General features: G+C 38.2%; 1 protein-coding gene and 1 pseudogene across 2 annotated transcripts; both read left to right on the top strand.

Moving 5' to 3' along the window:
* Positions 1-11,200: 11,200 nt before the first annotated feature.
* Positions 11,201-24,810, top strand: LOC308624306 (annotated as a pseudogene). Its single transcript has 6 exons — positions 11,201-11,293; positions 13,973-14,108; positions 17,305-17,438; positions 21,252-21,343; positions 23,469-23,557; positions 24,685-24,810. The product of its transcript is annotated as an uncharacterized misc_RNA (transcript).
* A 10,281-nt stretch (positions 24,811-35,091) lies between these two features.
* On the top strand, positions 35,092-57,327 carry RHAG (Rh associated glycoprotein; the record flags this gene model as incomplete). Its single annotated transcript, XM_081246928.1, has 10 exons — positions 35,092-35,269; positions 45,434-45,617; positions 46,159-46,309; positions 48,700-48,847; positions 49,037-49,203; positions 51,302-51,439; positions 51,985-52,106; positions 56,173-56,246; positions 56,457-56,530; positions 57,247-57,327. The coding sequence occupies exons 1-10, from the start codon at positions 35,107-35,109 to the stop codon at positions 57,325-57,327; spliced, it is 1,302 nt and encodes a 433-aa protein (XP_081103054.1). The 5' UTR covers positions 35,092-35,106.
* Between the last annotated feature and the right edge of the window lie 14,762 nt (positions 57,328-72,089).

Genomic DNA, 72,089 nt, shown 5'->3' with positions numbered 1-72,089 from the left:
CATGTTCCTCATAGTACTGTTTAGGTGTGTGATTTTTTTTAAAAAAACACAAAAAACAAAAAACTGTGCTACAATAGGTACTAACTTTTTCTACACTTTCTACCTCCTCTGAAGATCTGAACAAGCACTTAAGACCTCAGTACATCTAAACCCAAATAAACAAAACAAATGTTTCTATTTTTCAGCTTGCCTGTTAGGTCCCACACACTAAATTTGCGTATGAAGGGCAATTATCGCTTTAAATTTAATTAAAATGTCCCTGACTAATGACGTATGCAAGCCGCTAAAATAATTTCACCATTTACAATTGCAAAGGTTACCCAGAAAATGTTGTTGTATTGTGGTTAATTTGTGTAGTGATGCAAAGGTGATAAATTATTAACTCCCCAAAGAGGCAGTATGGAAATTCTTCAAAAGATGAACTTTGTGACACAATTTAAAACATCAAAATGACAAAAAATAAAGGGAAAAGAAAGAAAGAGAGGTGGGGGGAGAAAGAAAGAAAGAGAAAGAAAGGGAAAGAATGAAAGATAGGAAGGAAGGAAAAGAAAAAAGAAAGGTAAAAGAAAAAAAAGTTAAATTCCCCCAAATTTCCAAATCATCTCTTTTAACAAAAAAAAGTGAATAACAAAAATGTGTTTATACTATTATTATTGTAATTCAATATAATGTACTTAACTTTAAAAAATAAAGTAGAAATCTTCTTTCATTTTTAGATTTTTCTTTTTACTAATCATAAACAACAAATTCATGACAAGATAAAGGCAACTGCTTGCTTCATTCCATGACTACCACTCCTAGAATGAATTACATGTTGTGATATACTCTACCTCCAGAACACAGTAAGTTTTCAATACATCATTATTAATATATGATTAGGGCTTCCCTGATGGCGCAGTGGTTGAGAGTCCGCTTGCCGATGCAGGGGACCTGGGTTCGTGCCCAGGTCCGGGAAGATCCCACATGCCGCGGAGCGGCTGGGCCCGTGAGCCATGGCCGCTGAGTCTGCGCGTCTGGAGCCTGTGCTCCGTCCGCAACGGGAGAGGCCACAACAGCGAGAGGCCCGTGTACAGCAAAAAAAAAAAAAAAAAAAAAAAAAAAAAAAAATATATATATATATATATATGATTAAACTCGTTAGAGTGGCAGAGGGTTAAAAATAATTCCATCCAGAAAATCTTTCATTTTTAATTCAACAGTTTTAATAGTCCTTAAAATTAAAAAAGGAAAACAGGGCTTCCCTGGTGGCGCAGTGGTTGAGAGTCCACCTGCCGATGCAGGGGACACGGGTTCGTGCCCCGGTCCGGGAAGATCCCACACGCTGCGGAGCGGCTGGGCCCGTGAGCCATGGCCGCTGAGCCTGCGCGTCCGGAGCCTGCGCTCTGCAACGGGAGAGGCCACAATGGTGAGAGGCCCGCGTATCGCAAAAAAAAAAAAAAAAAAAAAAAGGAAAACAAACTACTGTGGGCATGCCATATTGCCAGTTATTCCTCTCAGTATGCCACATACTCCCCTTAGTAATCCAAAATTTGTACTTTCACAGAAGGTAGAGCTGCTATTATATATGTATATATGTATATATATATATATATATATATATATATATATACACACACACACATATACATATATATTTTATATATCATTATATATTATTTAAATCTTCCTGGGACATATTAAGAGGTCACACAGTAATTGCAAAAGCATAGAAATTGTTTTGATGTTAAAAATAAAATTTCAGAACCTTATTAATATCATGATTGGTGTTCCCTGTAATAGATTTTGTTGTTATCACGCAGGTGAAAAACTACTCTCTGATTTACAATCTTAAAAAAGGAAGACAGGTAGCAAAATATATCCTCATAATGCTATACAAGCTGTATCATATTAAAATTAAGAATATCAATTGCATTCAGTAATACATTTTGTAATTGATTGATTACTGAAAAATTATTTATAACTTTCTTGTTGCTGAATGCTTGCCTTGACAGGATATTGTCAATTCTCATATAACAGATTGGGTCAGATTTGACTGTTGCCTTAATTATTCTTTACTTCTGTGTTGGAATTTTTTTTCGTTCATTGGCTATAAACACTAAATTCGTGTGTAAATTCTGGTTATCTGACCTTATATCTGCTGTGGAAATAACTTAGTGGTAGAATTGGAATTATAATTTTGGGGATTAGGTAGAAGAGTGAATCTCTTCTCAAATTCTCATTAATCTTATTTGCTATTAGAAAGAAATATACCTAGAGAAGATAGAGCATTGTGTCTGCAGTGCTTAGCTGTAGGCTTCAGCCTGCCTCTGATCCCCTAACAATGCTTTGTATTTGGTTCCTAGAAGATACTGACAGACTGTTTCAACTAAACGTACTTGTGATTTCTTGCTCTGACAAGGACCAGAACAACAGCAGGGGTGTCCTTATCATCATCAGTATCACTGTCAGGGAAAGAAGAGTGCCAGCACTGAGCAGTCTGCTCAGGCCTCTCTTGGCACCAGCAATCGTGGTGGTGACAGCTTCTTGGCTCTATGAATGTTGCTAACATACCACACAATCTAGACCCCGAGGGCCTCAATGGGCTGCACCTATGTTTTTCTTCTTATTTAGTATTAAGTAGAGTCATGTATGCATAAAACGATTTAACAAATGTTCTGTAACCATTTAAACTATTGCAATAAATACATTTTTTATTGTAAAAATAGTACTTCAATAGCCATCTGACAGATGATGTTTTTCTCCCTAGAAATATTGTCTAAATGGAATAGTAGTGGCCCAGTGAGCATGGAGGACCCTGGAAGTAATAAATGATGATCAGAGCTCTGTAGAAGGCTAAGATTTGTGGCTATTTCAACTAGATGACTGTAAGATCTTAGGTGTTAGGGAATTTGAGTACATGACCAGTTTACTTACTTTAAATAAGTTAAGTTTATGCTGCTCTTTTTCCCTCCTAGCTCTGATTTTCACAAGGCAACTCATAAAAATGTAGGTTCTTCAAGGCATTGTTAGGTTAACGGCTGTTAATGTGGTTTAGGGGGAAGATACCTCATTGACTCAGGAAACCTTGACATTAAATCTTAAGGCTTTATTTTTTTCTACCAGGCAGAGTCAAAGCTTTATTGAGGGTGATCCATCTGGGGGTTGTTTAGTGGATAATAACCCTGTGAAATCCCAGATTCTTTCATGACAAAATCACTTCCATCCATTCAATCTTGAAGGAGCAAAAGACTTCTTCTGCAAGCGAGGGTTAATACATTTGAATGTTCTTGTTTCTGAGATTACAAATGCATTCTTTTTCCATATCCAACAGTTCTTGATCCATATCCAACTGTTTTTGTTTCATAGCCTTCTGTTTATTTTTAGAATGCTAGTCATATTTTTTGAGACGCTTATTCAGTTTATGGTAATTCCTTTTTTTAGATTACTCTTTTATTTATGTTAGTTCAGGAGTGATCTCTCATTGGGATCGTTCCATTAAATTAATTTTTCTCATGGCAGCCATATCGTGGCTGGTTGGATAGTTTCTGTCCATGCTTACTCCTCCGTGTTTGATTTCTCTGCACTGACTTTTCCAGGACCCCAGGGTTCTCAGATGAGAATCAACTCTTATATTTCTGATTCTATATTATTGTCTTAAGGAAATATAACCAATCCGTTTTGAGAATCAGGGTGTCACTTGGCCCAGCTCTTCGTCGGAGGATTGTCACTGACCTTTGACATTCCGGTGATATTGCTCATTATGTATGCTATATTGCTCAGATCCTAACCAGAGTCCAAGCTATTTCCAGCCTCCATTTGCAGACCCAGTGGTCTGTTTCCTCACAGATGGTAGAGCATTGTTAGAGCTAGATCGCATGGGAGTTGAACACAAAGATGCCACGAGTCATTTCCAGTAGTGGAGCCTGTGGGTTTGCCTCTTCGAGGTCTCATTTTCTGTGTTTTCATTCCATTCTGCTCCCCAGATAAAGTTAATCCACTTTTGACCATGAATATGTCTTTTGAAATATGTACTAATAATGTTTCAACTGTCATGTTGTGTTTTTGTGTATGAGGATTCAGTGCATACTGTCTCTAACGTATTTGCCAGAAGACCTCCCAAAAACATATTTTAAAATATATGTTTTATATTGTCCAAACTAACCTTGGACAGTTTCATAATAGGTTATGTTTTTTACAGAATCCAGAGATCAGAAGGAATACAGAACATGTCAGTTCTCAAATACAAGCAGGATATTTATCTGAGCGTGAAGCATCTAAATACAAGAATGGAGAAACCTGGAATATAAATTTTAAGACTGGTATACAGGATATTTTACAGTTTTAATATATTTAACCTATGGATACAAAATTTAAAGGTGTCAAAACATACCTATCGGGATCTATCAATCAACTAATCAATTAATCAATAGATAGATATAATAAGCATAGTTTAGAGATTCTGAGACCTGAATATGTGATTGTTGGGTATATAACTCTCCAACAAAAGACATGTTCAGAATGCTATCAAGAATGTGCAACTGGGGCTTCCCTGGTGGCGCAGTGGTTGAGAGTCCACCTGCCGATGCAGGGGACACAGATTCGTGCCCTGGGCTGGGAAGATCCCACATGCCGCGGAGCGGCTGGGCCCGTGAGTCATGGCGGCTGAGCCTGCGCGTCCGGAGCCTGTGCTCTGCAACGGGAGAGGCCACAACAGTGAGAGGCCCGCGTACCGCAGGAAAAAAAAAAAAAAAGAATGTGCAATTGACTTTATCTTGTAAAATATCTTACTCTATAAAAATATTTTAAAGTGTCATCAATTCATATTTGACACAAAATGTTGAAGTTTTAAAAATCTAATATCACATTAAATCACTTTATTGATTCAGTACAAAAAAAACTTAAATTGGCAATAGGAATATTTAAAATAAGTAGCATGAATCAACTTTCTTGCTAGGTTATTAAACTTAAAATTGCAGGAACCAAAAGAGGAAATATACATGCTATTCAGAAATAGGTGGGATAATTTTTTCCTCCATTGGAAAAAATCCATTTATTTCAGGTGTTTACATATTGATCTTATCAGTGCTAATAATACTAATACAATTCAAACTTTCAATTGTGCCAAACTTTCAAATTTTTTCCATGCTAGTTTTCCAATGAGAATGTGGCAAAATGTATAAAAGTATATATGAACCATTCATTTTTTTAGCCAACAAGTATTTAGGGACATCTACTCTGTATAGAGCATAACTAAGTTTTAAGTAGAACTCAAATAAGTCACACATTTTGCTATGGTAACCATCTCTTATTTTTGTCTACACAGCATCGTTTTCTTTGGGGAATTTTCTATCCCACAGAGCACCTGAACATGGTATATCAACTTTCAATATGTAGGGGCTCTATCAATATTTATTAAATAATTAAGATGCTTTCTTATAATATGATTCAAATGCAATAACAAATGAAAAGAACAAAGAATTTAAGAATGTAAGAAAAAGAATACAACTTTAAGCAAATGAGAGCCATGAAAATGACTACATTGTATCTAATATTTTTAAAAAATAATTTTCTTATTCATAGAGAACACAAGAAACAAATTGTTTCTGTATATATAAGCCCATGGTAAGAATTTTTCCAGCATTCAATGAATACTTCTTGGATTTTAAGAGACTATCATTCTGAGATATTCCATTCTGGGGGACTCTCCAGAGTTACATTTTATTACTCTCAGCCACCAGGTCCTCAGTTCTCGCTTCTTCTGTCTCCTTAAATTTCTATGTTCTACCCTTAATGACACCTTTGGAATATGTAGATAAAGATATGCACTTTTTTTTGTTTGTTTCCATCAGATAGCATTGCCAACCCTCCACACGTGTAAAGCATGATTGAATCTGACAGAAAATGTCACAGAGATTTTATGTGTCAATATTTCTCCTAGTTGCTCCCAATTTTATCCTTTCCATTGCCTGTTTATTTTAAAATGAAACACATTTTTACAAAGGGCATTTGTATTGAAATTTCCAACCATGATCTTTCTTAGAGGACTGTTCTTTTCTTTAAAATACCAGGATTTGCATATCCAAAGTCAGTTTAACTTCCTTGCTTTCATTATCCCAAACTTTCACATATCAGGAAGCTGGTTCCCATTCTAAGTTGAAGGGGAAAGTTGGGATGGTAAGAAGTAAAAGAGACCATTGAGTTGACAATAGCTTTCTGTTGGCTACTGAAGGCTACACTACTTTTTTTTTTTTTTTTTGCGGTACGCGGGCCTCTCACTGTTGTGGCCTCTCCAGTTGCGGAGCACAGGCTCCGGACGCGCAGGCTCAGCGGTCATGGCTCACGGGCCCAGCCGCTCCGCGGCATGTGGGATCTTCCCGGACCGGGGCATGAACCCGTGTCCCCTGCATCGGCAGGCGGACTCTCAACCACTGCGCCACCAGGGAAGCCCAAGGCTACACTACTTTGAGGAGATGTTTCAAAGGAGAAAAAGGAGCACTTGAAAGTCATATTGAATTTATTTTCAATACATTACAAGATTACAACTTTTTATAATTATTCACCTTTTTAAAACAGCACTTGCAATAAATACTTTGTATTTCTAAAGTCTTACTCTTTCGTTATCTTGCCATCCTTTTAGTTGCCATCCTGAAGGAAGAGTTAAAATTGCATGCAGATGTGTCACTTGTAATAACCAAATTTCAAACATTCTACTGGGAAATAATGTTACTTGAGAAATACACTGATAGCAAAACTCTCAAACCAAAGAATAACAAGAGCTCTCTGTAAAATTAGATTCACCAAATGGTGTGAAACTTTGATGCTCACATAGTCAACCCAGGCACTATTTTTTTTTTTTCTTTTTTTTCTTTTTGTGGTACGCGGGCCCCTCACCACTGCGGCCTCTCCTGCTGAGGAGCACAGGCTCCGGACGCGCAGGCTCAGCGGCCATGGCTCACAGGCCCAGCCACTCCACGGCATGTGGGATTCTCCCGGACCGGGGCACGAACCCGTGTCCCCCGCATCGGCAGGCGGACTCTCAACCACTGCACCACCAGGGAAGCCCTCCATCTTACCCTCTATTATAGGTTCAGACATGGTAAACATATTTTTTGAGTTACCTATAATAAAGAGTAAAAAGCATGCTAGAAAGTTGGTAGCTAAGGAAATCCTTCAGAACAGATTTAAGCTTGGTTGATTATAACAAGACCAATAGTCAAGTAATTTTTTTCTTATAGCTTTCTTTTTTTTTTTTTGCGTTACGCGGGCCTCTCACTGCTGTGGCCTCTCCCCTTGCGGAGCGCAGGCTCCGGACGCACAGGCTCAGCGGCCATGGCTCACGGGCCTAGCCGCTCCGCGGCATGTGGGATCCTCCCGGACCGGGGCACGAACCCGTGTCCCCTGCATCTGCAGGCGGACTCTCAACGACTGCGCCACCAGGGAAGCCCCTATAGCTTTCTTAAGAATAAATCAACATTGTCAGTTTAGAACTGTCTACTCATCAAATATGAGCTTTTTAGTTTCAATCCTTTTACTTTATTAAAAAGAAAATATCTATAGAGTAAAGAGCAAATTAATGAATGTTTATAAATGATGAGTTGAATTCATTTTGCATACATAGAAAAATATCATATTTTAGGAAGATTATTTTGGAATTATTTCCCCTAAAATGAGTGAGCTTCTTATAACCATGCCAGTATGTCTATAAACAGAAAAATAAGTAGAAACAAGTTCTAGGTTAACTGGTCATGATAATAGAACAAATCCTTTAAGTATAAAGGGACTAGATAAAATTACAAGTTTCATATTTTTCTGTCTAGAATAAACTTCTCTTCGTCAAGTCAGCTGGCTCCTCTTCGTCTATAAATCCTCTGAAGAGGCAGTTTACACATAACACAGGTGTTAAATATAATCTACCCCTTTGGTTATTTACCTTTAAGATTCGATATATTCATTGGTTTAAGAGGAGAACAGAAGCCTTGACTGCTTATGTGTTAGGGAGGAAAAGCAATTTTAGGGACATATTCTAGCCTAAGTCAAAGTTAACACGTCTTGGCTTTCATTACTCAAAGGAATGCCAAGTCTAGTTGGGAATAGGACCTGCCACTGTGTCATCACCTCACAACTGTTAGATGCTGACAATAACCCATTTTGGAGGTAATATCCTGACAAACACCACTCTCCCATGATTTAGTTTTGGCATATTTGCAAGTATTCATGAACACTGCCAGAAAAATAAGTTATTCCTATGGGAATTCTTGGAATAAATTAAAAAATAATCATTTCCTTAGTTATGATTTTTATGTACTGATAAAAAGTAGTGAAGCAGGAAAATTTGTGGGCAAAATGAGCTCTTAATCATATTGATTACATATTTGTAAAACATTAAACATGATTTCATGATGTGCTCTTGAAATCATAAGAAAAGAGAAGCTCAGAATTACAACCTAAGAGGCAAGGGAAAAAATTCTCATGAATGACTATGTGTTATGTAAAATGTTCATAATTAAAATAAAAAGTGACTGCTTTGCTATTCTTCACTCAGACCCTGTATTTTTAAAAATGGGATTCCAGTGGCATTTTGCTAATTATGAGTAACGATACACCTAAAACCTAGTTCTTAAAGAGAAAAGGAGGCAGAAATTTCCAGTCTCTAATTTAGCCAGCTCAACTGTTCAGATTTTAAAACCGGTAATATAAAATCTCACTATATTGTGTGAAGAGCCAAGTAATATATAGATAGCTATAAAAATAAGAACACATAAATATCAGACTTACTTCTTTAAAAAAAACTGTGATTTGAGGACGATTTAGAAAGTAAGAATTCTTATAAAAACTAAGATATTGTAAAGAATGGAATTATACAACTTAAAGTATCTGGATATTAGCTTGAACTTTCCCCCTCAACTTAAATACCCCTATAATTGCATTTATATTTGAGGTAAATTTTAGATTTATATCATAACAATCCTTTCTTGAAATCAAAACATGATTCATTGACTGTCTTTGAGTGACAGTGGTGCTCACCAAATAGGCCCGCTGCTTCCCTATACTTCTTCCTCACCCCCAGGAAGTTAGTGGGACCACATTAATATCTCCAGCCATTAAACTTTGAGCAAACGTGGTATGAGTTCCTTCTTGGCCTATACAAGTATATGCATGGCTGAGTCGCTTTGCTGTGCACATGAAACTAACACAACATTGTTAATCAGCTATACTCCAATATAAAATAAAAAGTTAAAAGTAAAAAAAAAAAACAAACTAGTAAACAATACTGTTTCTTCCAAAGCCACAGTGATTCAAGAGTTTACATGTTGCAGAGCCTAAATTATTGCCTTGTCACTTTATGTGTGTGTGTTTCATTTAGTACTCTCAGTTGTCCTATGGAGTAGTGTTATATCTATTTGATAAATTAGGAAACTAAGAATAAAATTGGTCATCACTGACATGATGGACATAGTAAAAATATATGTGTTGAGATCAGACAGAAAAGCGTTCAAGTCCTATCTTTGCCACTTGCTTCTTATGTGATCTTGGTCAGGTTATATTTTAAAGCCTCATATCCCTCACCTGAAAAATGGGAATTATTGCAGTTCCTCTTTGTGGGATTATAGTGAGAATTTAGTGACATATGTTAAGCTCTTAACATGTTGTAGAAACTCAATAATGGAGACCTGTTTTTCTTATATTGTCACAAACCCACAGGCTGTTTGACGTCTTTTAATCTTTGACTTTTTTCTAACGGTTAGGATAGGACATAGGGAAAAATCAGCTTTAAGATGGGGCATTTTCATATTACAGAGAATCAGGTACAATCAAGGGTGCCACCATGGCACAAAGATATATATTCCTTACATGGAAAAGATTCTTTCTTTGGTTCTTCTTCTTCTTTTTTTTTTTAATGTGGGCAATATACTTTACTACACTTGTCCAAAAATTAAATATTGCAGAATTATAAATTCTGGGTTCCATAGTAAATTCTTTAGAAAACGGTTTTTTTTTTAACCTTTTGTCAATTTTAGGAGGAACACATTGTGAGGTAGGAAGATGGAATTGTAAGAGGAGATCCATTGTTAAGAGTTCTCTGTTAAGATTCCAGGGAATCTTTGAAGAATATTTGTACCTAAGAACACAAGGATGATAAAGGTGATCTTTCTAAATGATTATCTAAAGCTGTATATTGCCTGATTAAATCTTTCCATTTTTTCCCCTCAAGAATGAGGTTTAAATTTTGTAGCACTTGTGTAGACTGATCTGCTTTCTGTTGATTTTTCAGACTCACCACCATCATTTTCTTGTAAGCATTAAATCAAGCTATAGTCAATTTCTCAAGTGATCCATATTCATTTATCCCCCCAGTCATTATATATGCAAACCTATGATAACATTTCCATTGCAGACCTGGGGCTTATTGTTCTCTAGGGTGAGAATATAAACCAGTTAAGAACAGAGTCATTTTTAGGGATGAGTAAAGAAGTTGTTTGGAAGATAAACCTTCCCGAAGAGACAAGCAGACCTGAGAAATGGAGAAATATCAGGAGAAAGAGCATTTGAGCATCTGGATCTAGCCATACATAAAGTCAAAACTATACCATCTGACTTCCCATGTACAGACAACAAACATAATTTCTTTCATTTGCAATTATACTTATTCACAGATTTTCATTTTTATAATTTTCCCCCAAATTTCCTTAAGGTGTGGACGCTAAATTTAGCGTGCATAGGTATCTCTGGAGAAGCTTGTTAGTGACAGATTTATGGCTTCACTTTTAGAATTTCTGATTTAACCATTTGGAGAAAGAACCCAGGAATTTGTATTTTTAAGCCAATATCTCATGTGTTTCTTATATATCTGAGCTTTTCATACTTTAAGAAAAATTGGCTTTAAGGATTAAGAAATTACATGTTTTGACAGTACTTGAAAAACATAGCAACATACATCGGCAACTTTGCCTGGTACAAATATTGGGTGTTCTTCTTATCCCTGCAAATATACATACAATGAATAATATTTGTTTTACTCAATCAGATAACTGAAAATATGAAATCAATGACTGCATTTTTATAGAGTCATCCCTTTGATCAATAACCATTGGCTGTCTTTACCTAACCCTCAACACCAGACACTAACAGATAATCACTGAATTTAATGACTTCATATTGCCCTAGGTTCAGGACAGCTGTTCCAGAACCTTCTGATGTGAACTGATACTTCTCACTGCTGATGGCGACCGTGGCCCATGCCATCGCGCCATCTGCTCAGCTGTCACTCACAGCAGCTGCTGCTCTTGCTTTGGCAGCCTCGGCCTGGCTATCTGTGCCGCGCACCTGCACTACTCTGCGCTGCTAAAATCACAATACGTTTCACCCTCCACTCCTAAACAGAGGAATTCCTTAGTCATTTCTCCTTTTAGATTCAGAGAAGCCCTTTGTGAAACATCTACAGGGCTCACTTTAAAAATCCCTTTCTTCTCAAACTTAGCAATTTCATACTATTAATGATTTCTTAAATTGGAGGCGGCGGCGGGGCGGGGGGTGGGTGGGGCGGGCTTAGTCTTGTTTGCCACAGCAGAAATACAGAGCCTCACAAATGCAATTGTAATGATACTTGTTCAGATGATGCTTGCTCTTAAAAAATAGTAATAATAATAACATAATTTTTAAGAACTCAAAAATTTTACTAAATACAGAAGAGAATAAGCCCTTAGAGATTTTTGCAATTTATTCATATATATTTATATATATAAATATATATATAAACAAATGTGATGACTATAAGCTTACCATATATTTGATTAACAAACAGAGAGAAAAGTAGTATGCTACTCTCAGTGAGAAATATAAAATTTTAGAAACATGAATTTATAAGCCAGTTTGGGAGATATAAATACATAGAAATGATTGAAATATAAGATATAGAATGATCGATTAAAGTTTCTTTAGAAGAGCTCATCTCCCCAACACTTCTTCAGTGCCCTCCTTTATCTCTAAACGCAGATGACTCCTCCCCTTCAGAAAATGGAAGGTTTATAAATTAGGGAAATTAAACAAGAAGAGCTTTGGATTCAGGTATGCAAAATGAAGCACAAGGCAAGGATGCAATAGAAGGAAAAATTAAGGGAGAGGCTAGTACATGATAATCTCTATATGCTGCGTCAGAATTCTAAGTTCTAATCTTCCTCCCTGCTCCTAGAATAGGAGTCAATTCTATAACAGTCAATTCTATAGCAGTCAATTCTATAACTATCCATACTCTTTAAATTAGGAGATTATATTTTCCCTTTGGTGTGTGTGTGGGGGGCCCTCCACATTTTTGTATTTGAGGTGTTTAAAGAATTTTTTTAAGAGAGAAAATCATGGTTCTTGTACAAGTATAACATAATCGTGTCAAACAAAAAACAAATCCGAATTAGTAAAGACAGACCTTGTTTAGGATTATTGCGAGGGAGGGAAAGAGGCTCTTGCCTGGAAGAGAGACCAGAACTAGGTATGAACTTTATTATGCTGAAGCAGAGGGCAGTCGGATTTCTAAGGGCTGGGTGAGCTAGAAGAAAAGTACTGGAGAAGGTTGGGAGGAGGTCAAATGCCATCTGTGCTTGTGAATTGGTTTTATCCAAAGGAAAAATAAACTTCTCCTATCTTTAGGACAGGAGGTAGTTTCATAGCTCAGAATAAGGCACCCCACTACAATCAGGGTCCCATCTCCCACAGAAACAGAGAGAGAGTAGTGCTATCTCTTTTGAAATAATTAAAAATAATTCTGATAAGACTAGGGGTCTTTGTCTAGGCACATTATGAAGGTAAATAATAATCTTTCCTATTGTAGAGGAAGACATGTATCAACAAAACAAAGAAGCAAGACCATGGGAACTCAGTAAACTTTGAAAAACATTATATATATATATATATATATATATATATATATATATATATGTCATGGCTTCTTTCCAGACGCAGCTATGATAGAAAAGTTTTGCCTTTCTCTGTGTGTTAATTGCTACTTATGCTTTCATATTCTAGAATAAACTGACACTTGAAGATAAAATTATACTATTTCACCTTGGGAAAAAAATAATATACACACATGTATTTCTCTGTCACTGTTGCTCCTCGTATAGACTTCACTAGCAATAGCAATTGTAACTCTTAATCCAAACAACCTAATTTCCTTGTACAGAGAAAAACATGGAAGGTAGAAAAGTAAGAATTGACTGTCATACACAAACATTTTAAGAAATTAACTGAATACATGTAACTGGCAATGTTGAATTGTATCTGAGTTCTATGTTCCTGGAAAGTAGTAACAAATCCAGAAATCCCCAAGCCTTGTGTGTTCCAAGAAAAGGCTAGCCATAAAGGACCTTCCAACTCTCACATATTTAGAAATAAGACACTTCTCCCTCCTTCCTCATGACTCTCATATACTTGTGTATGATTCTTTTGTTTAGTTGCCTCTATAAAACCCCAGACTCCTCCTTTTCTTTGAGATGTTCTTCATCTCTTTTTCCCTATCACAGTAGGTGAACACAGTTACCTCCTTAATTGTCCTGTGCGTTTGTCTTTCACATAGCACAACTTTCTACAGCCATGTACACCCCTTTTATAATAATTTACTAATAATTTCTGGAGGTAGGAAAACATTTCATACACAATGAAGGTCAAGGCTTTTCTTAATTATAGACACCAACTCCCAGACGTAAGACAAACACATGAGAGCTTATAGTTTCAGCTCTACAATCTCAGCCACAGGTCACAAGTAAAAATACACAAAAACTCGCACATTCCTTCCCAGCAGGCACGAATTTATTTATTTATTTGAGGTGGCAAACAGACAAATCAATGAAAATAACAAACTGGATTCTCCACCATATCTTACCTAGTAGAGAACAGGTTAATACCACTGATCAACCAAGAACACCAAACAGTCAGACGATAAAACCAAATTATCAATTATTGCTGCCACCCACCAATGCAGAATCGTTTAGTGGTTGTATAGGAACCAGAGACAAAAAGGAAAACACAGAATCAGAAGAGAGGAGGAAAAAAAATCAAGAGTAAAAGAGAGTCACAAGCTTTAAAATTTCATTATCATTTGGAATTCACTTTGGGAGCAAAGAAAAGCCATGCCTGGGGTTAAGCATCCCAATAAGCACTCTTCTCCATCAGTACAGTTTACTAAACTCTGGCAGGTAAGTCCACGAGTATCTTGGAATGATACTCTAAAATGAAAGCCACATTGTTGTTTGAGTCCTCTATGGTCAAGTTTACCAGTTGCTAATTCTGCCCTCACAGATTGAGCTTCCCTGTCAGCGTCTGTAGTGTTTCATTCTCAAATATAAGCTGACAGCCATAGATCAGCAAATATTTTGAGCATAAGAATAAAAGATATCAAAGCCAACAAACAAGGAAAGTCATTATAAAGTAAAAAGAGCCCATTCAGTTTACAGGTTTTTAAAATGGGAGAAAAAATGATTTTGCATATTATACAAATATGCTCACTGTGTTATCTTATTCACCCCTACCAGAAGCAGCTATCAAATGATTTACTCAACAAACAAAAACACAGAGATTTCCAAATGAAGTTTAAGTGGTTAAGAAGGCAAAGGAGAGCAAAGAGGTAGGCAGGATCACTTTTTGAGGGAAGTGATTTGTTAATTAATACTATGACATATATCATAAAAGCTATAAAGAGGGCTTCCCTGGTGGCGCAGTGGTTGAGAGTCCGCCTGCAGGGGACATGGGTTTGAGCCCTGGCCCGGGAAGATCCCACATGCCATGGAGCAACTAAGCCTGTGCGCCACAACTACCGAGTCTGTGCGCCACAACTACTGAAGCCCGCGTGCCTAGAGCCTGTGCTCTGCAACAAGAGAAGCCATTGCCATGAGAAGCCCGCGCACCGCAATGAAGAGTAGCCCCGGCTCGCAGTAACTAGAGAAAGCATGTGCGCAGCAACAAAGACCCAATGCAGCCAAAAATTAACTAATTTGAAAAAGGAGACAGAGGATTTTAAATGCTGGAGTGAGCTACTGGAAAATTACTAGAGGGCATTAAGGGGTAGTTTGGTCCATTTGATTAGGCCTCTGTGTTTACCAATTGTTGTTTATTGAAATTAGGCTCCTAGCCTCCCACAGACACTGGGAGCAGTGGCTCTGCTTTTCTTGATGGTTACATTTGAAAGGATGGTTGCAAGGTCCTTGAGAAAGACATTCCTGGGTTGTAGAAGTTTCACATTTCAAAGAAGAGAAGATTTTACAATTGCAAGTTTTCTAAAGTAAATGCTCTAATAAAAGGGAGTTCAAGGGCCCATAGTCAGGAAGAGGGCTAACATTTTGCCAAGCTGTTAAGGCTGTCTTGGTCAGTAGCATAGAGGGTATTCTAGGAAATACATGTATTTAAATTTAATTTATCAAAAATCTGGAATATGTATGTGTAACATAATCAAATTAAATTAAAATCCTGTGCCTACTTGTTTTATAATAGTGAAAGAAGTGATATCAATTTTTCCTACTTTTCATTTTGTTGTTCCTTTCTTTAACAAATAATTACTGAACAAGTCTTCTTTGTTTGAGAAACACAAAGCACACACACATAAGAGAGAGGCAGACTTTTCAACAGCAGTGGGAATTAAGTCATTGAAATTAAGGCTTTTACTCAGAATCATCAAATTCCAGGAGAAGTTGTTACTAACAATGTTTAGTCGAAAAATTGAGCCAGGATGATGGATCCATGGGCTGGAATTCAGGTAGGATAGAAACTAGAAATGGAATAATTGCTCCTACAGCATTGTATTCCTTTCACCAAAAAATCATAGGGAAGTTAAAGAAGATGGGTCAGGTGCTAATTCTTATGCACAGGAGCTTCTTTCCAGGCTGACAGAGTCATTACCTGCCCCCCCGCAACCCCGCCCCATTAATACTCATTTCTTACACTGATTCTAGAAGCTCTACTACATTTTAACAGGGAGTCCTTACATCATGACTTCATCACTAGAAGAACCAAAAAAAGAAAAAAAAAGAAAAAGAAAAAATCCAAGCTCTAGCAGCTATTAGTTTTGCCTTTTTAAAAATTTAGTTATTGAAAATTAACGAATCAGCCTATTAAATATTCTTAAATATTTGGTCAGGAACAGTAGAGTCTTCTCAGATGATCAATATTTTATTTAATAAAAACATATCAAACACATATGATTATTTGGGTTTTTTTTTTAATTGCAGTATAGTTGATTTCCAGTATTGTGTTAGTTTTAGGTGTGCAGCAAAGTGATTCAGTTATATGTATATATTTTTCAGATTCTTTTCCATTATAAGTTATTACAAGATATTGAATATTTGTTTGTGCAAGTTCGTGTGCCCAACACACAGTGAGGCCAAACAAACCGAAACATCAGAGTTTGGAGAAAGGTTTATTGCAGGGCCACGCAAAGAGACGGGTGGCTCATGCCCCCCAAAACCCGGAACTCCCCAAAAGTTTTCAGCAAAGCATTTTTAAAAGCCCCGTGAGGGAGGGGTGTCGCAGAGTATGTGATCAGCTCGTGAACAATTCTCTGATTGGCTAATGGTGAGGTAACAGGGTGGTGACACAGGGGTTACCATTATCAGTCCTTAGGCTCCAGGAGGCCTGGGGCTATGTGCTCATGGTCATCAAGTTGTTAATGTCTTCCAGTTGGTGGGCGTGGTTCACTTTTGTAAAACAGCTCAGGAAATGTGCATCAGAAACTGTTATCTAGGTGCTTCAGAGAGGCGCTAAAGCAGAGGGTATCTATAGTGGATTATGGCACTTGGCGTTGCTACGGAACTCTTTTGTGTATGGGTGCATTCTATTTATCTGTGCTTCCTTTTCTTTTTAAGTTTTAGGCATGATGTTTCAGCACTCTTATTTCTGAGAAAGGAGGAACATACTATTTTTATACTTCCTGCTTCCTACAGATGTCTTCCTGAAAATTGGAGAGAAATTACAAGCCTGTCTTTAAGTTGAAAATAGGAAAAACTGGACACAGAGTTAAAAAGGGGACGGGGCTAGGGTGACTCCAATAGTTCTTGCCTCCTGTTATTTATGCCCTTGTGTGATATCCTGCTTAACGGAATTAGGGCTACTCTGTGTGACCAATGGAATACTACAGTGTGTGACTTCCCAATCTACATGGTAAGACTATCACAGCTTCTCTTTGTGCCCTTGGATCACTTGCTGGGGAACAATAAAAACTGCCCTACTGTGAGGACATTTAAGCATCCCTGTGGAAAGGCCAATCAGGAGAGCTACGGAAGGTCCCACCAACAAACAGAACCAGTTTTCAAGCGGTATGAATGCGTGAACTTGGAAACAGTTAAGCCGTCAGGAGGGATAGATGCCTGAGCCTGCAGACGATTGCCTCTGACTGCAATGCAATCAGTGAGGGACTCGAAGACAAAACTGCTGCCAAGTCGGTCCCAAATTCCCGATCCCCAGAAACCGAGACGTCATATGTATCGTTTGAAGCCACTAAGCTTTGAAATGAGCTGTATTACAAGAAGTAAAGAATTGAAAAAGGAAAACCGAAGAAGAGAATGTGTACTGACTTTCATTCCAGATTATGGAAGTAAAGGGGAGCAGAATACGTCACCCCAAATGTGCCACTTTGGCACGTCGATTGTTTTGAGCTGAAGACAGATAGGACCCAGCAGACTCAGGAAGAGCTTTCTGCCTCTCCTTTAACTGTCTAAACTAATTTAGGCTAGGAAAAGAGCTATTACCAGAGATAACTTTTTATATCAGAAAGACTTATCTGTATGGCAGGGCAAACATCTGTTTACCAAACCCTTCTCATCCTCCTGGGAATTGTCTCACTCCCCTTTGAAGCCTCAGACCCCTACCCAGTTCTCCGTAGCTCAGGATGGTGTATACGCCTCAATTGTCTGACTGCCTATGAGTCTATTATATTTTTATGGGGACGCCCATAGGTACAAATTTTTTTTTCTCCTTTATCTTACATCAATTTAATTATTAGGCCAGCCAAAGAACCTAAAAAAGAAAAAGGGAAAAGTTTTCCACTCCTATAGAAGCTATAAATCATAGGACAAGAGTGGGAAATAAGTTTAAAGGGCTGTAATATACAGGAGGTTTCTTAGAATTTATATTCCAAACATTCCTTTGACTTTATTCTGTGTGTGACAGATGTTTGAATTTCATAAGGTCTAGAGAATTTCAGGTGCGGGGCCCAAGTTTCTGGGCAAGTCTAGAGTTGTTGAGGCATTGCGACACAGAGGACTTTGAAGCAAACGTACAGTTTTACTGACTGATGTGAAGAAGCAATCAGCTTCAGAGGGAACTTTAGTAGGTAAGAGTTCAGCCATGGAGGAAGAGAGGGAGAGGAGTCTGGGCTGAATGGAAAATGGGAATGAAGCCATTGAATTGGAAAAGGAAAAAAAAAAAAATATATATATATATATATATATATTATATATGTACATCTCAGCAGGAAGTTCTTCACAGGAGATGTTATTAGGTTAACTCTTACCCTAAGGATATTATAGCCATAATGTATGTAACTTTTCTTGTACAAATATCATTTTCAAATAGCGTTTAACACACAGACACTGGTTTCTTCTTTCTCTGTATTTATGTTTGTGTTTTCTGAAACTTTTGGTAGCCAACCTTTAAGTAAATGATTGATTTTTTAAAGTATTTTTAATTCATATATTTTAACAAACAAAACAAACTAATAACAAACATATTAGTCTTCTTCTATCTTCAAAAGATTTAGGGGGATAATTCCAATTCTATTCTATTCTATCATGTTATCATATCATATGTTAGACCAATGTGTCTTGATTTTCTGTTTTAGAAAAAAAAGTCATGGCAGATCATTTCTTACTATGCTAAGAAGCTTAAACAGAAAAAGAACAATGTATGAAAATAAGAGAGATGTGAATGAAGCAGCCAACTGGCATCCATGCTTCAGACTCATATGCAAATCAAGTTATTCTGTGCTTTCCAACACTTCCCAAATTCTTTTAAAACCATATTTGAAGCTGGATAGCAACTCTCTATGAAGACATCAGTGATAAAAATGCAGACAGCATTGTGTTGGGTAGAGCAATGCCAGGAGTTGACAGGACCAACAGATAAAACCAAAGCAATTAAGTTTCCATAAACACTTACTTGACTTGGTGTTGAATCAACACTCTTCTTTCTAAACAGCAGTGTAGCAAGGCATAAATGACAAATCATACATTTCCAATCTATAAACCATGCTGGTTTGATGAAGTAACAGAATTCTTTTCCAGCTTTTCTTTTTACCATGTGGAAGAAAAAAAAAGTTACTCAGTAATTTGTGAGTTTTATTTGAGACGTGAATTTCTCTGTCCACAAAATATTAAAAGATTTATAGATGAGATCTGGCATGCTTCCAGCTTACTACCATCCAGCAACAACGACAAATTCTTATGGCTAGAGGTGAGCAATTTTTGAGTGACACTTAGTCATCCTTTCTCACAAACTGTTTTCCAGGCATTTATTACCAGCTCTTTGGAAAGCTAGAAAATGCTGTCTCAAGAGCCTTCAATCTTTCTGTTATTTTTAATTTCCTATCCCCCATCTCAATACATAACACAAAATAACTCATGACTACACACTCTTTGCCTTATTTCATTCCCTTGTAGATAGGTATTCAATTGACCTTTCTCAGGAAAGATCCAAGGAACACATTTTTTTTTTTTTTTTGCGGTATGCGGGCCTCTCACTGTTGCAGCCTCTCCCGTTGCGGAGCGCAGGCTCAGCGGCCATGGCTCACGGGCCCAGCCGCTCCGCGGCATTTGGGATCTTCCCGGACCAGGGCACGAACCCGCGTCCCCTGCATCGGCAGGCGGACTCTTAACCACTGTGCCACCAGGGAAGCCCTTGTTTACTTTTAGTGGGAAATAATATTTGGAAACCAGTATCTGGGATCTGGGTATGTGCAAGGACAGAGAAAAAACTAGGGAAGGGGTTGGAAAAGGAGGCTGAAACTTGATAAATGCAAGAGTGGAAGGAGATGAACACAGAAGGGAAGTGGGACTCTGTCACTGGAGCTTTATTAGCTATCATCAATTTTACATTGTATTTTAAATGCAGTAGAAGTCATTAAACAGGTGAATGATTTAACCTGATTCATGTTTTTAAAATACCAGTGGGCTTCAGTGTAGATAATAAATTAATTCTACAAAAATGACTTTGAATATCTAAATCAGGTGAGTTATTTTCCAGTAAAAAATAAATTAACAAAACTCATACAGAATGGATAGATTTAAACATTGAACATGCAAGAAATACAAAAATGGAAAAACAGCTGTTGTCCCCAAAGCAGAAGACTCAGATGTGACCGCCAAATCTATAATAAAATTTACTTAAAATAAAGCCTACTTAAGATTAATGTTAAAAGCTGACAAAGATAGTACATTTAAAACTCATAGACTTAAATCACTTATGTTTAGCAATGCAGACATTTCTAAGTAAAAGATTAGCAAATAGCATTCTTCTTTTAAGATTGATATCCTTGGACAAAAGCAGTATGTGCCAGGAATCCAAGAATGTTATAGCATTAGACCATTTATTTATATAATTTACGTTATCAGACGGAGGATAAAAACCAAAATAATTTCCCAGAGAGCTAAAAATATGACAAGTGTGTGACGTCAATTCCTACTTTCCATTTCTTTTAGATAAAAGTAGACTAGCCCCACTATTTCCAACAAAAGAGCATGAGTTCTATTACTTTGGAATAGTAATTTAATATTTCCTCTTCCAAACACGTAAAAGGTTTATTATTTAATCCCCACCATATACCTATGATGTAAAAGATAATATTATTATATTCCATTTTAGGAATAGGAAAATGAAATTTCAAGACATAAAGCAAACTGGTAAATACCATCCCGTAGAGACAGACTTTGAACCTGACTCAATTTTTTCTCGAAGGTCAACTCGTTACTCTCCACCACGCCAGTTTTTTGATGATTAAGTAAAGTTCCTTCCATGCTTTGATTTTTATATGATCACCAAGCAGCCTTCATTAGGTTATTCCATATAGATTTGATCAGAAGAAGAGAATGAGTCAGGGTCAGCGATGGCAACTGAGTGTGCATATGTATGTGTGTTATCTAGACACATGGGAATCTTCCTGTTTCTAGGACTTCCTAATAAGCCATGCTCAAAGTATCCTAAAAACATGCATGTTTATTTTCAGTCAAGGATAACAATATTCAGAGAGTAATCATTTAGCAAAATACCAAATTGTTAATAAAATAACCTTATCTTTACAGGTTGTTTGGGCCACTTCTTACCTTATTGGCTGTGGCATATCATCATGTCGTAAAGGAATTCAGTATCTCTACATTTGTCACTATTGTCATGAGTATGTATTTTACAGCTTAGTTTCACATAGCTTTTAGAAATATATTTCCCTTACTAGTTTCCCTAATTCAGTTTCTCAACCATTATAAAATAAAACTCAAATAAATATTTCTTTTCGGTTAAGACTTTAGGGATACAATGTCTTTTAGCCAACACCTAAAACACTACACCCACAAACACATATTTTTATTTATATTTTTCTAAATAAATCCTTATCTCAATATAATGTTCAAATTAGGCACTATTACCAGTCATCTCGCTATGTGTTATTCCTTCTTCAAGTACTATTAGTTAAGAGAAACAAATTTCATCTAGCTTAAGCAAAAAAAAAGGATATTTATTTTAACAATGCAAGAGTATTTTTAGAATGCAAGGGCAAAAATGCAGTGGAGTATCAAGAATGAACAAATGAAAAAGCCAAGTGTTTTTGTATTTAGCATTTTAGTGTTGACATATGTATTTCCTTTAGAAATTAAATTTACATGTTACCAAAGGTGTGAGCAACAATTCCAAGAAGAGATCATCTGATTGCTCTGGTTAGGGACAGCTGTACTCCTTTGTCTTGTCACCTCTGGTTATGAAGCAAGGTCAACTTCAGAAAAGGTAATTGCAAGAATCCACAGGGACCCACTTGTGTGGCTTGAGTGGTGATTATCAGAAAGCAGGGATTGTTCTGAGCTGGATATAAACCTCCATTAGTTTACTACAAATGCCAGTTTAAATGTTCTTCTGCTAAGGAAAGTTATTGGTCTGCATATGTCTCCTTCAGCTACCTGTGCTTACCTGTTCAATACACAAGTCTTTCCTCCATAAGATGAGCTCCAAGTATGGTATTTATTGAACTCTCAGTTCCCATGTGTGTAGCACAATAAAAGATATGCAATATGAATCAATGAAATTGATTTCTCTCATAGTAAGTTACCATATTTACACTTTAAATGAGGTCTCCACTATCCCTATAGATTCAATAGATGTCACATATTCATACAATAGCTCTATGTGAGCTCTTTTCTGGTTTTATCATGTCTTGATTTCAGTACTTAATATTTGTTGTGATTTTATCTGTGTGATTAGTACTAAAGACAGTAAGGTCTCCTTGCATATACAATACATCAATTGTACTAAATCCTTATGGGAGCTCATGGTCTGCAGTAAACTTCTGACAACACAGAAAAGAAAAGTAGAATACATGGGGCTGAGATACGAGAATTTTCTCAGCCAAAGATGAAGCCAAGAGTCTGACAAAACCCCTTGCTGAATTAAGTAATGTTTCTTTTATAAATTCAAATTTTAACAAGTCATTCAAGGAGAAATATATCAGATAGAATGCTGTTTCAGCTAGAATACTTACTTTATTTTTTATGTAATATTAAGTGAAAATCAGGAGTTTGGGGTTTTTTGAGCATGCACAAGCCACTCATTCTCCTTGCTTGGCCCTGCAATAAACCTTCCTCTACTCCAAAAGAAAAAAAAATTTAAGTGAAAATCAGCCATAATCCCCACTGTTTTCTTAGATATCTAAGGGAAGACCGTCTTCTCTGAAATTTTAAATTGGCTCAAAACAGGAAATTCTCATCTATTCTCTCTCCCCAAACTCCAACACTTTGGCTTTATCCATGTTGTTGTACTTTCATCTTTTATAATAGTGCATGTGTTTCTACAAATGACACTGACATGTATCAAAATTCTCATGACATAGGGCAAGATGAAGTTAGAACATCTCCAATTTGACTCACTTAAATATTTTCTTACATTAAGAACCATGCCCTTTTACATAAATGTTTATCAAGTCCTTATGGGTATAAATAAGGATAAGTCCTATCATAAATGTTTCTAAAGCCCCCTGCTTGTTAGAACTTGACTGTCCAAAGAGATGCAAATTGTCTCAAAATATTCTTAGCACCTCAGAGTTGCCTGCGGTATATTCAAAAAGATAAATTATTCTCATTCTATGGCTAGAAATCTTACATGTCTTAGAGATTACATACAAGTGGTTACAAGTGGTTTTCAAAAATTGTTTCATTGTTTTAAATTATTTTAATTGATTTTCAATAGTGAGTAAAATTTTATATGCATTTTTCAAACATCAATTTTATTAGGCCTTTTTTTCTTTATTCTTTTTTAAGGGGCAATGATCCTGACAAAAAGAATGTACCTTATAATAAGGGAACTCCATGCGGAGACTGTCCAAATAACTGTGAAGATAAACTTTGTAGTAAGTTTTACATCTCAGTGTGCTTACTCTTGACTGTTGATCTGGGAGCCATGTGTCCTTAAAATCAAGCATGTAACAATATTGTACTTTTCTATTACTTTTTCCTCAATCATCCCAAAGGAAAAATCAACATTATCTGATTTCCCTTCCCCCACCCCCAGAGTGACCCAGAAGACCACTGACTAAATCTTTTGGATTGGAAATTAGAATGTCCAAGCCTAAACTCAAGGTTCCACCCTAAAGCTTAAAGTTCCCACCCTTATATGGGCGCCTCGGATAACATGTTAATATAAGTATAAATTTTTCTCTGCTCTATAAAAAGTTTCTTGGCTCTCTTATTGCAGCCCTGAAGTTAGACATCTTGCTTTCAGGTTACCAGTGTTCTCAGATTACTTGCTGGTCATAACCTCCCTAACCTGCCTGACCACTTATCATGGCTGGTAATTTCTTACTGAGTGATCCTTATTCTTTGAAGTTTCCGCTGACACATTGGAAGATATTAGCTGATGATCACACTGTCCGTTTACCGCACTTCCTTTTATTTCTTAAGTAAATCTTACCTAAAATGTAGTATTAACCAAATGAGTTCCAATTACATGTTCATTTCCTTAAATAGCAAAAGTTTCTTTTTATAGAGCTTCCTGCAGGCATAATTCCTTACTTCACAGGCATATGTTTACATCATAACTTTCAATAAGTTTGTGGAGAAATAACAAACCTCCCCCCCAAAAAAAAATTCCTTTACCTTCAGATTTGTAAGACCAAAAAACTTATTTTCCTTCACCTGACCAGGTCTTTCTGTTTGCTTTTAAATCCTATCACTTTCAGTAATTCATTTCTGAAAATAAATGTACTTGGAGAAAGATCAAATATCTACTAATTATCTTTGCTACAGGGAATGGGGTAGGTTTTTTTTATCCAAGAGACAAAAGCAATGTCTACAATGGAATTGAAAAATGCAATAGAAGTAAAATGAGAGTAGAAAAGAAAAAAAGTGTTACTTAAGAATATTGACTATATAACACAGAATATACATCTCTTAAGCCCTTTACTCACCTATAAATGCATGAGAAGATGAGAGATGAGCTTTTGACTCAATACTGGGTAGCCCTGCTTCTGCCTTTCAGTGAACCCTTGCATCTACTACGATGAATACAGTAATTGTAAGACAGACACGAGGTCCTGCCTGCAGCCACCCGTCAGTTCAACGACTCCGCAAAGCTAGTTGCCTGTGTCCCACTGAGATAAAATAGCCTTCGTTATTTGCAGCTCTAATGTGCTGTTGAATCATACCTTTGACCTTACTTTGCTTCAGCAGTTTCCCCTGCATTTCATGTGGCTTTAAGTGCACCTGAGATCTTAATTTTCACTAATCAAATATGGGCATCAGTATGTTTACGACAGTGCCCCTCACTCCTGTTCTGATACATTGTGAAGTAACATTGTTTTAAACTTTCTTAAAGCTGGGGTGAATATGATTGATGAAATATGACTGAACTATGAAATGATTTAAATATGAGGCAATTCAACACCTGCCTCATATTTAAATCATGTGATGTCTCGTTCTCAGGTTGACATGATTCAGTGGATTGGATAACTGATTCAGCAACCTGTGCTAAAGGAGGGTCTTTCCCTGTTTGTCTCCTTCCCCTGCTTTCCCAGGTCTCCAACCGCCCTGATGTTTGTCTTTCCTGTACAATTTACATGCACGAATAATTCTTCACTTCTTAACTTTACTTCTACCTTAAATCAACCATTAAAACAATCCACAAAGCAAACAAAGAGTCCAGTCTCATTACTTGAAAGGTAAACATTGGTTAATTGGAAATGATTTAAATGTCTCATTGTTTCATTGCCATGTCTATAGACATTTGTAAAGCAGGGCAAGAAAACCACGTGAGTGCTTAATTTAACAAAAGATGTATTCATCATTGATTACATGCAAGGGGTAATCCATATATGGAGGATATTGTCTCCCTCATTTCAAACCGAATTGGAACATTAAAGAAACCTAGTGAGGAGGGCTGTAGTAAACAAAGAGCCCATGGCTCTTCATTGGATGATGAGTCCTTGCCAAGAAAGAAGAGTCCTTTGTCTTCCTCTTGGGCTCTGCTATCCTCACAGGGCATGAGAGCTTCCCCTTCTGGTCTCCTGACTCTACTTCATTGAGGCTTCTGTTTATTAATCTTTCACGAGGGCAACTTTTTGAATACTTCCCAACCTCATTCCAATGACCACAGCTTATCAGGAGTGTTTGTGGACACAGCAGCATTCTTACTCCTAGACTTGAAATCTCATGGTATGTTCCAGGGTCCCCATCAGGGGGAGTGTCAAGACTGGACTCAGGAACCCAAATACATTGTTCTATTAAAAACAGATGTGTGGGGCCTCTCTGGTGGCGCAGTGGTTGAGAGTCCGCCTGCCGATGCAGGGGATACGGGTTCGTGCCCCGGTCTGGGAGGATCCCACATGCCGCGGAGCGGCTGGGCCCGTGAGCCATGGCCGCTGAGCCTGCGCATCCGGAGCCTGTGCTCCGCAACGGGAGAGGCCACAGCAGTGAGAGGCCCACATACCGCAAAAAGAAAAAAAAAAAAAAAAAAAAAAACAAAAAACAGATGTGTGTGGAGACAGCCCACACTCTGTCTATGGAACGTGTATCTCTAAATAAACCTGCTTTCAGTTTAAAAAAAAAAACACAGATGTGTGTGTGTGTGTGTGTGTGTACATATACTAATGGATGTCCAGAAAACCTGTAAAACAAAGGTAGTAAAGAGCATCACTGAGGGCAAAAACCTGATTAGATTGTTGGGTTTGTAGTGGAGAGCAAATGGGCACAAAAATGGATCCAGATTACAGGGAAACTTGAAGGAGAGACAAACTGAATGACTTGGATTTGATGCCATAAGAAAAGGTAATACATCCTGATTCTCAGTTTAAAAAGCTCTACAATAAAAACTCATTTCTCTTCAGATGTAAATGGAGGCATGTGTAACAAAATTATCCAAGATATGCAGATGGACAACTGCCTATATTAGGGGTCATTGTTCTAAGCATTTGGTAACCTGGTCATAACAGCTAGATTTCTTTACTAGTGAGGGCATTAGTATTCCCTTTGCCAGAAGATCTTATGCCCTGATTGGGTATTTTCTGTCAGTTCTACTCCTTCAGGTACATATAGTTTGATAGGAATATGTCTTTTGGTGTGAAATAATTAAAAGCTGTAGAACCATGGTTTTTTCTCTGTGCCTAGCTGAGTTACTTCATTCATCTCAGGGTTTAGAAAATTCATTCACATGAAGGGTAATTCTAGAAAATGACCACAAGATGGCAGCATATACATATTATCGTTAAACTTGTTTTGAAGCCAAGGAAAATTAACCGTTAGATTGATATCCTAAAATTATTCTAACGAGTAGCTAAACGATTTGAATAAAAAGATTATAGTAAAAACAAAACAAAACAACCTCCACACTTTGTTGGCAACAGGTCACAGTCCTTTAAGTGGATGTACACAATGAAAGGATAATAGCCTTAGGGAAGTTATTCATCCCACACCTACTGATTACTTGTAGAATAGCTGTTGCTGACAATGACCTGATAACATATCTGAGCCTCAGTTTCCTCATTTGCAAATGGGGATAATAATAGTCCCTCCCCTGTAGAGTTGCTGTGAGGGTAAAGTAAGGGGAAAATATACACAGAATTCCTAACAGATCCCGGCATGTTGTGTTAGCTATTTTTATTATTTTTATAATTCACTATTTTCCATTGAGATGCCTGACACTATAGTTGCTTCTAATCAAAGCTGTCACTTATTAATTGTGCTCATAGTACAAAACTGAGTATATCACAATTGTATTGCATGGAGTATCTCATGGTAATAAAGGTAATACATGGCCTTCATTAAGTTGAGGTAGTTTCTATTCTAGTTGTTGAGTATATCACAAAAGGGTGTCGAATTTGTTCAAACACTTTTGAAACAACAATTGAGAAGGTCATGTTTTTCCCCCTTTCCTTCTTTTAATGTGGTCTATTAAGTTGATTTATTTTTGTAGGTCAATCCACCCTTGATTCCAGGAATAAATTCCGCTTGGTCATGGCATACAATCTTTTTAATATGCTCCTGAATTCAGTTTGCTAGTATTTTTGAGTATGTTTTCAGTAATAATCCTAAATTTTATTGTAGTTCCCTTTTCTTCTAATGTCTGTTTATGGCTCTGATGTTAGCATAGCACTGGCTTTCCAGAATAAATTAGAAAGTTATCCCTCCTCTTCAATTTCTTGAATGAGTTTGAGAAGGATTCATGTTAATTCTTCTGTAAATACTTAGTAGAATTCACTAGAGAAACGTCTGGCTCTGGGCTATTCTTTGTTGGGAGATTTTGCTTACTAATTCATTCTCTTTATTATGTATAGGCCTACAGAGCAATCACTTTTTTATGGGAGTACACATTAATGCAAATTTGAGGACAATTTGACGATTTTTTAAATGCACATATTCTTTGATCAGCAACTTCACTTCTGGGAAATTCTCCAATAGTTATATTTACTTTATGTGTGTGAAAATGTCCAAACAAAATGATATGATTGCAGTATTGCGTGGAATCATAAAAAACTTTTAAAAAGGCTGAAAATAGCCTACGTGCCTAAATCTACAGCAGGAGGGAACTGAGTAGAGACCTTATGGTATGTCTACAGGAGGACTCAACAAATTTTTTTTTTTAATTTTATTGAAGTCTAGCTGATTTACCATGTTGTGTCAATTTCCGCTGTACAGCAAAGTGACTCAGTTATACATATATATATACTTTTTTCATACTCTTTTCCATTTTGGTTTATCACAGGATATTGAATATAGTTCCCTGCTCTATACGGTAGAATCTTGTTTTTTGTCCATTCTCTATATAATAGTTTGCATCTGCTAATCCCAAGCTCCCAATTCTTCCCCCCCACCCCCCCACCCCCGCCCTTCCCCCCCTTGGCAACCACAAGTCTGTTCTCTATTTGATGAACTCTTTTTGTAAAGGTCAAGATAGTAAAATTTTTAGGATTTGTGAGCCACATAAGATCTCGGTCACATATTCTTCATTTTTTTTCTTTAATATAGTATTGGCACAGACTTCTGATCTAGAGAATGGGGTACCATGGCCAGTAAAAATCATTCATGTGCAAAGAAGGAAAAGTCATGTGAAATATTGTTTGGCAGAACCAAAAAGAACAAAACATGTTTTCTTTATCTAAAGACCTTCTTTCTTATAATACTGGGAAAAAATGGTATCCATCAGGCATATGTACATATATTTACCTTTTTCCCTCCTGTTCAAATGGGAAAACTGTCCTTGCTCCATCCAAGGCCAACCATGGAACCCATGCTCTGGAGCCCAATTCCTTTTGCTCACACGAAAGCTTTTTTTTTTTTTTTCCTTCACAGGAAAATTTCCCATTGTTGTCTTTGTTAATTCCTTCATGTAGACTTTCCCACTTTTCTCCTCAACCTACTCCATTCCAGCTTTCATCTCCTCTAGGCCTCTAAAATCATTCTCATTAGGGTAAGTAATACCTGAAAGACTTAGTAAAAGAGCGCCAACGACAATTAGCCCAAGAAAAAGAACAACAGTGTCAGAGTCAGACAGACTTGCATTTTAATTGAGTCCTGGAACTTTTCTAGGTGCTGCTAGATTTTGGGAGTGATTTAGTTTCTTGGTTTTCCCATTTTGTACAATGACAATAAGAAACAAACCTACCTTGATGGACTGTCTCAAGGATAATAATTAACCTGTGTAAACAGCCTGGCAGCTATCAGGTGCCAGTGGATGTTTAAAAGGTCACTAAATGCTTACTGGAAAGACACATTAGTGCCTGAAGCCCAGTACGCTGATGCACCTTGATAAAATGCAATGGGGAAAGAAGCAAGTTCTGGGAGGAAAAAAAAAAAATTCTGCCATACTTTCTGGGAGGCCCTTCAGTTCTAACCTTATCTTTGGAAAGCAGCTTGCTCAAGACGGTGCCTGGTTTACACGACTTCCCTTTCATTTTAGCTGTACCCTCCCTTGGGCCCAACGGCCAGGACCCTAATCAGGCGGGATCTCCCTGGAGCCCAGATACAAGTGTCTGTCCCCACCTTCCTCCTCTACCATCACCTCCTTCTCTTTTGTTCTTTATTTTAATTTTTTTTTTTTCAGTGGAATTGCAGCTACTGCATTTTATTATGAGTGAATTTAGGGAAACATGTTTGGGACCTAATCCTTTCTTGGCGAGACGGTGGAGAATGAATATTTTTCAACATTAAAACTCTTCTCGGGCTTCCCTGGTGGCTCAGTGGTTGAGAGTCCGCCTGCCAATGCAGGGGACACGGTTTCATGCCCCGGTCCGGGAAGATCCCACATGCCGCAGAGTGGCTGGGCCCGTGAGCCATGGCCGCTGAGCCTGCACATCTGGAGCCTGTGCTCCGCAACGGGAGAGGCCACAACAGTGAGAGGCCCGCGTACCACAAAAACAAAACAAAACAAAACAAAACTCTTCTCCACCTTGACCAAGTAACCAAGGCTAACATCACCAGTAATAAAACATATCCATATCTCAGACTCCGTGATATGATAGGAGGAGAAGGGCAGTTCACCTCTGGAGTAGTTAACCCTAAAATCCATAACCCCAGTCAAATCATGAGAAAACATCAGGCAAACCCAATTTGAGGAACATTCTGCAAAATATCTGAGCAGTACTCTTCGAAAACATCAGAGTTTAAGAAGGCACGATGACTAAAAGCAATATGGGACTGCGGATTGAACCCTGGAACAGAAAAAGGACACTAGCAAAAAAGTCTGGAGCTAATAGTATTGTACCAATGTTAATGTCCTGGTTTTGATCATTGTACTATGATGATGTTAGAGGTCAACATTAGAAAAAAACTGAATGGAGCGTAATAAGGAACTCTCTGTTATCTTTGCAATAGAGATAAATCTTAAGTTATTATTCTAAACCTAAAATTATTCAAAATAAAAAACTTAAAAATCTCTTCTGCTTCCTAATGTTGATAGGATATAAACACTTTAGTGACTTTATTATTTAAATAGTACGCCTTCATTTTTCCAATTTATTGTCCTTATACCAAGGTTTCAAAATTTTCCCCCAAACTGCCCCATACATTTGCCGCTTTGTTAGCTTTTTGATAACCTAGATTTCGCATCTCTTTTTGATTGATAAAGTACCTGCAATATATTCTCTCTCATCTAGTCTTTACAACTTCTTGAGATGGAAAGGAGTCCTCACTGCCACATTAAAGATGAGCAAAATGGTGACAAAGGCAGTTTGAGATTCACTTTATGGTCTATGAGTTAGCAACAGAGTTTTGTCAAGAACCTGGACTGGTGCAATTCAACAACACTTTAAAAAAATTATGAGCAAAGGATCTGAATAGACATTTCTTTAAGATATATAAATAGTCAAAGCACATGAAAAGATATTCAACATCATTAGTCATCAGGGGAATGCAAATCAAAGCCACAAGGCCATAGCACTAGAATGAATGGCTGGGTCAAAAAATCAGACAACAGCAACTGCGGATGAGGATGTGGAGAAATCAGACTCCTCATACACTTCTGGTGGGAACATAAAATGGTGCAGCCGCTTTGGAAAACTGCCTGGCAGTTCTTCAAATGATTAGTCTTAGACCTAGAAATTCCACTCCTCAATATATACCCAAAAGAAAAAAAAAGTATATCTACAACAAAAACTTGTACATAAATGTTCATAGCAGCATTTCTCATAATAGCCAAAAGCTAGACTGAAAATTTTTGAGGTAGCAAGGAGTGACCTCCTTTAAAAAGGGGATGTTTTTATAGAATGTCAACTATGGCTCAACACTTAACCCATAGTAATGATCAGATTTGAAGATTCTTTGTACCTGATCATTGGTTGATGAGATTCATCCATTTAACAGGCAGGGGTAAATACATGTTAGTGATCCCCACTCTTTCCATAGTAAAAACTACATTTAAATAAATATAGAATTATATTTTAAATATATAATATATAATATATAATATAAATGTATAACAGTCCTCAACAGAATAGAAATGTAGTTTTCATATCTTTTGATTTGAAAAGTACCTAGGGCATATTTTTTTTTCTCAGTGCAAAGTTTGAAGTTCATAGCAATTTTTAGTATTCTGCAATAAAGCCATTATGTATCAGGGACAAAGTTTGGGGACATCTGTCGAATAACTATAGGCAAACATAAAATATTCTCTATTATCTAATGTCCTCACTGGGAAAAAAAAATGCCCCAAGTAAGAAAGTTGACATCTATCTTAATTTGGTAGTACCTTCCAAATTAAAGTAAAATAAAATATAATAAACAGAAGACAGAGCTAAAATTAGAAATGTCTTCCTTTAATATTTCAGAAGATTCTTTGACATTTTTCAGTACCTTGAGATCAGCAGGAACCTAAATTATCTTACATAGAAAATGAAATGGTATAGCTGAAAGAAGTTAAATTTAGGAAATTGGACAGACATGTTTGGCCAAGCTCTGCCTTCTACCTGCTGTGCAACCTTGAGCAAGTTGCTTAAACTCTCTGAGCCTCAAGTTTATTATCTGTCTATAGAGTTCTCTTCTACTCGGCAAAGTTAGTTTTACTGTCTTTGTTAAGGATCACTTCACAGGTCCTCTAGCTCTTCTTATGCAACGCCGATCATATGAGGGGTGTTGAATTAACTTTTCTAAGGTGCACAGGATCTCCTAGGAAGATTTTGACTAATATTCCTCTAATTGTCCCTGGGATGTAGAGTTAAGGAGATTTATTGCTATAAACTAAGGTGTCCATGAGAATTACCAAGGACAAGAAATGATGAGGAGATTCCTGAGGTAAAATTACATTGAAACAAAGGGGAAGTAAGGCCAAATTTAAAACAGACTTTTTTTTTTTTTTTGGCTGCTTTGGGTCTTTGTTGCAGCGCGGGCTTTCTCTAGTTGTGGTGAGCAGGAGTTACTCTTCATTGTGGTGCGCAGGCTTCTCATTGCAGTGGTTTCTCTTGTTGTGGAGCATGGGCTCTAGGCGCGGGCTTCAGTAGTTGCGGCACGTGGGCTCAGTAGTTGTGGCTCACGGGCTCTAGAGCGCAGGCTCAGTAGTTGTGATGCACGAGCTTAGTTGCTCCACGGCATGTGGGATCTTCCCAGACCAGGGCTCAAACCCGTGCCCTCCTGCATTGTCAGGAGGATTCTTAACCACTGTGCCACCAGGGAAGTCCCCAAAACAGACAATTTTAACCAGGGTTCCATGGATAGAGTTCAGGTGGTCCATATACTTGAGTAGGAAAAAAAGTGCATTTAATTGAAATTCAGTATTTCCATTAGTAGTTTTATGACTTTGTCACCAATAGAAATCCCAAATAATTTTCTCTCGTATTATACTTGTTCCAAATATCTTAAAATAATGAGTAATAATTGTTTATACTCATACTCCTACTTTGAAATTATACTAGTTATTAGAAATGCCACTAGATCTTGTTATTTTCTATATTATGAAGAAGCATCTACATCAGACTTTTGGATTTTATTATATTTTGATCAATGAATTTCAATGCAACTGGTTACCTTGATAATTCTATGCATGTTATTTTGTACATTTAAGAAATATTTCGAGAAGAAATTCAGAGGCTTCAACAAACTGCCAAAAGTGTCCATAGCACAGAAATGTTAAGAACCCTTGGCTTAAGACAAGGGCCTACACCTCAGACAGCTGCTTTGGGTGTGCTGGTGCTCACTCTGGTCCTGTAACCCAGCTCGGTGGTAATATTCTGGGAAATAATTCCACAGCCATGTAGGATGATGACGAAACACAGGGCCCCCCAGCTAGAGCCCTGAGAGGTGGAAAGAGCCTTTTTGGGGACAGGAAAAATCTTTTCTTCACTAGATACATATGGGATCCTAGTTCCCCGACCAAGGATCAAACTTGGAATTCAGGCCCCCTGCAGTGGAAGCTCAGAGTACTAACCACTGGACTGCCAGGGAATTCCCTGTTACTTGGTTTTTTACAACCTTGTGTAGAGTTTATCAGCGTTAGTACTTTGTCTTTATGATCTGTTGGAATTATCACAAGCACCCTTTGGGCCACTGCAAAACCAGAAATCAAAGTGAGGGATGTACACGTGTGTCCCCGAAGTTAACCATCTGAATCCACTCCTGTGGTGCCATCTTTCACTCAGTACGATAATCTCTAGGTCCTTCCGTGTCACTGCAAATGGCATTATTTTGTTCTTTTTTATGGCTGAGTAATATTCCATTGTATATATGCAGCATTCTTAATACTGAATGCAAGACCCTTTATAATCCAGCCCAGCTACAATTACAGCTTTATCACCAGCTACCCCACACCTGGTCCCTCCCCATTTCTCCCAGCTTTACTTAACGAATTGCTATTCCTCAAATATGCCATGTTCTTCCAAGCCTTATGCTAGTCCCTCTTTCTGTTTTACTGGTAAAGCCTATTTATTTTTTTAATGCCTCCATCCATAGCATTTCATGTGCTAGTAGTGTTCTTGGGCCAAGACAAAATGAATTGCTGCCTTATTTATGTTCCCCAATACTTTTACAGACACTGTTATATTACTTATCTGTTTTTATATGATCACTTGCTTACATTTCTGTCTTCCCAACTAGATTAGCTTCCTCAAGGAACTTAATAGACCCATTCTATACTTTGCTTACTTTTGTGTCTCCTAGAGGGCCCAGCTCAGTGCCTGTCATACAAATTAGCACCAAGTTTCTGCTGAATTAAAGTTACATTAGAGTCTAGACACTAGAAATAATGCCACTTGCAGCAACATGGACGGACCTAGAGATTGTCATACTGAGTGAAGTAAGTCAGACAGAGAAAGACAAGTATCATATGATATCACTTATACGTGGAATCTAAAAAATGGTACAAATGAACCTATTTAAAAAACTGAAATAGAGTCACAGATGTAGAAAACAAACTTACGGTTACCAAGGGGAAAAGTGGGGGGAGGAATAAATTGGGAGATTGGGATTGACATATACACACTACTATATATAAAATAGATAACTAATAAGAATCTACTGTATAGCACAGGGAACTCTACTCAGTACTCTGTGATGACCTACACGGGAATAGAATCTTAAAAACAGTGGATATATGTATATGTATAACTAAGTCACTTTGTTGTACAGCACAACATTGCAAATCAACTATATTCCGATAAAATTTTTTAAGTTAATTTAAAAATGTAATAAAAAGGGGGGAAAAGAGTCTAGACACTTGTGTGCAATAGATCATTTCCATCAGCTGGCTTCTTTCAACCTATATTGTATTTTCTTCAAACCAGCATTTACAACAGTTTGATTACAGAGCATAATTCACTCCAGTGGATGGGGCGTTTTCACCAGTCTTGCCCATTTTTTTTCTTGCAATGTCACTGGAGTGCCTTGAGCACGCAGCCTAATTCTACACACAGAGCAGCCCCTCTGTCCTTATCAACCTCCCACAGACCGCAAAGCCCTCAGTGTGCCTCTGTCCTTTGCCACAGACATGAGGTTCAAATTCCCTCTCATGGCCATTGGCCTGGAAGTTGCCATGATTGTTTTATTTGGATTATTTGTTCGGTATGAAACGGATCAGAACATTTCCCAGCAGCCCAACAGCACCAAGTCACCTACCGTGGATGTGGACAGATACCTTGACTTGTATCCTCGTGAGTAAGCAATGTGCTTCTTATTGTACATTTCTGGGTTCACAGAATGTGAACCCATTTTAGGTTCTCAGAATGTGAGGTCTGTGAATACTGTAACCCCTAGCACTCTACATGGGAGCTCCTTATAGAATTATGTGATAATTCTGAGTGCTAAGGTTATTATAAGTTTATGCTGGGGCATCTGGTCTCTGTAGTTAATGAGTTTGGATAGAATCTGTGTTTATTAAAATGTCAGAACAAGAAGCTGAAAATGTAAATAATTGATCAATATTTTGTGTTGCCTACATGCTGCTAAATGACCATATTTTTCCCTTCATCACTAGTTCTGCAAGGTATAAAAATATCCCCCCCTCCAAAAAAAAAGACTCAAAGTTAACTTTGGAGGAGAAAGAGTAGAAACAAAATGGAATATTGAGAAGGAATTCATGTAAGGGTCTTAAGGTATAAGAAGGCGTATTAAGGATGATATAGGATGTAAATGATGTACTCGAGGTTTTACAATACTCTGAAAGGAAGACCGTTTGTTCCTCTGAGAGGAGAAGAAACATGTGAGCACCTGACATATTTTAAAAGCAGGACCCTTCCCTGGGAAAGGCGACTGGAGGAAAGAAGGGATTTAGTTTCAAGTTTGGACAGGCAGGCTATGAAGTACTTAGTATAAAAATAATAACTACCATTTACTGACTGCTTACTATGAGCCAGGCATATTCATCACCTTGTTAACAAGGGAGAGAGGCTGTAATATAATCCTGTTATACAGACTGATTTTTCAGTGAGGCACAAATAATTTTAGTATTTATTATTTATTAAATGTTAAATTTTATTAATTTATTAAATTATTTTTGTAACAATATTCATTATAGTTCTAGAGCATATGTCTAAGCTTTTTTAAAAAATATGACATTTGTTCTCTCATTCCTACACATTTTTTAGGGAGTTTATATAATGGGGAGTATTCTCACGTAGAAACTGTGACCTAGAGTTGCCAAGCGACTCAGCCAAAATGCACGTTCGCAAGTTAAGGGCAGAGTTAGGACCATAAGTCAGAGACTCGGGGTCCAAATCTAGTTCTCTTTACACTACATCGATATCCAAAAGGGTTCTTGATGAAAGAATTTTATAATTTGCAAGTTCAAGAACACCAAAACAGAAAATAATTCTGTTCAACTCTGTATGCTTTTGTACATTTCGTTTCTTCATCCAGTAAACATTTTTACTATGCACCAAGCATGTGCTACAGCAAACTTACTCAAAGATAAAACAAGTAAGATGTCTTTATTTTAAGATTCCACTGTTCGGTACACATGTAACCGAAGAGCTGCAGTATGGCATAGAAACAAAATGCCAAAACTATAATCTAAGATTAGTGTTATTCAAATAAAGTTATCTTAAGAGATCAAAAGCTTTGTAATTTGCATAATTCAAGCTGAATTCTCTCAGTTCCAGTGTCAACACTCATAGGTAAAACTTCAATTCAGAATTTAAGATAAAAGCCAAGTTGGAGAGAAGAGTCAGTAAACATGGTCATTTTTTTCAATCGCCTAGCAATCATATAACCTTTATACTCTGCTTGCAAGGAACACAGAAATTCATTCATTTTATGATGCATTAAGAAAATATCTATTTAGCTCCCAATTCTCATCAAGCCATCTTCAAGGTCCTAGGCTCTAGGCAGTAAATAAAGCAAAGCAAACAAAACAAGCAAAGTCCACGCCCTTACTATTACCGAAAGTGGAGTTTGGCTGCTCGCTCAAAAGCCAATAAAGAAGCAAGTTTGGTGGAAAGGAAGGTTTGCTTTATTATAGCTGCTGCAACTGAGGGGGAGGGCAGACTCCTGTCCAAAGGCCAACTCCCCCCCGCCCCCCGACAATCTGAGCGCAAGAGCTTTTATAGACGGAGGGAGGGGGCTACATGCAGAAGCAGCACAGTCAGCTCTGACAGTCCTCTTGATATTGGTCATCAGGGGTCTGATCAGTGTCATATTGATTAAGTACAGTTAGTCTTTAGTTCCAGGGTTGGTTTGTTCCCATTTCTTTGAGGCCAATTCTCAGAACTGTGACAGCTTATGTCATGGCTACAGTCTGTTCATCATGTAGTTAACTTCTTCCACCTGGCCGGGGTTTCAGTATCTATAAGGCAGCTCACAGCATGCGGCTCAGGGTATTATCTGTAGCCCATGAGGAGGAACTAAAGGTCCTTGACTTTGGTTAAGGACTAAACTATTATTATTTAGTCTTTTTGGACTGCTATTCTTTGCTTCTGCATTTTCTCACTTCTATTAAACTTATTCTCTGGCTAGAGTTTTTCCACAGACAAAAGGCAGGTGGAGAACATGGACGGGGGGAGGACCATAGGGTCCTGCTCTATTTCATTATGAAGATTACATTCCAATGGGGAAACCCAGACCATACACACACACACACACACACACACACATATACATATATATATGAATAGATGTATATTCAATATGTATATATATATTCATATTCATATGTATACTGTGCTGGGAGGGGAAAAGCATTTACACATATATACATATATGTATATATGTGTATATATATACATATACATATGCATATCTGCATATAATACAAGCAAACATATACATGTATATATTTGCTTGTATGTTATACATACACACAGCACACTGCCATACACTCACACACACACACTCACATGGTAATAAAATGCCACAGCAATAAACAAAGCAATATTTACAAAAACAGATGTACCTGGACAAGGGGGATATCCTTTCAGCCTTTCTCAACCAGAGTTATGTGAATGAATTAAGTCTTACTAGCCCAAGGCATCCACTGCATACAATTAATTAACTTCTCTTCTGTGCTTATACAGTGGTACCAATCCTGTACCATCTTTGAGAGAACTAGAAAATAATTACTTAAATCATTGTCTTGTTCCATGGCTTAAATGAGAAATCTGATTGAGAAAGGCAGTTAATGTAGAGTCTGGATAGGTCTTTTTGATATGAAGTGACATTAAACAGAACTAAAAGAGGCAAGAGAATAAGCTATATGGAAACGGAACAAGGACATTTTATATGGAAGAAACAGCAAGCGCCAAGGCCCTGGGGTATTTAGTAAACGCAGTGAGCAAGCAGGGAAAACAAACTCAGAAGTGTGAGAGTTCGGGTGCTACAGAGCCTTGTAGACCGTTGTAAGCAAACTGTTTTTATTCTGAGTTGATAAACAATTGGAGGACTTTGAGAGGAGGAGTATGATATGACTTAAGTTTTAAAGACATTCTTCTGGATGTTAGGTAGAAAAGAGTTTGTAGGGGATCAAGGGAACAACTAGGAAGTCATATTATGAGAACCATCCAGTAATCCTGAAGAGATATGAAAGTAGGCTGGACCAAGGTCATAATGGAGGAAGTTCCGAGAAATGGTCAAATTCTGGCTATAACTTGAAAGCATCGCTAAAAGGATTTTCTGTTATATCAGCTGTATCAAACATGAAAACAAGAGAGGGATCAAAAAATGATATCTAGGGCAGGATTCTTTTTCACTTCTTTAAGGAAACATCAAATCACAGTTGCCAATAATAATAATGATTAACAATCAACAGCCAACACACATACACAGACACACAGACACACACAAAACACAACATCTTCCTCACTATAAGGGTAGTGAAGCCAGGACATAGGCGGGGGCAGGATAGGGAAGAAGAATTTAAGCAATAGAGGCCCCTGGGGGCCCAGAAGAAGGGCATTAAGCAGAACACAAAGTGAAATTTTACATGGAAGGCAGTCTTCACTCATTCAAAATGCTCCCCATAACTCAAGTCTATACACAATTAAAAGTTCTCTCTTCTGTAAGGTGGCTCCCAAGATCTAAAATTCTGGTTAGTACTAATCTTCCAGTTCAGCTATGTTATCACTGATTAAGATATTTTGTAGAACAGCCCTAGAAACCACACAATTATACTAATTAAACCTATATATTTTTTCGTACATTTCAAACAATTGACGTACATCAAACTTATGCAACAGCATAAGTCACTGGAGAGAAGATTATTAAATATTCACTCACTAAGAAGCAAAGTTCAAGTCAAGTAACAAACATTTGGGGGCACCTACCTAGCACCATGGACTGTGCCAAGTTCAGGGGTTCAAGCACAGAAGAGCCTCATTTCCTGCCTAAGAAGCTCACAGGGAGTTTCACCAGTTCTCAGTTGCAGTGTGGTGAAAGCTATGAATTTTTCACAAATAAATAAAGTAGGACCTTAATTTATATTTAAAATAAATTCAATAGGATATAAATTTATTCATCTCTCTCCTCTCTTGTATTCCTCACTATGCAATGCAGAGAAATCCTGGCATCTGCTCCCATCCCAGGGCACAACTACAGAAGTGGGCAACACACCTGAATATCACATTGCATGTCATGACGGACCCCAGAGAAACTCATTTGAGGAACTAAATACACTCCATGGTTTTTGGCCTTCATGGCACCCAGCAAAGTGTTGGCCACTTTGTTGAGGCAAATAATTTGAAAAGGAATGACATTTGGCTGTGACTGTCAACTAATCCTTGCTAACACGTAGCAAGACTAGAGAAAAGTAAAGTTTAAGGAGAAGGCTCCTTGAAGGCTGTTAACATGTTATTAGAGATTCTACAAACACAAGGTCTTTAATGCCTACAGGACATTAAAACCACATCAATGAACTTTATGTCCTCTGTTAAATATTAGAATCCATTAGTCTATCTTGAACTTTGAGTGGATCCCATGTGTGATCTTGTTACATTGATCATTTGAAAAATACTGATTCACAGTTATGCAGATACTCCAAATGTTGACATATTTCATTATATAATATCAAAAAAGGATACTTGTTAATATCACCAAAAATCTCACCAGAAACCCCAAGAAGTTTCAGAAAACTGACAAGCTTGTAGTGGCAGACATAAATTTTCTGAAATTCTGATTTTTTAATTTACTTCTAATTTTTTAATTTACTTCTTATATAATTAAGTATAGTTGATTCACAATGTTGCGTTAGTTTCTGGTGGAATTCTAAGTTTTTTTAAAACTCAAAATGTTTACTGGCGACAAATATTGTGAGTTCTTTTCATTGAAATCAAAACATCACTTCGTTCATTTTTCAGAAAAAGTTAATACCCATTTGAAAAACCATAGTTTATATCAATTTTTTTCCAAAAAAAAATGGAGTTCTGTGGAAAAGTTGCTCACTCAGTTCATAACTCAAACAATAACAAACGTGCTTTTTCTTTTCTGAGACAACGATCATGTTTCAGTAGTGCTTTATGTGTAAAGACATGTATGAGAGGGTCAGTAGTTACAATTAATGATTTTTACTGATTCATCAAGGAATTTGTAACTAAAATTGGCCTTTTTTTACTGCAAGTGTGTGGTCATGAAGAATACCAGACTACTAATTCAGCTTGGTACCACTGCTTTCATTCATGCTAAAGTACAAGTAGTTTTCTATACCATTGTTTTTCATCATCTGCGGAAATATCAACACAGTGAAAAAGTCAAATATTATCCTGAATTAGAATTATCATAAAAATAATTTTAACTTCAGATTCCCTGAAAGTGCTTCCAAGATGCCCAAGATGTCTGCAGATCACACTTGAAGAATTACTGAAGATATAGGTAAACTGGCAACGAATGTACACAGCACTAGAAATTATTTTATGAATTTCAATACCAGCAACAGATTAGTACAATGATTTTTAAAATCTCAATTTAAGAATATGCTCCTATATTTATTCAGATATCATTTTATTTATTTATTTATTTATTTATTTAGGCAGGCAGGCAGGCTGCGCCGCGCGGCTTGCAGGATCTTATTTCCCTGACCAGGGATTGAACCCAGGCCAGGGCAGTGAAAGCACCGAGTTCTAACCACTGGAACACCAGGGAATTCCTCATTCAGTTCATTTATTACAAAAGGTTCAGCAAATCTAGATATAGACAGGCAAAGGGTTCCAAAAAGTGCAGGGTAATGATTCCTAGGAAATTGTTTGCTGCTATCCTAAGTGATACAATGCTTGAATTAACATGCTGTGTTTTATAATCTAACAATAAGATACCAGCTTCCTGTATGCTGCCTTTGAGTTGACTCATTTTGTTTACTTAAAAGGACTGGAAGCAATGAGCACAGATAGAACCCATATCTTGGCTTCTAACTACCATTTTCCCCTCAGAGGCTCATTCCAGGTCAGGGTAAAGAAAGCTCAAGGTAAGCCAAGTGCATAAAGACTAATGGGGGCGTGTCAAGAGAACAAAAGATCCTACTTGAAAGAGCACCAGCTAGCCAAATTGGGGATAAATAGAGCATTAAAAATAATAATGGTATGATGGTGATAGATTATAACACACTGAAACAAAGAAAAATTGATGATAAACGGGCACAGACAAGCACATAAACAAATGAAATAAAACCAAAGGAACGTGCACAATGTTACAGCTGTGCCCAGCAACACTGTGCAGAGCATCTGGTTCTTGAGGGTCATCTAGAAGTATGCCAGGTAAAGAAGTGTTGGGTATAGGGGAATTCCCTGGCGGTCCAGTTGTTAGGACTCGGCACTCTCACTGCCAGCGTGCCAGGTTCAATCCCTGGTCAGGGAAGTAAGATCCCACAAGCCACGTGGCGTGGCCAAAAAAAGAAAAAGTGTTGGAGGTGGGATGGGGCGGACATTCTAGGCAGCAGGCGTGTACAAGAAATAGAGGAGAAGGAAGGTTCTGTTTCATTTTTTTGTTGGTTGGTGGTAGGAGAGGGAGAGTTGGAATCATCAGCTGCATTTTAAAGGCATTGAGTTATCAGGGCTTAAAAGAGACCCTAGTCCAAGATAAATGTGAAGTAAAATATAGAACAAAAATACCAGACATTGCCAAGTTTACTTTAGAGGTTAAAGTTGCCTGTTACTGATGGAGACAAATACTATATCACTTACACGTGGAATCTAAAAAATAATACAAATGAATCTATATACAAAACAGACACAGACTCACAGACATAGAAAACAAACTTATGGTTACCAAAGGGGAAAGGGAACAGGGATGGACAAATTAGGAGTATGGGATTAACAGACATAAACTACTATACATAAAGTAAATAAGCAACAAGGATTTACTATATAGCACAGGGAATGTTACCCAATATCTTGTAATAGCCTATAATGGAACATAATCTGAAAAAAAAAAAAAAAGGCAAATCACTATGCCTTATACCTGAAACTAACACAGTATTGTAAATCAACTATACTTCAATTTTTTAAAATTGCCTGCTACTGAGAATATCGGATTTAGACAAGTCTTGGCAGTCCTTAAAACCTGTCAGAGACTTCACAAAAGTTCCAATCACTAAAGAAATCCCTTTTTCCTTCTATGAAGAGGATACTTAATTCCTTTAATGGCAGAGTCTTGCACCATAAAACTAAACTCATGACCCTCTCCTTTGTCCCCACCCGCAAAAAAAAATTCCTAGTGCAGGATGAAAGACAATACATAATCCTAACTGTTTATAAAGCTTTTTATCCATACCTTTCATACAGAATCATTATTTGTCAAGAGCCTTCTCAACTTTGTAAGCTCTCTTAGAGGAGGTTCTTAAAGCCCCCTTGTGGCGAAAAGCAGTAACAAGAATTAGATTTGGGGGAGGGGTGGGAAACAGTGGAGCACTGTTAATACAAGAAATTCCTCCCTCTATATAATGTCTCGTTTTCCAACAAAGGAAGAGGGGGATAGAATCTGAATAATTATTACTCCCAGTGTGAGACATTACAAAATTAGTTAAATCAATTTTTAAATTAGTTGGTTATTGCACACTTTAAAATCAGCTGATGACAGGAGGAACAAGAGTACTCTCGGAAAAAAGAAAAGAAAGTTTAGAAAAACAACTTGGCGTAATGAAAAAAAAAACACAGTGAAGACAGTGAGACTGGGTTCTTATTTTTATTTTAGTTTTGTGATTATAAACAACTCACCTAACTTCTCTAGATCTTAGAGTCCTGACCTAAAAACAAAATAAAATAAATGAAACAACTTATAGAGCTAGGAGAGACTTTGGGCTTCATCTAATCCAAACTGTTCTTTAAAGAGGAGAAAACTGAGTTGCAGAAAGGTCGAGGAAAATCATAAACAGTAAGTCATGCATACTCTCTGAGCTCCACTCCAACTTAGTCTATGATCTAAATCAAATGTTTACATAAAAAATTTAAATGGTGGTAAAACAATCTGTAAAAATAGATGAATGTATGTAGTCACCTATATTTCCAGAATCAAACAGGTTGATGTTAGTTGACAGTTGCCCATCGGCAGGTCAGGTAAAATCCCAATTCTGAAGTTCTCTGGGAAGATATGAGATGAGGGTGGGCATCCAGAATGCGGGTATAAGTCAGATTATTGCCAATAGGCATTATCTCACTAGGAAAAGAAAAAAAAGACTGCAGCATTCTCCTCTCTGAGACCTCCCTCAAAGCTGCTAAGGAGAGGGAATCTTCAGAAATCTAATTTTTCCTTTTTCACCCTCCTCAGACTGACTGTCTTGGGAGGTTGCACCAACAGACAATAAAATGACCAAAAGGCTCACTGCTTGGATGGGGTCGAAAGAATAATGACACTGTGTGTGCCCGAATCAGCAAGTTTGGTCTGGCTTTCTCATTCTCTTTATTACATTTGCAGCACTCAAATACAAGTGAGACTAGCTTCTAGACCACCAAAGGAACCTCGTAATTCAGCCTATGATACCAACTTCTGTCTGTCCTGGTATTTGTCATAGAGTAAAATGGTAGGGTAAGTCCCCATGGCTCCAACCAGCCCTTTTCAAATACTGGGAATCTTTGGAAAGACAGCATCTTCATCCACTTCCAGGTCTGTGATCACTGCCACAGATTAGTTGATCGGGTTTAATCCGAAAAGTTTGGAAAAAATGTAGTATGCAAGCTGTGTTGGGGAGAGAGTCAGGACAGTTCTACAGAGACGAGGGGAGCCCAAAGGGAAGGTGCTACAGACTCTAAGAGCGACATTAGCCTGAAAGAAGGTTATTCGGGAGTGTCTTATGAACACCTGCAGCAGAAGTGTTTGGGAAGAGAGAGAAGCCTCAGCTGACCCCACCAGAAACTCTGAGACTGGGATTGTCTAGCTTCAGGTGGCCCTCTCCTGAGGCAAGGGGATGCACATGTGAACCAGACACTGGGCTCAGGCTTCCCGAGGGAAGGCCTGTGACCTGTATAAGACAAGAGTGTTTCCCAGAGGGAAGGGAGAGCTGTCCCCTGGCAGCACTCCCTACAGCCCTAGGAAATGTGAAATATAGCTTTTGCAGTATTGCAGATGAGAACACTGAAGCTCCCAGAGAATAAGTGACTTGCCCAAGGTCTCACAGTCACATGATACAATTGGGGGATATCAGCCTACAGCTCCAGAACCAAGTCAAGTATCTGTTCCTCAAGAGGATACAGCCTTCCTTCCGTTGGCTTAGAAAGTGTTAACAAAGACATTATCCCATATGACTTGAATAATGATCTAGTAAGATTTCCAGGGCTGGTCCTATTATACACATTTGATAGATAAAGACAGCAGCTCATTGATTTAGTCAATGTTGCCTCTTTTCCTATATGCACGCTTTTATGACAGATTCAGGGGAGCAAAGGATGAGTATGCCCTAATCCCTTCAATCAGGAAACTCACAATCTAGTGCAGGCAATGGACACCTCACCAAATAACTATTACAGTGTGATACGTGCTAAATAAATGGTAATGCAATGTGACAAATGCTAAAGCTGAGGTTTGGGAAAGACAAGAGGAAATATTAATTTTCCCTGAAAATACTGGGAAAGTCTGAAAGAGCAGGTGATACTTGCACTGTGTTTTGCAAAGTTTTCCTCAGGTGGAAAGTAATGGAAAACTCTTCAGGGAGAGGATGAAAGACACACTGGTATGATAGTGCATAGTCTTCCAAGAAAAGGCTCAAACACTGAATAATTTGCCCAAGGTCTCCTGGCTGGTAAGTAACGAAGCTGGCACTTGAACCCAGCCTTTGGCAGCCCAGTTAACATTCCCTTTGTAGTGTTCTCTGAAAAGGATGTAACACTTAGTAAGTGGAATATGCTATGATGTAACACTTTCTGAGTGGTCCTCTTATGCAGATTTTTTTTTCCTCTGCTCTTTTGCAGTCTTCCAAGATGTGCATGTTATGATATTTGCTGGGTTTGGCTTCCTCATGACCTTCTTGCGAAAATATGGCTTCAGCAGTGTGGGCATCAACCTACTCATTGCTGCTCTGGGCCTCCAGTGGGGCACTATTGCACAGGGGATCCTGCAGAGCCATGGAGAGAAATTCCACATTGAAATCAAAAAGTGAGCACCCCTTATTTTCCAACCATTGTGCTTTCAGAGTAATTGTTTCTCTGCTTAGTCTCTTGACAGTCAGCCTCTGAACTGGCTTGCAGATTGTTTCCTTTCCATGATAGAAGATCGTTGGGATCCAAGGATCTAAATCAATGCCTTGCTCAACTGAGCTGGACCATACATTCATGTCTATACCCACTATGATTTGACCTTAAGGGTATGAGAAATCTCCTTCCATAAAATTATTATTCCTTCCTTATTAAGGTAATAATTATTATTATTCCTTTACCTTATTAAGGTAAAACCCTAAATGAGGTAAAGAACAGGTAGGTTAAAGGAAATGTGAGAGCAACTAAAGATTGTATGGTAATTGGAGGTGGGGGTGGGCAAGGACGTGGGAGAGGATAAAAGTAGGCCTGGGAGAAGCACCTGATGGGAACAGGTGGGAAGAGGGCCCTTGAACTCTGGACAGGCTGATGCTGTAGTTCATTACAACTCACATATGTGGGGTGTGAATTATTCTTCAATGTCTTCTTTCTTCTTCCCTCAGCATGATAAATGCAGACTTCAGTACAGTCGCAGTTCTGATTTCTTTTGGAGCTGTCCTGGGAAAAACAAGTCCAATCCAAATGCTGACCATGACAATTTTAGAAATTGCTGTCTTTGCTGTCAATGAATATCTGGTTGTCGAGGTATTTGGGGTGAGTGTTCTAGTGATACTTACCTAGCTTTGAACATCACAATACATGTATTGGATGCCCACTATATTCAGGGACAAACCTTGGTGACAGTGATACCATAACAAATAGTAATCAAGTCATCATTTGGGTGCCTACTGTAAACCAGGAGTTTTATAAACATTATTATTTTTTATTATTATTTATTTATTTATTTATGGCTGTGTTGGGTCTTTGTTTCTGTGCAAGGGCTTTCTCTAGTTGCGGCAAGTGGGGGCCACTCTTCATCGCAGTGCGCGGGCCTCTCACTATCGCGGCCTCTCTTGTTGTGAGCACAGGCTCCAGACGCGCAGGCTCAGTAGTTGTGGCGCACGGGCCTAGTTGCTCCGCAGCATGTGGGATCTTCGCAGCATGTGGGATCTTCCCAGACCAGGGCTCGAACCCGTGTCCCCTGCATTGGCAGGCAGACTCTCAACCACTGCGCCACCAGGGAAGCCCTTATAAACATTATTTAATTGCAGTATCACCACAACAGTGTAAAGTAGGTATTATGATGTTACTATTTATACACGATAAAACTGATGATCACAGATGCTAAATGACTTACTTGCCTGAATCTGGATTCAAATCCAGAATTTTCTAGCTCTACAACTCTTTTTATTAAAATACATTTTCTATCAATAATCAATTCCTATTTATATTTCAACTACTCATTGAATAGCTCTTTCAAAGCCTTTTATTAAAGCTTAGATGAAATTTCTTCTCCTCCCTGAAAATCTCATTGATTCCCCCAAGGAAAATAAATAGAATATTTCTGGGCACTCTCCAGTATTTTATTTATGCCTCTATTGAACATGTAATTCAATAGCAAATACTTTTGGTAACTTTCTAGGTGTCATGTGTTGGTGATTCAGTGACAAACAAATAGTTAAGGTCTCTGTCTTCATAGGGTTTACAACCTAGTGGGGGAGACAGACATCCAACAAATGATCATACATTCAACCATCTACCTATAGAATCACGCACACACACACACAAAAATATTATTATAAATTGCTACACATGCTTTGAAAAAATAAATAGAGCAGCTCTGAAGGAGTATACCTAAAAGACCTAACTTAGACTGTGGAATCAAGGAAGACTTGTCTGAGGAAGTGACAGCTAAGCTGGACCTGAAAGGTACATAGGAGTTTATCAAGCATGAAAATTTAAATAAATTAATAAATTTGTATCATTTTCCTACTTTATAAATTTATTTATTTTTATTTATTTATTTATTTATTTTATTTATTTTTGGCTGTCTTGGGTCTTCGTTTCTGTGCGAGGGCTTTCTCTAGTTGCGACAAGCGGGGGCCACTCTTCATCGCGGTGCGAGGGCCTCTCACTGTCGCGGCCTCTCTTGTTGCGGAGCACAGGCTCCAGACACGCAGGCTCAGCAGCTGTGGCTCACGGGCCCAGTTGCCCCGTGGCATGTGGGATCTTCCCAGACCAGGTCCCGAACCCGTGTCCCCTTCATTGGCAGGCAGACTCTCAACTACTGCGCCACCAGGGAAGCCCCATTTTCCTACTTTAATAAGTACAGAGTAATGCCTTGGGTTTGCAACACTGAACTTTCCATCTAGAGACAAGAAATGTAGAAAACTGGATCAAATCCATTGTGTCCTAAAGAGGGACCTAAAATGCACTTCTTCAAATGAATCTTGGACCTCAGCTGGTTTTCTTTTTCTTTGTTTTTTTCTTTTCTTTTCTTTTTTTTTTTTTTGTGGTGGCACTGAGCAGCATGTGGGATCTTAGTTCCCAGACCAGGGATAGAACCTGTGCCCCCTGCAGTGGAAGCGCAGATCTTAACCACTGGACCGCCAGGGAAGTCCCTCAGCTGGTTTTCCTATCATCATTGCAGGGTGAAGCTTCTTGAAACTTCAAGTCTTTGAGTTACAAGGAAGTGAGCTTTTACTGCAATGTCAAGTGAATGCAAAAATCATGTTTGTTTTGTATCAAGTGCAATGCATAATATTTCACTGAGAATCTCCCTAATCTGGGAAAGTAACCTAAAATGTATTGAGTGCCCACTAAGGACCTAACAGTTGAAAAACATGGTCCCATCTAAATCTTACCACAAACTGTATTAGCTGGGTAACATTTCCCCATTTTACAGAACTGGAGATTCAAAAAAGTAGAGTAATTTGTCTAAAGTCACATCAGAGAAGTACCTGACTTAGGACTGAAAGTCAGTTCTGTGTGGCTCCAATGCTTGCACTTTTTTGTTTTTCACGATCCTGTTTTATTCCCTTTCTCTGACACATTTTTTCTCTCTCTTGATCTTTTTTTCTTTAACCCATGAAGCAGTTCTTTCATTGACCTCCCTCCTGTAGTGAGTTTCACCTCTATTTACATGAATGTTTTTCCACCCTCAGGCCTCTGATATTGGAGCATCAATGACCATCCATGCCTTTGGGGCCTACTTTGGTTTGGCTGTAGCAGGCATCTTGTATCGATCAAGCCTGAAAGAAGGGCATCACAATGAAGAGTCTGTATACTACTCGGACTTGTTTGCAATGATTGGTGAGTTGGGATGAACTTGCCTGATTCTTGTCTATTTGGTCAGATGCAAGGGAATACCCCTATTTTCCCCTAACTCTTAGATAACAAAGCATAAAAGTAAAGACATCTTGTCAGTGCCCAAGGCAAACGGCTTCCCCTGGACTGCCTTCCATATTCAGAACTAATATCCCTTTTTGTGATTTACTACAGGGACTCTTTTTTTATGGATATTTTGGCCCAGCTTTAATTCGGCCATCGCTGATGCTGGAAAGAACCAGTACTTGGCCATCGTAAACACATACTTCTCTCTTGCCGCCAGCGTGGTTACAGCCTATGCATGCTCCAGCCTTCTTGAGAGCCGAGGCAAGCTCCATATGGTAAGTGCCATGTTAACCCCCATGGAACTTTCGCTAAGCGACCCTGATGGCTGCTCTGATGACTAGTTCACTTCTGCATCACTGATGAGCTGCCCGAACAAATCACAACACTGCAGACCTTGGAGAATAATCTGAAAATAACATTCCTTCATTCTTCAAATGTGTACTCTGGCAAATTAAAAGTGTTATCAAGGAATTTACAGTCTAGTAGGGAATATCATGCAAAAATGAAAGATCTGAAGCATATTTCTTTAATGATATAGCTAACTGTCCCCAAGTTCTTAGAAAATCTTTCTTAGAAACAGGAATTTCTACAAGAGTAGAAAAAGAGAGTGGGAGAATGCAAGTTGATTTTATTTTTCTAACAGCAGATACTTCTCTCAAAGAAATAACAACTAAATGTAATGTGGGATCCTGAATAGGATTCTGGAAAAGAAAAGGGATATTAGTGGGAATACTGGTGAAATTCAAAAAGGTATTTAATAATATTACGCCAATGCTAATTTCCTAGTTCTACAGTGATGTAAGACGTTAACATTGGGGAAAACTGGGTGTGGTATATATGGAAACCCTCTGCAATATTTTTGTAACTCTTACATGTCTAAAATTATTTCAAGATCAAACTTTTTTCATATCTCCCCCAAAATAGTCTTTTGAGTTTCTTGCCTAAGAGCTTAAAGAAATATCAGTGCAGGAATAATCCTCAGATCAGCCACTCTTCTTTTCTGAACTGAGGGAGAAAAAAGATATTGTACCAAAATATTATTCTTTTTTAAAATTTTATTTATTTATTTATTTATTTTGCTGCATGCGGGCTTTCTCTAGTTGCCTCGAGCAGGGGCTACTCTTCATTGCAGTGCGCGGACTTCTCATTGCGGTGGCTTCTCTTGTTGCAGAGCACGGGCTCTAGGTGTTTCACTAGTCGTAGCACACAGGCTGAGTAGTTGTGGTGTGCAGGCTCTAGAGCACAGGCTCAGTAGTTGTGGCGCACGGAATTAGTTGCTCCATGGCATGTGGGATTTTCCCAGACCAGGGCTTGAACCCGTGTCCCCTGCATTGGCAGGTGAATTCTTAACCTCTGCACCACCAGGGAAGTCCCACTAAAATATTTCTAAGCATAGCTAAAGACATGTATTTCAGTTCTCTACAAATTGTTTCATGAGAAAAAATTGAAAACAATAAAAAGCAATCATACATGTACAGCTCAGTGGTACTTTCAGAAGTACTGATAACCTGTCTTCCTCTGGCAGAACAGTCAGAATATGATCTTTCTGAGGAATTCTGATAAATGGAAACTGGTTACTCTTTCCTCCACCCTCAAATGTTCTTAGAAGAGTGACACTTGCAAAAGCTGTTGTCTTTGATGTGTAATGTGTACATTTCAATGTCTCTAAATCCCCTCTTTGATTATTGGAATATCAGGGACTCTGAAAAAGCACACAGTGGCCACAGGCCTCTTTCAGTTCATGGTAACCACAAATGCATTCCAAAGCTGCATAAAGAGGCAGAACACTGCCAGAATAACTGCTGTATATTCCCACCCGCCTACTACAACTTCTTTTGATTTCCTCACATCCCTCTCCACACTGGTCTTACTAACCTGATCTCTCATGCATGACCAAAGAACCCTACAACAAGGATACCAAGTGTCAACTGCTGGGAGGAAAGGCCTTCTGAAATTACAAAGAACCTTCTTCTTAAAAAGGAATCCTGGGACTTCCCTGGTGGCACAGTGGTTAAGACGCCACGATCCCAGTGCAGGGGGCCTGGGTTCGATCCCTGGTCAGAGAACTAGATCCCACATGCATGCCACAACTAAGAGTTCACATGCCACAGTTAAGGAGCCCTTGAGTCGTAACGAAGGAGCCTGCCTGCCACAACTAAGACTGAGTGCAACCAAACAAATAAATAAAAATTTTAAAAATAAATAAAAAGTCCATTCCCCAATAATATCAAAAAAAAAAAAAAGAACGAATCCATAACCCTTTCAACTGAAGAATGTGTGGTGTGTGGAATCCACTGAACCCATGATTGCTACAGTCCTTCTGAACTCCTCCTCCTTCCTCTCACCTCACTCACATTTCTGTGCCCTACACAGGTTCACATTCAGAATGCAACCCTTGCTGGAGGAGTGGCTGTGGGCACTAGTGCAGACATGGCAAATACCCCATACTATGCTATGATCATTGGGAGCATTGCAGGAATGGTCTCCGTGTTTGGGTTCAAGTTTCTGACTGTAAGTATGAACAGACGCTCTGAGGCAAACTCTGGATCTGCCCCATCATCTTCTCACATCCCACCGGCAGAGAAAAGCTATGACAAGTCCTTTCCAAAGCACCTCTCCTTGGGTCACTCAACATGTCAGTGTTCCAGTGGTTTCTACTCTTTCTTGCTTTCTTTTGTTTATATCAGTTACTTATAACAGTATGAACTGAACGTACTTGTATTACTTTTCTCAGGGCAGTTCCATTAAAGGTTTTGTTGTTGTTGATGTTTGTTTTGCATAATTAAGGACTCTGAGCCCTACTCATGGGATTTAGGATACCATCAGTAGGTAAGAATGAGTAGGAGTTAAAGTCACTCACCTTCAAATCTATCTACCTAAGACTGAAATGAGCAGTTTTGCCACCAGTGTATTCAGATTCTTTGATGTAAGCAGGTGTCAGATGAAGATAGGGAACTGGCCTGCAGATAAAAATTTTCCTGCATGGTCATTGACTTCAGTCACACAGCTCTCTATAGCTAACAAAATAATAAAGCTTCCTCTTTTTACAATTTTAGCCATTTTTCACTACTAAACTGAGGATCCACGATACGTGTGGGGTCCATAACCTACACGGCTTACCTGGTGTGATAGGCGGCCTCGCCAGCATTGTGTTCATAGCCTTGGAGACAGCTGACACGTGAGTGAAAGAATGGGTTTTCCTGTTCCCCAAGGTCAAGTGCTGTTTTCTCTTACTCTTAGAGAAACCCAGTGATGAGAGAGCTTTTTCTTTAGCAGTCCAGACCACAGTTCGTAAGTACTGTTCTTATTGAAGCCAAAGAGACACAACCAAGATAAAAGAATTGTATTGGAAGATGTTTCTTAATCAGCATTATTAATGGTTTTTTTGGTTTAATTAACGTGTTAATTTAAATTTCTCTACCATAGGCAACTGTCTCATTGCAGATAGGACAATTTGATCACCACATTCAGATTATAGTAGGCTTACTCTTTTACTTGGTCCTACCAAAGTCAAGCATATGGGGCATATGTGATGAACTGGCAACCTTTGCATCCAATCCACACAAAGAAGAATGAGTTAGCATAATGTGGACAGCATTTGGATCTGGGGAATCAGAAAGACGGGCATATGGTTCCAACTTTGCTACCTAGTTAAGTGGCTTTTGACAAGTCACTCAGCATTTCTGGTTCTAAGTTTTCTCATCTGTAAAATGAGAGACTTGTACTATTTATTCTCTGAAATCCCTTCTAGGCTCTAACAGGCTTAGATTCTTCCCCAAGTGGCCAGAGAAAGAACAGCCATCAGTCAAATTTAGGAGAATGGAAGTGATGCCATAAGCCATCAGTCGTAATTTTATGCAACAAGATTGGAACAATTTGATATGAATGTCATCCATGCAAAACAGCTAGGAAAATTGTAGAGTTCATATCACTCAGGGAGTAAGGAAGGAGGAATCAAAATGCTAGATTTTTGATTGAAAACATGAGGAAAAGGTGAATGTGTTTGATGATGTCTCAACAAGACCACTGGCTGGAGTTATATAATATGAAAAGAAAGTGTTTCTCTTCCATTTTAGCAGATTAAAATATTACCATGTTAAGACCAGTAATGATAAATATTTGAAAAACTTGCTTCATCATATTTTCTACTGAATAGAAAATTTGCTTCCTCTTCATGTGTATAGGTGACCCATTTCTTCTGTTTGTTTTTTTTTTTTACTACTTTTGTAAATTTGGAGGACAACCCCAGAAATATCACATCTTCTTTTAGTTCTTTCCAGGACCCAACAGTGTTGAGACCAAACACTGATGTATTTTAATGCAAATCAAGCGTGACAAAAGTTTGAGTTAAAGAGTTCAACTCCTAAGTATTATAGTGTGTAAATGTTCTGCACACACACTTAAGAGGTGTCTCAGGATTAGAAATAGAGGAATTCTTGAGCATCATGCCTGGATCAGTTCCATAGATGCAATAAAACTAGTCTGTCTGGCTCTCTAGTCTGCTGGGTGGTCAGATTTGGGGTAGGTTTCATGGTTAAGAGTCTAATGCTTGGGTATTCAGGTTTAACAACTTCTTAATTTACTCAGGAAGCGTTGAGGGGGGCAAGCCTTGGAAGGCCCATTCACATGTGTGGGTAAAATTCACACATATTTCACACAGCAGATAAAATACATTTGTACAAGAGCCAAATCTATTTACTCACATGTGTCTACTCAGAATATTAAAATGCAAATCGGGTTTCTTGGTAAGCACAGAACAAGGAGAAGTTAATATACTTAAGGGACATTTTTTCAACTTACGGCAGCTTTACTCTAACAGTGCTGTTAATTTTGTCTAACTCAGTGTTTTCCAAGCCTATTTTATCATGGAATAACTTTCATCAAAAACATCTTTTAGGGCTTCCCTGGTGGCGCAGTGGTTGAGAGCCCGCCTGCCGATGCAGGCCCGTGAGCCATGGCCGTTGAGCCTGCGCGTCCGGAGCCTGTGCTCCGCAACGGGAGAGGCCACAACAGCGCGAGGCCCACATACCGCAAAAAAAACCCACAAAAAACATCTTTTAATACCTTGTAAAAGATCTTGGCAAATTCTGGTAAAATTAACAGGCAGCTTACAAAAGAAGAAAATCAGATGAGTAAATACATATTAAATATTCAACCTTGCTAGTAATCAAAGAAATGCAAATTAAAACAAGTTACCCATTTTTCAGTTATCAAATTGATAAAGATTTAATAAATTATAATATTGAATGTGGCTAAAGTGGAAAAATGGGGATATAAATTGTACAGGTCCTATTTGGAAAAGCCCTTAAGAAGAATATAAATCTTTACGGATAATCCCATTTCCAGATAGGTTTTATTTTAGGGAAATTATTGGACAAGTCCATAAGCATATTCCTAAGAGGATATATTCTCACAGCATATTTAAAAATATGAAACATCAGAAGCAACCTAAATATCCAACCTATAGAACTATAATTACAGTATATTTGTACAGTGTAATACTCTAGTAATTAAAATTATGATCCAGATCTACATTTATTGACCTGAAAAAACATTAAGATTTAATGGGAAAATCAGTATCATGACATGATTGCATTTTTATAAAAATACTTGCTTATATTTTACATGTTTATACTGATAAGATTGGAGGGAAATTAAACTTTTTCCCTTCTTTTCTTAATTAGTGGCTTTGAAATTTTTACAATGATCATATATTACTCGTACAATTTTTTCTTGAGTAGAAAAAAATTAATAAACCCTTCAAATAAAGAGAAAAAAAGGAATCTGAGTTAAGTACATTCTTTTCCCTGAAGGATGAGGAAGAAACAACACATTCTCCTAGTTCAATGGTTTGCTTTCCTGCAATAACTCAACTATTTGTTAATGGCCTGTTAAGAGTGAGGCACTGTGCTAAGGAGATTCCCACACGCCTAGTTCATTGACACCCTTATGCATTTCTATAGCTTTTTATCACATTCTTTTCTTCCCCAAATTATAAGGAATTTTTCACTCATTAAATTTTAAGGTAACTACTTCTAAGATAGAGATACTTTAATATTTTCGGTGAGTTGTCCCTACAATACATGGTAAAATTAGCTTTTCTGATTCTTAATTTCATCACAATTGTTTTTGGGGGGATGAAGTAAGGAGAGACGGCTGCTCACATTTGTTTTGTATATTGCTCCATTCTCAGTGCCTAGAAGGGAAGCTGGCACAGAGCAAGTACCCAATAAGTTGTTGTTGAATGAATCAGATTGCAAGTCAGAACCCTGTACCACATTTTTAGAAAATACTAAACCCTCTAAGGAAGACCTTTTTTTTAAAAAAAAAACATCTTTATTGGAGTATAATTCTTTTACATTGTTGTGTTAGTTTCTGCTGCATAACAAAGTGAATCAGCTATATGTATACATATATCCCCATATTCCCTCCCTCTTGAGTCTCCCTCCCAGCCCTCCCTATCCCACCCCTCTAGGTGGTCACAAAGCACCGAGCTGATCTCCCTGTGCTATGCGGCTGCTTCCCACTAGCTATCTATTTTACGTTTGGTAGTTTTGATACATCTCTCACTTCATCTCAGCTTACCCTTCCCCCTCCCTGTGTCCTCAAGTCCATTCTCTACAGCCACTATGGAGAACAATATGGAGTTTCCTTGAAAAATTAAAAATAGAACTATCCTATGACCCAGCAATCCCACTACTGGGCATATACCCTGAGAAAACCATAATTCAAAAAGAGACATGTACTGCAATGCTCATTGCAGCACTATTTACAATTGCCAGGACATGGAAGCAACCTAAGTGTCCACTGACAGATGGATGGATAAAGAAAGAAGATGTGGCACATATATACAATGGAATATTACTCAGCCATAAAAAGAAACGAAATTGAGTTACTTGTAGTGAGGTGGATGGACCCAGAGTCTGTCATACAGAGTGAAATAAGTCAGAAAGAGAAAAACAAATACCGTGTGCTAACACATATATATGGAATCTGAGGAAGATCTTTTCATCATTCCTGAAGCAAAAGGTAGTTCCTGTTTAAGTGCTTGTAAGAATTTGTGAACGTTGATCAAGAGTTTCAAAGAAAATAAATATATGAGATAAAAGAAAAATTGTAACAAATGTTTGTTTGCTGGTATGTAATGATGCACTCCGGCCTGAAAGGGGCAGGCATGCTTGCCCTCAGGAGATGAGCTTTGTTTGCTGGCTTGGAAAAACAATGGAATTTTTTTGGCCTCCTAGGTCTGCCATGGCCATGCAGGCAGCTGCGCTAGGTTCTTCCATCGGAACAGCACTTGTTGGAGGGCTAGTCACAGGTGAGCATAAAAAGTAAACATATGTTTATATCTCATGCTCTCAGCATAATAGATGATAATAAATATTGGTAAATTTAAAATTTTTCTAAACTTCTGACAGTAATCATGTAAGCTCAAGGGGATGACTTTACAACAGTATTTTAATTACTTTGCAAGTTGATTTTCCTCTTCAGCATCATAACATGACTTATTTTCTCCCCACTTTCATAGGTTTGATTCTAAAGATACCTATCTGGGGACAACCAGCTGACCAGGACTGCTATGATGATTCCGTTTATTGGGAGGTACTATATAGTGTTCTAAGGACGTACATGATGACTACCTTAGGGAAAGTTTTGCTCACCTCATGTCTAGATGTCTGTGTGGCACCCCTATGATAAAACTGGTTGAATTCCCTACTTATAGAGAGAAATTGAGAAAATGTGCCCAGAAAGATAAAATCAGAAGCTATGATATTTTCCAAAGCAGAAACTGGATGAAGAAAAGACAGACTTTAGTTGGCAAGTGCCCTTTCACTCCTCCGAGAGCAATAAAAAAGCTCCTCATAAAACTATAAGAATCCTGGGCAGTGGTGTGAGATTTTACCCCACATATAAAAGTAGACGAAACAGGTGGAGCACGCAAGGTTGAAGAATTTCAGTGAGTACACAAGAGGTTCTAGGACTAACAAAACATCAGCTTCTTTCCATCCTCCAGTTTCTACCTCTTTATATCATTGCCATTTTCTCCCAAATTATTTCCTGCAAAGCTTAAGACTGATAGATATTTGGATGTGTTCCATGGGATTTTCAAAGAGAACAGGTTTGGGAAAGCGAATGTAGTCAGGGTGGGTGGGATAAATATTTTTGTTTTATTATTTTTTCCCAACTCAAACAATTTTTATTTCCAGTTTTTTCTAAGCTTGAATAATAATAACAGAAAATCTTTGTTTTGATACTAACCTCTGACAAGCCCAGTGAAAGAAACTATCAAAAGTGCCCTAATCTTTTCTTTTTTTCAGGTCCCTAGGAGGACAGAACTGGACATGCTCAGTCATTTCCATGAACATGGCAACCACAACCAGTTAGAACATGAAGCCTAAAAACCATTCCTGTGCCTCCGCCTCTTTTCCCATTGCCTAGACTTGAAATAAAATGGCAGCATCCAGTGAGAATATGGACCAGAATGGATAGATCCTGAGCCCCAAATGTCCAGTGTGAAAATGTTTTAACATAATCTGGTGCTGTCTCTTGGCATCAATGATCGTTTAGTTGAAGAAATGTGACATACAACAGATGGTCAAATGGATTCTATTCAGGACTCCCAGATTACTCTTGCCAGTGGGTAGGTACAGGGTGAACATTCCATGTATTTTCTTGTAACTTTTTTTTTTCCACATAGAGGAAAATTTACAAAGAAACCAACATTTTCTAATCATGTCTTAATGTACGTAGTATGTCTTCAATCCCAAAGATGATAAAACCGAAGCCAATGAAACAATAATTTATGTAAGAAATCTATAGAAGAAATAAGAAAGAAATGTATGTATGTAAAGCAATAACATGATTGTTTTTTGACTGAGCTCTCTTGACTTTAAAAATGGTCTAGTTAGTAATGTTATGCCTTTGTTTTGTCGGCTAAAAAAAAAAAGCACAACCTAAAAGTTGAGAATCATGTTCTATTTGGTAGACTTTCTGAGGACATAAGCCCGGGAGACAGCCTCTCAGAGAGTTCTGAGGGACTGCTTGGAAGAGGTAAGGGAGGAACCAGGATATACAGGAGTTTTGCAACAAAGACCAAGTAGTCAGAATATCAAAAGACTACTGTTAATTAAAGACAACCAGACATCTCAAGTTAATGAATTTAGCACTTTTCTATGTATGGGAAGATGCAAGAGTCTGGGCTTGTTGAAATCATTCCTTTGATGTGCACCTCAGCTATCTGGGGCCAGGAGCCTGTGTTTTCACATCCTGAGCCCCCTCAGGTGCACCACTAGGGGTGGCGACGGTGCCTGAGGGCTTGCTGGTAGGCATCCTGCTGTTTGCATCCTGAGCTCCTTCAGGGCTCACCCTCAAGAAAGGAGGTAGTGGCTTAAGGCTGCAACATCCTTTGTTTACTGATATGGCAGGCGACATGTTTCATTCACAGTTTGAATATTCTTATGCTTAACTTCCTTTGCATGTTTACTATTTGCAATAAGAGCTCAAATGCTATCTGACCAATGTCTGTTTTGTATAAAATTTCAGGGGATTAAATCTTATTATACAATAAAGCATTTGTCTTTTTTCTTTGGTGGTTAGAATTCATTTTAGTAACAAGCACACACACACATTACACACACATACACACACATTCCTCATACTTAGTCCATACTCAATTCAAATAAATTGTTACTATGTATTCACTACCAAAAAAATCAAGTTAATGTCTCATGTTATAGGGTACATTTTGAAGAACTGAGTTTTAGAAAAAGGTAACTGACATAGTCATATAAAACCATTTCTAGGGAAATAACATAAATTTTTTTTCTCTCTGTTAACGCTGAAGATTTTTCTTCTATTTCTGGAGTCCTGGTCTCTTGCCAGGATGCGCTTAAGTATCAGTGAGGCCCTGCCATAATTAACATGACTTCAGTTCCTAGATGCTAGAACTGAAAAATGATAATAACAATTAATTATTTAATATGTTATTGCTCTGGGAAAATAGTGTAATTTATTTGTAGATCCTAAATATTTTACTAGATAAATAGGTGACTTCTTTCAAACCTGCATGAGTTTCTCTCTCAAATAGGCTTTTTGAAAAAGCTCACCTATAAAAAGTCCACTGTCCCCACTCTTGCTGATTGTCACAAAGAATCGTTTTCGACAGCAGGATGTTCCAAGTCCTCCTCGTTCCTCTGATCATAAGGCAATATTCAGAGGGTCTCCAGAGAGTTCATTTGGATATGCAGGTCAATAGGTTTAAAAAAAAAAACATTTATTCTAGGGCTTCCCTGGTGGTGCAGTGGTTGAGAGTCCGCCTGCTGATGCAGGGGACACGGGTTCATGCCCCGGTCCGGGAAGATCCCACATACCGCAGAGCGGCTGGGCCCGTGAGCCATGGCCGCTGAGCCTGCGCATCCAGAGCCTGTGCTCCGCAACGGGAGAGGCCACAACAGAGAGAAGCCCGCGTACCGCAAAAAAAAAAACAACACATTTATTCTAAAGTGGCTACTTGAATGCTCGACTGAATGCAGCACGTATACTAAAATTGGAATGATATAGTGAAGAGTAGCAGTGGCCCCTGCAAAAGGATGACACTCAAATTCATGAAGCATTCCCTATTTTATAAAAAGGGGGGGGCACTTCCCTGGTGGTCCAGTGGCTACGACTCTGTGCTCCCAAAGCAGGGGGTCCGGGTTTGATCCCTGGTCAGGGAACTAGATCCCACATGCCTCAACTAAAGATCCTGCATGCTGCAATGAAGATCCCACGTGCCACAACTAAGACCTGGTAGAGCCGAAATACAAAAAAAAAGATGCATGGAATTTCCCTGGGCGGTCCTGTGGTTTAGACTCCGTGCTCCCAGTGCTTCAGGGGGCACGGGTTTGACCCCTGGCTGGGGAACTAAGATCCCACAAGCCCTGTGGCATGGCCAAAAAATAAAAAATTACATTAAAAAAAGATACGAACTATTATGTATAAAATAAGCTACATGAATATATTGTACAATACAGGGAATACAGCCAATATTTTATAATAAATAAAAATGGAGTATAACCTTTAAAAATTATGAATCACTATATTGTACACCTGTGACATATAATATTGTACATCAGCTATACTTCAATAAAGTGGCTCCTTGATATTTTTGTAAATTTTTTCATCAACATAAATTCAAATGTCAACTTTCTGCATATTTTATTGGTATCCTCCTAAAATGAAACCTATTAAAGTATGACCAAATGTCCTCAGAAAATACTTGGATATTTTGCTCAATGCCTCTTTGAAATAACTAGACTTTCCACAAGTTTTTATTTTGAAACAATCTCAAGCTTTCAGAACAAGTTAGAAGTAGAGTACAAGGAACTGTTTCCTGAACCTTTTAAGTTTCTGGCCTCATTATCCCTGAATATGTTAGTATGTATTTCCTATTAACAAATATTCTCTCAACCAGAATATAATCATCAAAATCTGGAAATTAACATTGCTAAATTATGACCATTGTTAGCTCGGGCTGCCATAACAAAATACCAGAGTTTGGGAAGCTTAAACAACAGAAATTTATTTTCTCATAGCTCTGGAAGCTGGAAGTCCAAGATCAAGGTGTTGGTCAATTTGGTTTCTGGTGAGAACCCTCTTCCTGGCTTGTAGATGTCTGCCTTCTCTTTGTGTGCTCACATGGCCTTTCCTAATTGTGTGAGCACAGAGAAACAAGAGAAAGCTCTTTGTCTTCTTATAAGGCAACCAATCCTGTCAGATTAGGACCTCACGCTTATGACTTCCTTTAACCTTAATTACTTCCTAAAATCTCTATCTCTAAATACAGTCACATTGGGGGGTTAGGGCTTCAACACGAATTTGAGAAACACAATTCAGTCCATAGCAACCATCAAATCCTGAGACCCAATTAAAGTTTCACCAAATGTCCCAATGACGCCCTAAACAGCGAAAGGACCCAGTTCAGAATCACATTTTTGCCTTTAGTTATCATTTCTCTCTAGTCCCTTAGTCTGTAACAGTTCCTCAGTCTGTCTTTGACTTTTATGACCTTGACACTTTTGAATATTATAGGCCAGTTATTTTGTAGAATAAAATAGGAAGGCCACTGGCCTCCATCATTTCCTTAACTAACATACAGTAGTTCTATTTACTGACATCCATTTTACTCAACTCATGGAATTAAGCAAACTGTTCTATTACTGTAATCATATTATTCAAACAAGTATATGTTATCAGTTTACTTAATAACTGAATGATGCAATTTTAGCAACTTGCCAATATGGAGTTTTTCTAAAACACCCAATTCAATACTTATTCATGCTTTACAAGTGCACTTAATGTGAGTGGTAATTTCTATGTTGACTTTATCAGAAAGTGCAAAGTTTGGGAGTTCCCAAGACCACACTCAGTTTCAATAATTTGTTAGAAAGATTTACACAATTCAGAAAAGCTATTATGCCTGTAGTTCCAGTTTATAATAGCAAAAGGATCCAGATTAAAATCAGGTGAAAGAAGCAGAACAAAAGACAGGGTCTAAGAAAGTTCCAGACACAGTCTTCCAGTGGTCCGCTCCCAGTGGAGTCAAGTGGACTGGGCTTACTAGCAGCAGTGATGTGTGGCAATGTGCATGAAGTACTGGCAACCAGAAAGATCACCCAGCCTTGGTTTCCAGGGTTTTTATTTGGGCTTTGTCACATACACTTGGCCAGTCACCCACATGGCTGACCTTAGTGTTTACCCTCCAGAGACTTAGCTATTGCCACACAGCCAAAGACCACACCATAAACCATATTACCAGAGACCATCCAGGTGGCCCAAGGTTCCCAGGTAAACAAACACACTTTATCAAGCAGGACATTCCAAGGTTCAGGGGTTACCTCCCAGTAGCTCAGAGCAAAGGCCAGACCTCAAACAATTATATGTTATCAGTTTACTTAATACTTATTTGAATGATGCATTTTTAGTAACTTGCCTGTATAGAATCTTTCAAAAACATCCAACTCAATGCTCACTTGTTTTATAAGTGCAATGAATGAAAGTGGTCATTTCTAGGTTGGCTATATTAGAAAGACTATAAAGACAAGTTGCTAAAACAACAACAACAGAAAAGAAACAAAGAAATTGCTCTTGCATCAGACAAGAGCAACATAGAAAATAAAATAGGGCTTCCCTGGTGGCACAGTGGTTGAGAGTCTGCCTGCCGATTTAGGGGACGCGGGTTCGTGTCCCGGTCCGGGAGGATCCCGCGTGCCACGGAGCAGCTGGGCCCGTGAGCAATGGCTGCTGGGCCTGCACGTCCGCTCCGCAACGGGAGAGGCCACAACAGTGAGAGGGCCGTGTACCGCAAAAAAAAAATAAAATAATAAAATAAAATCAAAAATAAAATAAACAAGACAACAATCAAGACTGGGAAGTAAACAACACAAAAATCTAGAAAGATTCTTCATTCAGATTGCTTGCCTAGTTTCTTTCTGTCATTTAAAGAATCTGAATCTGAATATCTTAGACAATGCACTTTTTGTGTAATTTATGCCAGGAAGAAGACAGGAAATTTCAATCACCAGACCCAAGGGTACGCCCTTGACCTTACCACAGAAAGTTGGTGAATGAATGCATGTGTGTGGATCTTTATTCTCTAATTCTTTTTTTCAGTTTTTAGCAATTTTTTTCAATAATACGTCAAACTTTAGATAATAGGGATTTGACAGTGTTGAATTTTACCTAAGCCCTGTGCTTCTGGAAACAGGGAAGTTTAAAGGAACCTCACAGTTTACTGAAAAAAAGACAAAGAAAAAAAAAGAGCTTTTCCCCATATGATTAGATAAGACTCACAAAACCCCTTGTTTACCTGTGACAAGGCCAGGCACAAATTCCTATGCTTTGCCTCATAACTTATTTCCTGAACTACTCATTTCACTGACCAATCAGAACAAAACACTTGTTAGACAGACTGGTTAAGCTTCTCTCCTTCCTCCAGAGCCCTGAACTTTGGCCCACACCCAGCATGAACCAGCAGACAACGCTGCTCAGAATAGGCTGGCTTGGGGTGGGAGGTGTGAAAATTCTCTGACACTATCCCACCTGTCACCCCATTTCCATGCACCCTGTCCTTCCTGGCCTTGTTCACCCCTCTCTGTACTCCTAAGATGCTTGCAGACTTCATTATGATTGCAGCATTCACCCTACTACAATAGTCCCTTTCCCTGCCTTGCAATAATCCTTTTGAACTAAGTCTCTGCTTTCTCAGTCGGTTTTTTATTTGACAGATGTGACTAAATGTTGGGGCTATATAGATTATAGGTTATTATTTATGTAAGGGAAACGAGGTTAAAATTCATACTGAGGCAAGAAAAATAAGGTAAAGTTCAGGAGTGAATATGAAAATGAAGTTAGGGACCCACTCACTTGTTTTAAAGATTCTCAGGGAATTTTTAGCTGAATATGTATATAAATATATTTTTTTGTAGCAAATGCTGCCCTTCCTTGCCCCCCTCTCATGCTTTCCATGCCCTTTTTTTGTGTGTGTGTGGTACACGGGCCTCTCAGGGTTGTGGCCTCTCCCATTGCAGAGCACAGGCTCCGGACGCGCAGGCTCAGAGGCCATGGCTCGCGGGCCCAGCCGCTCCGCGGCATGTGGGATCCTCCCAGACCGGGGCACGAACCCGTGTCCCCTGCATCGGCAGGCGGACTCTCAACCACTTGCACCACCAGGGAAGCCCTCCATGCCCTTTTAACCTCAGGCTTGGGCACAGGGCACAAAGCCCCTCTCCCTGAGGTCCACCCCTAAAAACGTAGCCCAGCTCTGAGGCACTGAATGCTTTTGGTGTGTTTACGCCTTATCCATTCCAAAATCACTTAAAGTAGTAAATAATACCATTTAGATTGATTGGACGATTTGATTAAAAATCTCAAACTCTACTCAGATGGGTCTATTTCTGGAATTCTTTGTATGTCTGGTTCATGTCTTAAATCTGAGAGATTAGTTTTTAATTATTGACTTAAGAAATTGTGGTATATGTATACAATGGAATATTGTTGAGACTTAAAAAAGGAAGAAATCTTGTAATTTGCGACAGCGTAGACAGAACTCGAAGGCATTATGCTAAGTGAAAATAGGCAGAGAAAGACAACATATTATCTCTCCTTGTGTGGAATCTAAAAATATATATACTAAAAAACAAAAAAAAACTATGTTCATAGATACAGAGAACAGACTGGTGGTTGCCAGAAGCAGGGAGTAGAGAGTAGGAGAAATAGGTGAACTAATTTTTGGGTGGGATTTTTCGGGTTTTTTTTTTTTTTTCTTGGTATTTTTGGTTTAGATAAATTGAAAAGAAAAAAAAGATAGAAGAGTTCATCACCAGAAGGTCCATACTATAAAAAATGTTAAAGGAAGTCTTTCAGGCAGAAAGAAAATTATACCAGATGGAAACATAATACACAAAGGAATGAAGAGCACTTGAAATGGTGACTATTTGGATAAATATACAATTTTTTAAAAATTTCTTACTATTTAAGTGCTTTAAAAGATAATTAAATGCTTAAACAACAAAATAACAATGTACTCTGGTATTTATAATATATGTAAAGTAAAATGTGTAGGAACAGTAGCATAAAGACCAGAGAAAAAGGAATGGACATATACTATTATAAGTTTTTATACTATAAGGAGTGGTGTAATATCACTAGAAGATAGAGAATGATAAATTAAAGGTGTGTACTAAAACCCTAAAGCAACTACTAAAAAAACAGTTTTACAGCTAATAAGCCAACAAAGGTGATAAAATCAATTTATATTAAAAAAAAGAATCCAAAAGAACAGAGAAAAACAGGAAAAAATGAGCAAAAAACACATAACATAAATAGAAAACAAATAGCTTAACAATATCACATCAAATATAAATGGGCTAAGGGCTCAAATTAAAAGACTTATCCTTGTCAGATTAAATAAACAATACAAAACCCAAATATATGCTGCCTTCAAGAAATACACTTTAAATATAAAGACAAAAATAGGCTTAAAAGTAAAAGGATGAGGAAAAGATATTCCATACTAACACTAGTCTTAAGAAAGCTGGGAGAGCTGTATTAATATTGGACAAAGTAGATTTAAGAAAAAAGAATATAACAGTTATAAAAAAGGTAATTTCATAATAATAAAACAATCAATAGGACATAACAATTCTAAATATTTATGCCCCTAATAACAAAACTTCAAAACACATGAAGCAAAAATGGATAGAACTGCAAAGAGATGTAGGTAAATCCACAATTATGGTCAGAAAAATCATTACTCCTCTCTCAGTAGTTAACAGATATAGACAGAAAATCCCCAGCTTTCTTCACTCAGATCTTAGGAGATGAGGTTGAGTATATCCAGCAATTTTCTTTATACAGTCACAATCAGAGCAATCAAGAAACATTTGATTGCTGGTCAGCTATCATCATTTCCAGGTACTGTATTAATCAGAGCCAGATGTGTGAATCAATACTGGGAAGTATCAATATATTAAAGAAATTAATAGCCCAGGTGTCAAGGAAACTTGAATTCTCTCACTTAATAAATACATGACCTTGGGCAGATTGGTTAACTTCTTAAAGCCTCATTTTTTTCATTTGTAATATTGGGATAATAACAGCATCACTAGGATCTATTACATATTGCATTACCTATTATTATATAACAATTTGAATCAGCTACATGTCATTTTAATCCCTGACACACTCCCATTTGGTCTGATTGGAATCTCTTTTTTGTCTCTCTCTCCGTCCTTTGTTTTAGAAAAAGAGCTTAGTTGATGGGAACACTGTTAAGTGTGGATATCATGGAAAAGATGTCACTGAAACTAACAGTCACTTTCTATGCAAAGAAATACAGCCCTTTGTTCTGTGCCTGCAGCTGCCTCTTTTAGACTTGGCTCAAGAAGGTTTTCGTTAGTGCCTGCCAGACAGGATTATCTGGGACTGTGTTCCAGCAAGCCAAAGTCGTGCCAAGCAAGGAGTCAAGCAGTTGTATATATTTAGTATCACGGCATGAAGCCACGTGGTGTGAAGAACACTGCAGCAGGAGCAGACCTATTAGGAAGAAGTGCATGACCCTTAACAAATCTGAACTCTCTGGGTCTAAATTGCATTACCCACAAAATGACAGAATTTGATATGCATGGTCACTCAGTTTCCCCAAATTCTATGTTACTAGGAATGACTCTCTAGAAACAAAATGTTCAGAAGACTTCAATCATTCATTTACTCCTGCATTTATTGACCAGTTTCAATTCAGTAAGTGCCAGGAGCTGTTCTGTTCTAGACATTGGGGATTCCATAGTTGGGGGCAGGGGGTAGGAATGGTCAGGGGAAGAGTCCTTACTTTCAAGAATTTTTAATTCCTTGGAGAAAAAGAATGATACACTAAAACGTAAATATATAATATAATGGCAACCAGTAAAAACTTGAGGAAATATTGTTATCAAGAAGGCAGTATGTAAAAGATTGTTCAATCCAGTCTATTAATATGGTTCCTTTTTCATAGTCATTCTAACACAGAAGGGAAAGATATTTCTTTCTTGATCAAGTCAACTAGAATGAGTTATCTCTCAGATGCTTGGTTAAAAGTCAGTAGCATAAAAAGGTAGAGGGCTTCCCTGGTGGCGCAGTGGTTGGGAGTCCGCCTACCGATGCGGGGGGCGTAGGTTCGTGCCCCGGTCCGGGAGGATCCCGCGTGCCACAGAGCGGCTGGGCCCATGGTCCATGGCCGCTGGGCCTGCGCGTCCGGAGCCTGTGCTCCACGGCGGGAGGGGCCGCGGCAGTGGGAGGCCCGCGTACCGCAAGAAAAAAAAAAAAAAACGGTAGAAAATTTAGTGACAGCAAAATGAAAGAGTCGACTCCGACAGAAGGGGATACAGACATAAACAAATGAAAATGCTTGTCAGGGAACAAAAGAGGGAAAAAAAAAAAGAGAAATGCGAGGTATAATTCTAAGTATATTTCAGGAGCTGTGTATTTGTTCATTCTTAACTCGTCACAACAAGTCAACCATTTATGTATTATTACTATTTTCCTCAGTTTAAAATAAAGAGGTTGAGTAACATGCTGAAGGTCTGTGCTAGGATCTGCACGCAGTTCTCATTAAGTTAAAAAGCAATGCTCTCGGGCTTCCCTGGTGGCGCAGTGGTTGAGAGTCTGCCTCCCGATGCAGGGGACACGAGTTCCTTCCCCGGTCCGGGAAGATCCCACATGCTGCGGAGGGGCTGGGCCCGTGAGCCATGGCCGCTGAGCTGTGCGTCTGGAGCCTGTGCTCCGCAACGGGAGAGGCCCCAACAGTGAGAGGCCCGTGTACCGCAAACAAAACAAAACTTATTCCCAGTCTTCCTAAATGAGAAACAGACTTTCCCATTTTTTAGAATTATGTATCATTATTAGCATCTGGGATGTGCTTTATCCTAAAATTCTGCACAACATTCTCATAAAATAAAATTCCACTCAATTGAGGGAAGAATGTAACACTTTGTTTTTTCTATTCACTTGAGGTTATTTGTGATGGTTGCCCAGGATAAAATTATTTCATCACTAATGATTCCTTTTCCTCTTTCAGAAGAAAGATACATCTACTGACTGTTTCAGTGATGACAATTTGGTGGCACTTGTTAGTAATCTGTTTGCAGCAGGTACAGAGACCACGGCCTCCACGCTGCGCTGGGGAATTCTGCTCATGATGCGATATCCTAAGACCCAGAGTAAGTCTTCTAAAATTCAGAGCATTGTCTGAAGGAGAGGAAGCAGAAACTCTTGGACTGGACAATGCAGAATTCTTGAGTTGCCCTGATACCTTAGTTTGTACCCTTGAGGATAGTTTGTACCTTTAGTCTCCTTGTGATATAAGAAAGTAGATTTTGCCCTCTAAGCAACCTGAGATGGTCTGACGCATCACTACGTGCAGGTCCCCAGAGGAGCCCTAGGAATAGAGGCCTGGAGGTGGAAGCAGTGGGGGGAAAAGATGAGTCAGAACTCAGAGAGCACTTGGGCTTGACTTGCACATTTAAAGAAAATGGGGAGACTGTTTCAATACCCGCCTCCCACAGCAGACTGTAACCGTGCTCTGTTTTATCCAGAAAAGGTCCATGATGAGATCGCCAAAGTCGTGGGTGCCTCGAATGGCACACCGAACCCAAATGCCTTAGGAAGACGCTGTCATTCACGAAGTACAGAGATTTGCTGATATCCTGCCCGCAAGCTTACCCTGTGCAACCACCACAAATATTATATTTAAAGATTTCTATATTCCAAAGGTAAGGGTTTAAGAAGAGGGGTGAGGGGAAAGGGAAAGAATATCAAAATGCTGCTCAAAATCACAGAGGCACTGAGATGAACTGGTGCGAGCTAGGTAGAGCGTTTTGTTAGAAAGAGCCTTGGAGTTGTAGGGCATCTAACTGACCCCGTGCTACTGCTGTTAGGTCCTTTCGTTTCCCTGAGCCCCAGTCTTCTCTTTCGTGGAATGGAAATAATCTAGCACAACTATGAGGAGAAAGTCCACGTAGGATGCCCAGGCATATAAATGAATGAATGGATGAATGGATGAATATTATTTAACCAAACACTTAAAAGCAGTTGATTGCTTTTTGTCACTTGAAAACTATACCAATTCCTGTGATAAAACAGCTAACCACAATGATAGTATGGCAAAACTTTCTTCAAGAGGAAACTGTGATTCACCAAGCTGAAGCAGGGAACACTGCCCTCGATTTCAAGGCAAGCTTTTGCTTTTATTATTATCTTAGTGTAGTTTTAGTTTTCAGAATACTCCTTCCCATATCAAAATTAAAACTACTTTTGTTGACAGCCCTACATTGTTTCAGAGTATGTGGCAAGCTATGGAAGCTGGGTAGCTTAGTTCTGAGGATTTGTTTTGATGGGCTTGTTAAATTTAGTTTGCCCACCGTCACTGTCCCTGGAGGTAAAAGATCAAACCTTCACGGAGCCCCCAAACCCACCAGGAAGGCTCAGAGTCACCAAATGAGGACTATTTAACTCCCATCATATGAATTTAGCAACTGGAATTTATCAAAAGTTAAATAACATGCTGTTATCACATAGCAGATACATGACTAAGAATTTATTCCCAGTTCTGAATCCGAAGCTTGTGTTTTTTAGTAGGTACCGAATGAAAATTTGGTTGAGTACATGACTACTCCACACTCAATCCTAAGCCCCACTTCCCCCTTCTCCACTTCCTATTCCTTCTAGAACACACTGCTTCACAAAAATTGCCAACCAAGGTCACCATACATCTTAAAGAGCCACTTTTTTTTAGGAAGAAGTTTCATCTCTGTCACTAATAACACTTTTATCTCTAGGGCACTGAGGTCATCCCTGACCTCTGTGCTTTGGGATCAAACACAGTAGGAAAAACCAGACACATTTAACCCTGAGCATTTCATTTCCTTAACTCTACCGGGAAGCTTATCAAGAAGGAAGCTTTCATGCCCTTTTCAGCAGGTAAGGCATCTTACTTGAGAAAGGTGATTTGAAAAATCTGGAGAGATTTGTCTTTGTCTTAGGCCAGTGCTAAGGTTTTATATCTTTCCATGTGGCACTAAACTTCAGAAATATGGAAGAGTCCTCCCCCGGCTTTCAATCGGCTGTAGGACATTAAGCATTGGAAGTACATTTTCTTAGGGAATCCTTGAAGATTCCTTGTGGGTGAGGCTAGGGCGGAGCCTCAGGAATTTGAAGAGAAAGTCAAGCAGGGCAACAATGGGCAAACCCACTTCATTCCAACCAGAGAAGCTTTGTTTTAATTGTGTAAATACCAGTGTTTCTCTTAGGATTTCTTGAAGAAAGCAAAGTGGGGAAAAGAAAAGAGCTTTACATTAAATTTGAAATCCATGAACTAAATGAGCTTACTCTATAATTGTCTGGATTTCTAAGAACCGGAAATGAGTTCTCCATTTCCAGAAAAGTCTTAGCAAAACTTCACCATAAGCAGTTTGTCAACTTTGCACTTGTACAAACAATGGCTTAGCATCACTCCAGATTCCCATTCAGTGATGGGTAAACAGCAGTCACCCAAAAAATAGACTTTCTTTACCTACTGATAACTAAGGGATGCAGAGAGATACAAAGCACAATCCATTCTCCTAGTTTATACACACATACACATGCAGGCACAGGATAATATACAAGAAAATGTTGCACGTATTCATGACTCCTGCTTTAAAATGAAAAACATAATATCACATCTGGAACAAGAGGTAAAGTAAATGAAAAGTAACATACATGTATTCGCAGTGTTTCGAGCTCAATTTCTCTCAACACTTCCTTGCATTATAGTTTGGGGGGGAAGAAAAAGCCACAGAAACATAAACAATGATCTCTGGAGGATACGCCAGCTACATCTAACTCCAAACCTTCATTTTACAAGTGAAGAGATACAGACTGATTTCCAGAGCCCTTTATCAGCTCTTGGACTTACTACTGTTCATCTTTAAAGAAATTATGTTCTCTATGACACCCTGTGAACAATAATTACTTTGACTTTTGTTCTTGAGCTCTGACTGACACTGTGTTCAGGGCCTCCGTGGTTTCTCACGCACCTGGACCTGGAGCTTCTTTGGACTACAAGGCAGCAGCAGATAGATTTTTGCAGGGTGGCCCCATCCTTAAAGGATTTTGCCCAGCTTACCTCAGGAATTCTAAACATCTCTCTCTATATATTTTTTTCTACTTTAGGAAATCTAGGAGTAGTAATACTACTTTTTTATCATACACAAACAGAAATATTACTAAAATATAATTCTGAGTGTCACAATAAGAAAAACTATTATAAAATCAATTTTATGCCTGAACTGTGAGAGCTAAATCTCTCCAAACCCTCATGTTTCTCCAGTTGTGTTTGAAGGCACTCTTTTCCCCAGTTCTATCCTTATCACTTACTGCATTAAGGTAGAGATTTTACTTTCTCTTATATAGGGATTAACAGAAACAGCTTTGATTCGAAATCAGGAAATCTGAGTTTGAATTCCAACCCTTACAGTCTCCTGTTTGTATGACTTTATGACTACATGTTGGCAGTGGCATACTTAGTGAATGTGACACCAGTAGCAGATAATTTTTAACACCAATATGAGAAAATAGTATTCAATAGTAATCATAAACTAAAACAATAACTTTGATCCTTCTGTGAGTCTGATATAATAATTATGTATGTAAACTACTGTCAAGTAACTAATAAACTTTAATAAAACTGAAATGTCTGCAAAAGAAACAGAACTACTAAATTATACAATTCATGGGATATTTTATTTTCTTGATTCATTGTTTAGTTTTAAAATGATGAATAAATAATAAATTTCATGTTAATTATCCAAATCCAATAAAACTGTTCATGTGTGAACTAAATTTGCACTTATTGAACAAAAAATATTGCATTTTGCTGTTTCCCTATTTAAAATTTTATACGTCACATATAACGTCAGAATTGAACTAATTCTAGTTCTTTTTCTAAATCACTACAACCACTAGGTTACAGTTTATATTGAATCTGTTTTTTAAAAAGAGTTTTTGTTTTTTTTTTAATTAATTAATTTGGTTGCACTGGGTCTTAGTTGCAGCAGGTGGGCTCTTTAGTTGTGGCATGCAAACTCTTCATTGCTGCATGTGAACTCTTAGTTGCAGAATGCATGTGGGATCTAGTTCCCTGACCAGGGATTGAACCCAGGCCCACTGCATTGGGAACACGGAGTTTTAACCACTGCGCCACCAAGGAAGTCCCTGAACCTATTCTTAAAATGCAGGAATATATAGGGGTCAGAGACACAAAGTGCCTTCCAAGTGAGTAAGAAAGATTCTGAACTCTTAGGAATTTACTCTCTAAATGAATGCATGTAACTGATTCTGTGTGTGTGTGTGTGTGTGTGTGTGTGTGAGAGAGAGAGAGAGAGAGAGAGAGAGAGAGAGAGAGAGAGATTGACTTGGGGGGCAACACTGAGAGTTCTTTAAATTATCTTCCACATAGAAAAAAACTAATAAAGGAAAATGAAAATGTGCTCATTGGAGGCTTACCTCTGTATTATTAAAGTTCAAACAGTAATCACAGGAATTTTTTAGAATTTAGATCAACAATAGATTTTTTTCAGAGACAAGTATTTTATTACTAAGTCCGTGGTGA

Source organism: Mesoplodon bidens, assembly GCF_964165515.1.
Source record: "Mesoplodon bidens genome assembly, chromosome: 10".
NCBI lineage: Eukaryota > Metazoa > Chordata > Mammalia > Artiodactyla > Ziphiidae > Mesoplodon > Mesoplodon bidens.
The sequence above is the reverse complement of the archived record's forward strand: the minus strand, read 5'-3'. Positions and strand labels throughout refer to the sequence as shown.